Source organism: Dreissena polymorpha, chromosome 6 (assembly GCF_020536995.1).
Source record: "Dreissena polymorpha isolate Duluth1 chromosome 6, UMN_Dpol_1.0, whole genome shotgun sequence".
NCBI classification, from domain to species: Eukaryota; Metazoa; Mollusca; class Bivalvia; order Myida; family Dreissenidae; genus Dreissena; species Dreissena polymorpha.
In genome coordinates, this window is record NC_068360.1 from 21,276,855 (window position 1) to 21,348,943 (window position 72,089).

Below are 72,089 nucleotides of genomic sequence, written 5' to 3' on the forward strand. Positions count from 1 at the left end.
ATTTTTTTTACACCAAAATGAACAATCCTCGAATTTCATGTCCACAAAAAGTAATTTCATGAAAAATCATCGCAAACAACCCCTGAAGTTGATGCTTATGCGAATCCACTGTGTTGTAAGTCATTTGTTGTGAAGTTTTATTAAGTCTGCTAATTTCCACACTCTTATAGGGCCGCTAGCAGAAGAAGGTGCCCAAGAGGAGGAAGTGCTGGTCCCACAGAGGGCGCAGTTCTTTCCTTTATTGTCGTTTCTTGGCTCTCAGGTTTGTGTGCTGCTTAATGACTGTGCACAGTTGACTTTAGGTCATAAATAAACATTTCTTTATAAAATATTATCATATGTGTAAATAAGACCTATGCTCATTTAAATCCATGTTGATTGTCCTCAATTGACTCCAGGGCAACAAAAAGTAAACTCCGCTTGTGAAGATAATTGACTATTTCACAAATAAACATTGCTATATTAAAATATTATTGTGTTAAAAAGTATGAGGCTAATTAAAATCCACAATCCTATAATTTTTTAAATATATGCATGCTTTCAATTGATATCTCACATCTGATTCTAAATGTTCACGGAGGTATGTTTTCTAGAATGACATAATAGTGAGCCTTGACAACGGAGACCTGCTGAAGTGTAACATCCAGGACGCCATCAAGAACATCAACCCTGAACAGACGGACAAGGTCAATGAAGCCCCTAGAATCTACCGGCCACTTCTGACTAGAGTGGTATAAATTATGAACTTCTCTCTTTAGTCGTAAAACTCATTGAACAAAGTTAATATGATTTTGAAATGGTTCCAGCCTTTCTCATGAACGGGCCTTAACAGATTTAAATGATAATTTCCATGTTCTTTAGTCAATGAAACTCTTTTACACCTGACAGTAAAACTCTTTAACATCGGAAGCCTTATCTGTATTTTATTCTATTGAATTGCTGAGCCCTGCTTATAGAATGTACCCATTTTTTAACTAGAATGGTATGCTTTATGTTTTATTCAATAAACCCATAGAATATTAAAATACTTATTTGACTTATGAATTTATTCATGAATGGGTAATTTCTTATTTGTTGCAAAATAGATAAGTGATAAAACACTTTACCAGACAGGAGATATAAATCTCTTGTTTAGAAAGGTATGGAAGAAACATTTCCAGTTGTTGTTTACGTGTTAGTTAACCCGCAGATCTTTGTGGCCATTAATTTTCCTTTGTAACATTTTTATGTTTTAAATTAACTAGGTAAAACAATAATTTGATTTGTAAGAAAAAAATAAACGTTCAGAATGTCAAAATTGAAATTTAAAATCTTTGATGTAACTTAATAAAAACCAAAACAAAAAAACAAAAACGAAGTATCAGAAAATCATAATGTTTGTATTTGTTTTCAGGATGAGGCAACAGATATTAATACTATAGGCAACAATGTGGAAGGCGAATTGCTACGGCAACACAAGAAGGGAATCATCTACATGTGCTTTGTGGAGAACCTCAACGCCTTGGTAACAGTCGACCAGAAAGGCTTCCTGTATAAGTGGAAATACAACAGGTGAGAAGTCTAACTTGTAGAATATGCTGTAATATTACGAATTGTTGCCCTTCTCTTTCTAAACCAATAGGTTAAGCAAATATAACAAGAACACCACTAGGTGATGATATTTCAAACAGCATGGTTATGTTTTTCATTTGCAGTTTCCTTAAAAAATATTGGAGTTGACTTTTTTTTTATTTTGCCACTCAGCTAGCAGGCTTTACAATTGTATGCTATATTTTAAGTATGATTCAAAACTAGACTGACATCTTTATGTGGTCACATTACACTATACAGTGAAATAGGCAACCGTATGAATTATGTCCAACACTGACATTTAAAGCTATTCTTATGTCATATTTTGCAACCTCTTGTTTCAAAGTGTATCTGTGGCTCTTTTGTTCAAGTGTATATGTGGCTCTTGTGCTCAAGTGTATACTAGTATGTGATTATTGTGTTCAAGTGTATATGTAGCTCTTGTGTTCAAGTGTATATGTGGCTCTTGTGTTAAAGCGTATCTGTGACTCTTGTGTTTAAGTGTATACGTTTCTCTTGTGTTCAAGTGTATATGTGGCTCTTGGGTTCAAGTGTATCAGTGGCTCTTTTGTTCAAGTGTATGTGTGGCTCTTGTGTGCACGTGTATCTTTGGCTCTTGTGTTTAAGTATATCTGTGGCTCTTGTGTTTAAGGGGATCTGTTGCTCTTGTGTTCAAGTGTTTATGTGGCTCTTGTGTTCAAGTGAATATGTGGCTCTTTTGTTTAAGTGAATCTGTGGCTATTGTGTTCAAGTGTATATGTTGTTGTTGTTGTGGTCAAGTTTATCTGTTGCTCTTGTGTTCAAGTGATTTTGTGGCTCTTGTTGTCAAGTGTGTCTGTGGCTCTTGTGTTCTAGTGCATCTGTGGCTCTTGTGTTCAAGTGACTTTGTGGCTATTGTTTTCAAGTATTTCTGTGACTCTTGTGTTCAAAGTGTATCTGTGGCTCTTGTGTTCGAGTGAACATGTGACTCTTGTGCTCAAGTGTATACTAGTATGTGACTATTGTGTTCAAGTGTATCTATAGCTCTTGTGTTCAAGTGTATCTGTGGCTCTTGTGTAAAAGTATATGTGGCTATTGTGTTTAATTGTATACGTTTCTCTTGTGTTCAAGTGTATATGTGGCTCTGTGGTTCAAGTGTATCAGTGGCTGTTTTGTTCAAGTGTATGTGAGGCTCTTGTGTGCAGGTGTATCTGTGGCTCTTGTGTTCAAGTATATCTGTTGCTCTTGTGTTCAAGTATATCTGTTGCTCTTGTGTTCAAGTGTTTATGTCGCTCTTGTTTTCAAGTGAATATGTGGCTCTTTTGTTTAAGTAAATCTGTTGCTCTTGTGTTTAAGTGAATTTGTGGCTCTTGTTGTCAAGTGTATATGTGGCTCTTGTATTCAAGTGTATCTGTGGTTCTCGTGTTCAAGTGCATCTGTGGCTCTTGTGTTCAAGTGAATTTGTGGCTATTGTTTTCAAGTGTTTCTGTGACTCTTGTGTTCAAGTGTATCTGTGGCTATTGCGTTTGAGTGTACATGTGGCTCTTGTGTTTGAGTGTACATGTGCATATTGTGTTCAAATGAATCTTTGGCTATTGTGTTCAAGTGTATCTGTAGCTCTTGTGTTCAAGTCTGCTGCATAATGGCCATGTAATGACCCAGTTAAGCCTTGAGAATTACCTGTACCTGTATTTTTATATAGCCAAAGTCATACAGATTCTGAACAAAATAATACAGCATTAAATTTCATTTTTTGTAATACTATTATAATTGTACACTTTCTTCCTTGGGTTATTTAAGAAAGAATAATTTGTGGGGTGATTCCTTACCACTTGCCAGTAATCAAACATTTACTATTTCAGTAAATACAAGTCCTCGTTTGGTTCATTCATCCCACCAAAGAAATACAAACTGGAGACGTCAAAGGTTATGTACAAGGAATCAGATTCAGATAAACCAAAGGTAGGTTACTCAAAGAAGCATCCACTGGAGTAAAACTTACACCATTTATATTGTATTCACAATTACGTTATCGGTACTTTGAATCAAAGTTATCACTTAGTATGGGTATTATGATTACTACAACATGTAAGCAATGTCGTTGCTTTTTTTGAACCAATACTTTAAAACAATATCAACTCAGGTTGCTTTATTAACAAACCTATTCTGTTCGACTTAAAAACAAATGTACACCAGCTACTGTATTTACGAATCCATTCTTAGACTTAAGAATTAAGAACGGACTTAATTCAAGAAAAAGCTCTTCTGACTTTGAATATGTGCAGGTTACCACTGGTACTTATGTCAGTAAGAAAATGTCTGAAAAAAAGAAGAAACTTGTCAACTAAAATTGATTAATGTGAAAGTGTGATTAATGCCAAGTAAAACCTACAATTAAAGGGATTATTTAATATTTCAATTTAAAGAAAATTCTGTACTATAAGCCTAAAGTTTAAGAATTGTTTGGTGAATAAGGGCACAGGACAAATAAAAAATACATCTTAGATTGTGTTAATACAGTAAATCTTCATTGTTTTAATATTGAATGTGTATATTTAAGTTGTATTCCCATGAACAATTGTATCTTTAGAAAAGATAAATAACAAGTACTAGTTTTGACATTTTGACCTTAAAGCAATTTAAGAAAAATGCACTTGTAAATATTCTTTTTATGCCACCGGTAGGAGGGCATCGAGTGATCGGACTGTCCGTTTGTCCGTCTTTCCGCCACACTTTGCGTTTAGGTTTAGAAAAATGCTCATAACTTCTATGTCCCTTGAAATGTAACCTTCATATTTGGTATGCATGTGTATATGGACAAGGCCTTTCCATACGCAAAAAAAAAATTGACCCCTGTGACCTTGACGTTGAACTTAGGTTTCGAAACCTGTGTTTAGGTTTCAAAAAATGCTCATAACTTCTATGTCCATTGTGATATAATCTTCATATTTGGTATGCATGTGTATATGGACAAGGCCTTTCCATTCGCACTCAAATTTTGACCCCTGTGACCTTGACATTGAACTTAGGGTCCGCGTTTAGGTTTCGAAATCTGCGTTTAGGTTTCGAAAAATGCTCATTACTTCTATGTCCCTTGAGATAACCTTCATATTTGGTATACATGTGTATATCGACAAGGCCTTTCCATACGCAATTTTTTTTTGACCCCTGTGACCTTGACCATGAACTTAGGGTCCGTGTTTAGGATTCGAAATCTGCATTTAGGTTTCGAAAAAAGCTCATAACTTCTATCAAGCATTTATAGGGGGCATAAGTCATCCTATGGTGACAGCTCTTGTATTACACTAGGTAAAGTCTAAGATTTGTTTTCATACCCCCGGATCGAATGATCGGGGGTATATTGTTTTTGGCCTGTCTGCCTGTAATTCTGTCTCTAAACTTTATCCTTGGTTTAACTTTTGCAATAATTTTTGCAATATTAAAGATAGCAACTTGATATTTGGCATGCATGTGTATCTCATGGGGCTGCACATTTTAAGTGGTGAAAGGTCAAGGTCAGCCTTCAAGTTCACAGGTAAAATATATGGTTTCAAAGAAGCGCAATAGGGGGCATTGTGTTTCTGACAAACACATCTCTTGTTTCATACTTGGCCCAGGTATGTGTGTTTGTGCATACCGAGACCATGTATCAGTGTTTGTTTTTGTCTCAGGTGATTTTCACTGATCAGCCCCAGCCTGGGAAGAAACCAAGAACCAGACGGGAGCTGGCAGCAGAGAGACAGAAGTGTGAGAACTATATTAGCCTTACATCAAATAAATTTAGTTTCCATTTTTCAGTCAAGACTAAAATAATGCCATGCTTCCAAATCACTTAATTGAATTTGTGATGCATTTTTTTTAAGTATTTGGTATGATAAGTCTTAAATGTGTTTTGATGGCATATATTGTTTCTATGATAAAATGTTCACTCACTATTTGCTTTGTGCAGATTGTGAACAAAATTAATAGTCTTTTAGAACCTATTGACAGTTTACTTCAGAAAGAAAAAGGAGAAGACGTATATACAAATATCTGCCAATGAACTATAATTATTGGTCATGACACCGTAACAGTTATAACAAGACTATTGCCAAGCAATATTTGTTCCCTACCTTTGTCAGAAACTCCACCATTGTCAGAATTTTTTCTAATTATATTAGTTGCCATAGGTACCAAAACTTGTGGCATAGGAACAAAATGAAATGACATGCACTATGTCCATATTGCCATCTATCCATGTTTCAAGTTTCATGAAAAATATGAAGAACTTTTAAAGTTATCGCAGGATCCAGAAAACCACCACTTTTAGCAGTATTTCTAGTCTATTTGTTGCCATAGTAACCAGAATTCTTGATGTAGGAACCAAATTAAATGACCTGCATAATCTCCATATTGCCATCTATCCATGTTTGAAGTTTCATGAAAAAAAGAACTTTTTAAGTTATCGTAGGATCCAGAAAAGTGTGACTGACTGACAGACAGAGCGCAAACCATAAGTCCCCTCAGGTGAAACCGGTAGGGGACAATAAATATCCACATAAACAACATTGAAGTAGTAGACTTTTTTTCCAATTCTAACTTGAGATGGTACATAGTATATGTATTTGCATGCATTTAGATAAACAAGTTGTTTTCACAGATACGAAAAGAACATTTTGTGTTTGGACTTCGGAAAATCCTTCCTTATTCAGTTTACATTTTCTTTATCTATGTACATGTATATCAGAACACCATTGTCTTAGTCTCCATCTCAATCAGTTTAAATGTTTTCAACTATTTACAGATCAGAACACTTTGGGCAACATGCAGCTTGGAGACCCCTGGTATGAGGAAATAAATGATCAAGAGGAAATGATTGTGAGTGTTTAACTCTTACGGAGTTTTATGACTCTAGTATTATTATGTGGTCTATGAATGCTTTCTGCTGACTATATTTTAAGTGATTGACTGGAGTTAAACTGTTGAATATACTCTGACATGTGGTCGTGATAGTTGAGTTGTTGAATATACTATTACTTTGGATCCTGATATTTATGTTTCCATAATCTGTTTATATGTTATGTCAAGGTTTCATATATTTTTGTCAGCTTCTCTTCTGAAATTCACAATGACAAACCATGATCGTTTAACAATTCTAAACATAGTGAATGAATCAGTTTTTATGCCCCCAGATCGAAAGATCGGGGGTATATTGTTTTTGGCCTGTCTGTCTGTCTGTCATTGTGTCAGTTATTGTATGTATGTGTCTCAAAACTTTAACCTTGGTTAAAAGTTTGCAATACCGGTAACTTTTGCAATATTGAAGATAGCAACTTAATATGTGGCATGCATGTGTATCTCATGGAGCTGCACATTTTGAGTGTTGAAAGGTCAAGGTCATCCTTTAAGGTCAAAGGTCAATTTTTTTACTTCAAACCAGCGCAATAGGGGGCATTGTGTTTCTGACAAATACAATTCTTGTTCTATGTTCTACAATTTACCCATCACTTTCCAGATCCAGATATTCACACCACATGGAGTGATAGCTGAGACAGGTGCCATGTTCCATATCGTGTACCGCCATTCAGAGACACAACAGCTTTCTGCCTACTATACCAAACTGTACAAACCTGTCAAGGTAAATTAACAATCTGTTCACTTCTCCATGAATTATACTCTGTTTTTAAAACATTATCCCTTCATCAATTGTAAAAATAACATCACTTCTTCAAGCATAACATATTAAGGTCTGAACATAAAATCACTTTTGCATGGAGCAAAAATAGAGCTTTGAACATTACATTTCTTCTAATAGGAATCAAAAATGAAATTTTGAACATGATAAACTTCTGAAGAATCAAAAATGAAATTATTTACATAACTTATGCAAGCATCGAAGCAGAATTTAACTTTAAATATTTCTGGAGTTTCATTATTTCTGTTAATCTTTTTTATAAATTTAAATGTGACCTAATAAAAGATATCCTATCTCCAGTCAACAGCAAATTACAAGGTTTATCCAGCTTTTAGTGTATTCCTACATGCCGGATAACATAATGACATAATAAAATAATCAAAACACCTGCTCACTCTGGTATTTCTATAATAAAAACTTTGGTACTGAGATGTTTTGTAGTGATCCCTTCTTCCATACACAGTGTCCTATCAGGCTATTACATTTATAAAATGATTGTTAAGAAAGTTCTTCATTAGTTAACATTAAAGTGATTTATGGGCATTTTTCACTGTTGAAATGAGCAGAAAGAATTAACAGGTCAAAAGAGTTAGTTAAAATGTGGTTACTGACTTATTATCTTGCAACTCATTTTGCTACCAGTTGTTTATACACATATATTTTATATTCGATATTTTATATGACTCGCCCAGTTCTCTAAGCCAAACTGATCCGTAAAAAATTGTGTCTTTGTGTCGTTTGAACGAATCTGCACTAAAACTAAATTTAGGTTCACATCGTACATGCATGATCAGTTGTCAAACGAAAGTACGGTTGATATTCAAATGCAGTATTTTTCTCTTTCCGGGATATTGTTTCGTATGTGGATGCTGCATTAAGAAATATAAGTGTATATGAAGTGAAAACAACACAAAAAAAGGTTGCGATAGACACCTTTAAAATGTTAGATGCCCATAATATCACTTTAATAGATAATCAATGTAAACGGATTATCATTTTTTTGGGATAGTTATTTTCTTTGAGTTAACCAACAACAAAACAGTATATTTTTAAATAAAATAGCTCTGGAGCCTTAGTATCAAAGTACGTTTAATTGAATTCGTCAACAATTTCCCCACCCATTAATGAATGGTTCTGAAAAATCAGAGTACATTTTATTTAATGCAAATAAAATCTAGAAAAATGAATTCTTACTGGTTTGATTTGAGGCACATTAATAATTACAATTTTTTACTTTAAATATCTGTATTAAAGAAGCTCTAGCAGTTTCGTTTTTATTTGCATTGAAATTCCAAAACGTTCCATGTCCTAGTTTGATAACTGACTGAATTGCTAACTCAACCATATGTAAATCATAATATAAATTAATCTATACACTGGCATTTTCTAAAAATCTATATTGCAGTAAAACACGGACAAATATATCAAACTAAACTAGGTTCAGCATTCTTATGTTCTTTTTAAAGCTTAAGTTCACATGATTGTGAAAGTCATATAAGATCATTATTTTGTTTGGGTATTATGCGAACATGCTAAAACGAAAGTTCATCTTATTTGTCATGTTCTTAACTTCAACGGATAATCTTTCTCAAATTACGTATTCTTTATGTATCAAAAGGATGAAGCATTGAAGATGTTGCAATAAACCTTTCTAACGTTATTGTGATTCTTAAAGCGGTAACATTAATGTTTGAAAATGAAACATGTGAATTTATGAGAATTCTTTGTGGGTTATTATTTCTGACAAGAGCTTATTGAATCAGTCCCTTACTTAACAAAAAGTTAATGATCTGATATTCAATATCCCCATATTAACCACAATTAAATTAAAATGCCAATCCAAGAACATCTCATTAAGAAATTACCAGCACAGGGTCTATAATTTTGTTCTAATTTCAACAATTTAATAGAAAATTTAAACAACTAATTTTATTGATTTTAAACGTTTTACACTTGCCATCGTACTTCAGAAATGTGTGTTTCATCTAAGCAACAAATAGCTTGAAATACTGAATTTATGATCATGCCATCTCTTTCAATATATTATGCCCATTTGATTTTGTTTTGCATTATTCCGACCACTTTTTGGCTTAATCCAAATGATACTTATTCATAACAGTTCAGTTCCATTGTGCATTAGATGAGCACCCCAGGACATTAGGGTAGTTTTCGTTGAAGTTACTATTCTTTCATGTTGTTGAAATCATCACGTGATAGAAAATGCTGATTATATAAGAATTATGAGATGCTAATATGTTCAAACAGTTGTAGAAATTACAATGCTCATAATTTGTACAGTTCCTCGAAGGTTTTTTATTACCCATTCACATTTTAAATCCAAATATTTTATCTGTTCACCTAATTAAATTAGTGTAATTCTTTCATCAACAGGTGCGCTGTTCACGTATTGTTCGAGTGGTAGGTGTTCTCCCACCAGTACAGAGCTGATTGTCATCTTGTTGTTCAATGCATACCCACCTCAAGGTCAGAGACGTGATTGGAATAGGTTGAGCAGCAGAAAATATATCGTTTCGAATAAACATCTGAAATTCTTAGCTGTTCTTTTCTGTAACTAAAACTTCAAAAAAAGGTTTTGATTTAAAAAAGCTAAATTATATTGCCATTAATGGTAAATTGATGGTTTTGTATTTTCAGGTGAATACTAATCATCTTAATTTTGAGCCAGTTCAGTTTAAACCTATTTTATTTTATCTCAATTGCATCGAAAGCTTATTTGAAACGCTCTCCAGTCCGTTTCCTGGAACTATTGGGGCTCGAACCCACGACCTCCTGATTGATAGGCAGACACCATAACCACAACATACAGCCTATTTGAGTCGGTTTGCAAATATTCATTTTAGCTAGATGCAAATAACAGAAAATGTGTGTGTATCAAGTAATTAGTTTAGGTCCAAATAACGTATACTCTAATAAATGGAAGAGCAAAGTCCGTTCTTTTTAATTTGATGACAACATTTCAGGCCCAAATTTCACAGTGTTCATTGTGGATCTGAGAGAGATGACACTGCGTGACTTCAGGAAAGAGCTGCCAGTGTCCGTGCAGGAGTACAACACCATGATGACAAAGACCATCATATCATGTGACGTGAGTGTTCATCACACCTTGCCTTGCAGCAACTTCGGCAGTCATAATAGCCCTTGTTTGAAATGGGAAATTCCTGTGGATAATTTTGTTCAATATGAGTTGTTAAACTCTTGATGAAAATGGAATATTCATGTAGTAAAATTTTCGGTCAGTTCAATGAGTACAGTCCACTCTCGTTATCTCGACATCGGATATCTCGATATTCTCGATATGTCGAAGTAAGCGCAATGTCCCAACTTTTTTCCTTCTTTATCTCAATTAATAAACATCGCATATCTCGATTTTCGTTATGTCGAATAATTCGATATGTCGATATAAAATTTTGTCCCGAGTCCCGATTTTACATGTATTTACTGTGGTTTATCTCGAAGTGCGAATAACTGTCCCAATGTCGGCAAAAGGTGAGAAAATTTGTCTTTCATACTTCACCGTCCCGCTTCGCCTGGCTGCTTACGATACTGTGCGGGTGGTAGGAAATTGATCCGTTGATTGCATCAATGATCACACGTGTGTAATGTCGTAAGCCATTAACACTTTAGTAAGGCCTGTCACTTTAACTGTCACTTTAACATCAATTAACTGCTATTAATACACAGCCTGCCGAAAGGCCAACATACAATTGTTTTTACAAACTAGATTCCAAAATGCATTGAGTTATATTTGTTTCGTATATAAAGCCCTCGTCTTGATTGGACGTCAATTTCATCATAACATTAAATAGCAACATTACCGGATGTTTACTCGACAGTTTAGAAAAATTATAACCGCATGTGTTCATGCAATTCTGTAATACTTAAAACGTCATTTTAAGAATTTAAATAGAAAAAATAATCGTGGCTTGTAAAAATGCGTTTATATCAGGTAGAGAGTATTATGCCACACGGTGACGGCTTTAGTTAGACCACTTAGAAGGTATTTAGATGTTGAAACAAGGTAAATTTTCGTCTCATTTTTCTTTAAACGTCTAATCGGATATCTCGAACTCTCGTTATCTCGATATTTTTTCTTGTTCCCGCCGACTTCGAGATAACGAGAGTGGACTGTAGTTAAAAAAACGTTGAGGAAAATAAGATATTCTTGTAGTTCAATTATTAAAATTCAGATCTGTTTAACATGCAGTTTAAAACTTTAAAAGTTTGGGTTAATTTAAATGGCAGTCGCAATATATGGGGCGTATGCACCCCCAGGCCACATGCCCTCACAATATTTTAGAAAAAATCGAATTTATGCCCTCTGGTACCTATGCCAACCTGTATTTATGCTACTCCACTTACTTAATTGCTACTTGAAATCTGACCTTTTTGGAAGTTTTCAATTCCGCAAATTATGTTTTCACAGTTTTACAAGTGGCACATTAAATATATTATAAAAATGCTTTCCCAACTATTTGAAATGTTAAGGTATTTTTTAATACAAACGCCTAATATATTCCCTTATTTTCAAGAAATGTACCAAATGGTTTGTTCTTTGACACTAAATAAGTTTGCTGTTCCAATATTTGTATTCTTTCATAATTTTTAGATGCGGGATACACGTAGTGATTATCCTGTGTTTTTGAACCTCAGTAACAGGTTAAGAGGATTTTAACAAATTTGCCAACTCTCCTTTCAACATCACTTCAGTACTTACACATTTGTTTCTTATTACCATTCCAAATAAATCCATATTAACTTATCGAACCTTGATTTAATTTTGACTTATTATGAAAAATGATCTGTTGATAACATAGTACATTACTAAGTACATTACTATATTTTTATGCCCCCGGATCGAAAGATCAGGGGTATATTGATAACATAGTACATTACTAAGTACATTACTACATTTTTATGCCCCCGGATCGAAAGATCGGGGGTATATTGTTTTTGGCCTGTCTGTCTGTCAGTCATTCATTCGCTCATTGTGTGTTTTCAAAAACTTTAACCAAGTTTTGCAATAACCTTTGCATTATTGAAGATAGCAACTTGATATTTTGCACTAATGTGTATCTCATGGAGCTGCTCATTTTGAGTGGTGAAAGGTCAAGATCATGCTTCAAGGTCAAAGGTCAAATAAGGTCGCCGTGGTGTAATGGATATGGTGTCCGCCTTGCGACCGGGAGGTCACGGGTTCGATCCCCACCGTGGGAGCGTTCTTAAGATCTCCCCCAAAGACACCAAGTACTGATTCTAGGCCCAGGAAACGGACTCGAGAGCGTTTATATAAGCCTAAGGCTTTCGACGCAATCGAGCTAAAATAAATAGGTTTAAACTAAAGGTCAAATATATGGCCTCAAAGCCGCGCAAAAGGGGGGCATCGTGTTTCTGTCAAGCACATTTCTTGTTTCCTGATGATATTTGGTTATAAAACTAACATGGCAATATGTATACTTTTCTGTTCAGGTGACTCGAGTGTTGGGAACTTCAGGCTCTGACTATATATTCATCGTGTTCAACAATCGCATTCGCTGTATATCACTATTCTCGGGGCAGACTGTTGTCAGGAAAGGTCCATTACCAACTGATGATGAGCAGGAGGAGGAAGAGGAAGACACTGGTGGGTGGGGCTTGGCTGAATGTAGTGAAATGTGGTTTAGTTTATTCATTTTTAGGTGCAGACACTGTCTTAGGAAAGGTTTGAAACTTACAAATTATGATGATAATGATGCAATGGAGAGTAGGAAACAAAAGGGCGTATGGGGTAGGTTGTAATATAGTTCATTGTGGGTTTGTAAATTTAACTGTTTTACTGAAATGATTGTAACAGGTGTTTTACTTGTTCAGCTTTAATTATAAACTAAACAAACCCATATCACCTTTAAACCAACATAAAAATACTCAAAGAGAAAAAATATTTAAATTTCCTAGGATATCAATAGTCAGGACATGATTTGAGAGTCTCCGATGTTGCTATTTCCTTTTGGTTGGATACAATAATCAAAATATAAATAACGTTCATGTAGGGTTTTAATTGTTTTCTAATAAAATGCAAAACAATTTGATGTAGTTAAGTTTTATTTTTTATGCCCCCTTTCGAAGAAGAGGGGGTATATTGCTTTGCTCATGTCGGTCTGTCTGTCGGTCTATCGGTCGGTCTGTGGGTCCGTCCACCAGGCGGTTGTCAGACGATAACTCAAGAACGCTTGGGCCTAGGATCATGAAACTTCATAGGTACATTGATCATGACTTGCAGATGACCCCTATTGATTTTGAGAAAGATCAATTTACAAAATAAGGAGTAAACATGTTAATGTTATGTTAACATAATTTCAAACGTAGTTTAATAATTGCAGCATTAATTGTATTATTCTGCAACAAGTTGCACTAGTGAATAGAATTATTGTTTCAATCTTCAAATGGAAGATATTACTCGTTTTTTTGTATGCATTTAAACCTTTGAGTCTTTTTAACAAGGAAAAATACATGAATATGAATTTGTATGATGGGAATATAAAACCGCATAATCCAACTTCATATTTGAATGTTATTTTTTATTCGTAGTTAAATGAAATTTATACTTATCGGATAGAAATGCTGATAACTTTGAAGCTGTTTGTAATAAAAATCATATGTCGAAGTGTGTTACGCTTACTTGTAGTTAAGTAATGTATTAGTGTTTATAATAGTTCTTTCCCCTTTGTTGACCACCTATACGAAAAACGAAACTATAGTTGGTGTATAGGGATATTGCTCCTTAGTAAATATTAAAACAGTATCAGTTAGAGGGAAATCTTAGTTTTAAAAGTAAAATCTCCATCTATATACACTAGTCAATTTAATTTAATTTGTATCATACCCCAGCGTCGACCATCTATGCGAAAAAAGAAATATAGATGATCTAGGAGTATGTATGCGACAAAATTACTTTCGTAGCAGTTACACGAAACTTTAAATATTTGATAAACAAATAAAAATACAAACAGCACACAAACATACACAAAAATGATACAGGGGTATGTATGCTGCAAGATTACTTTCGTAACAATTATACAATACATTAAGTATTTGAAAAATAAATAAAAGGAGAAGCAGCACAAAAAATACACAAACATGATCCAAGGGTTTGTATGCGTCAAACTAACTTTCATACCAATTATACAATACATTAAATATTTAAAAAGCAAATAAATACACATACAGCAAAAAGCATACTTAAACCTGAATTTCATGTAAGCCCGAGGATTGAAGTATCAGACGCACTTTTGATGCCCAGTTTGAACGAAAATTGTTAGCATTTATGTTATTTAATTGTTCGTGTCAAACGGTGTTTAAAATACAATTTTCTTGTTTGACTGTGTGTATCTTAAAAAAGTATTTAACAATTATAATGTACAGTGGAAATCTAACCAGTTTGCTATACAATGCAAGAGTATTTGTAGAGGGTTTTACATTAAGGACCCGTTTACCAAATTTTTTGTGTACTCTTTCTAAAGTTTCACCTTGATCGTAACCCCAAACTTCCGAGCAGTAATTTAAAACTGATAGGACATACGCGTCAAATATGTTAAACATTATATTTATTGGTACTTTGTTATTGTTAATTAAAGACATAAGCGCATGTAAAGATCGCAATCCTTTCCCGCAAGTTTTTTCATTGCTAGAGCGAATCACCCGCCGCTGGTAAACACAACCCCTAAGTAGTTGAAGGAGTTAACAATAACTCTTGATTATTATAAAACCATTTATCGGTAGCACCTACCCTCCCCCATTTCTAAAGATCATTACTTTAGTTTTTTCGATGTTTACTGTTAAATTCCATTTTTGACAATATGAATAAAGACTATTGAGAGAATTTTGCAGTTCATCTTTGGATTCAGATACGAGCACTGCGTCGTCATCGAATAGTAATAAATAAATAGCGATTTGGTCAATATTTATACCTGCATCTATATTTTCCTGCATCTCAATATCATTTAGAAAGAAAGAAAAGCAGATTGGAGAGGTGATCTCCCCCTGGAATAGTCCAATGTTGCTATTGAACAAATTTGACAATGTTCCTAAATGTTTAACGCAAAGTTTAACTTCACTGTACATAGAACGGAGCACGGATAATAATTTTCCGTCGATTCCTAAATGTATTAGTTTGTACCGCAGTCTATTCCTATCTATGCAGTCATATGCTTTACGATAATCCACAAAAAAGCAATACAATTTTTTCTTATTACATTTTTGTCTCTGTATCAGCGAGTTTAAAATAAACACTGGATCTATACAGCCATAACTGTTTTTAAATCCAAATTGAGCGTCCGTTAAAACCGAGTTTTCGTCAGCCCATAATTTATATAAGTCGCTCGTTCAATACTATAGTGAACAATTTAGAAAAACAGCTTGTTAGTGTAATCCCCCTATAATTATTTGGGTCGGATTAGTCACCTTTTTTATGAATGGGGATAATCATGTCCGAGGCCCAAGCACGGGAAAATGACTTTGAGTTCAGTATGTGATTAAAAAATTTGTAAAGCGGGCGGACTATTTGTGGTGCGCATACCTTAAAATATTCATACAGAACATTGTCAATCGATGATGATTTATTAACACCAAGTTTCTTAATTGCTTTTTAAAATTTCAGTGTCCGAAATTAGGCTGTCTAGGCATTCAAATGTCGATCAAATATCTTGGTCATTATCAAACTTGTTAATAAAGTTTGAATTATCATCATTCGTTTGCGTGTCGCCACCAGACATGAGTGTATTAAACTAGTTTTTAAACTCTTCATTTGAAATATCATCTCCGGTTGCCGATTGTTTTCGCGATTTAAATATTTTCCAAAATTCTTTCGGTGACTTTCGCCTAAGATCATTCATCTTACGACAGCGGGCATTATTATATGAATTTTTTGACTTTCGACATTGATATTAATAATACTTAATAAGTTATTTTATACAGTCATGTTATTTGAGTTTTGCTGAACTTGTAAAAGCATGTATTGCAAATGAAAATACAGCATAACAACATATATTGGTTAAAACAATTTCACAAATTAATTCATCATAAAAGTTACAAAATTAAAGATAATTTACTTTTTATGGAATTAACACATTAAATGTGATAGGAGCTGTTTCCCTGGAAAGTCCAAATTTTCACGTTTTGTTTTAATAGTTATGTATTATCATTCTTTTTGTGTAAAAAAATCATCAATATATCCATCAATACTTTAAGTACAGGTAATCATTATACAAAGAACATATAACTGAATTAAATGCTACAAACTACATCACCAAAACCATAAATTTTGAGTAGTATAAGCCATTCCACTTGTTTTTATAAAAAACCAAGGCTGATAATACAATCATCAGTCATCAAAAATCAATTTAAAATAATATGTCAGGATAATGCAATAACAAATTCTAAAAATGCAATTTATATGAACATCACAGCAAATCTTTTAAAGCTATTACAATCACCTATCACTAAAGTTATACAAGACAAAACACACACCATATTACCATCATAATACATGCACGGAATATTACATTTTTCAATAATCAAAATGAAATTTATGATAGTTATCTTAATAAATGAGCATAATTATATATACATTTTTTTGTATAATTACCAGTTATTAAAATGCAATTGAAAGAACCAGCATCATAATAAATGACACCGAATTATGATGAAAGCAAGTATCTCTATATTTATGTTTTTGCTAACCTTGTGTTTGTATTTAATTACACATATCAACAAAAATACAAAATGTACAATTTTATAATAGATCAGAATATATTTGCAACAATATGCACACATACAACGAAAGCCATATAATAATGGACTCTGTTAAAATAAATTCATGGTGTAGAAGCAGACATGACTGGCTTCAGTCTAAAAGGTCATATAATGACAAAGAGAAAACACAAAACAGGGGTTGGACATTTGTAATTTCCATTATTTGAATTAAGAATAAATATTACTATTAAGATACCATAAACAGTTATTTACTTTGGATGGCATTCATAATGGGTTAAGTTGGGTCGCAAGTGTCACGGAAAATAATACAAAATGTGTGCTCAAAAACAGTACAATAAATTGAAATACATGCAAACATATATTTTTATTTACCATATAGCATAACTCTGATTTAGCTTGGAAAGATTTGAGTGAAGGTCAATGATGTGAAAATAAGAAAATAAAATAGACCACTCTAAAACTTGATAACAATAGGAATCGTACTGTCCATCAGTCAGTCCAGTTGTCCTTCTGTCCATTCTGAAGCTAATCTGCATTTTATGCAAAACACCAAAAAATAACTATAATCGCCTAGTATGTTGCGACAGTTTGACGCATAAAAGATCAACAAAAATGAACGAACCTTTATAGATCAAGGTAATTCCTTGGGGTCAAATGTAGCAATACAACTCTTTATTATCCGAAAAGGGCCAGTCTATTCTCTTGCTTTAACATGCATTCAACAAATTTGAAACAGTTTTGCTCAAACGTAATTCTTAATTACAATATGTGTCAGGCATAAAAAGACATTGCTGCCATAAACGTCGATACCATACTTACTTGAATGTCAAATTCATTGTCAGAATGATATTTTCTGCTCTCACATTTCCTAACAATTTAAAGATTTCAAAATAAGTAACACAATTAACCACTATAAAATGTGGCGTCGAGCACAATCACAAATGTGCAACCTTAAAGCCAAGGTCATAGTAAGAAGTGGAAGGTCAAAGTACAGCAATTAGTTTCATAACTGTCTCACAATTTTCACAAAGCAGTATGTTGGGTATTAATAACCTACTGAACATCCAGAAATGTTTCCAGACCAAATCATCAGATTGTCCCACGTGAACTAAGAGTGAACACGAGTGATTGGCTGACGGACGACGTACAACACGTGAGTGTGGCGGCAAGCAAGATACTCCTACGTAAGGTGGATATGGAAATGAGGAAGGCGGGGCTTATCAGGGACCATCCACGCACCATTAAACGAATCATGCTGTCAGACAAAGTGGAAAATTACAAGATACTGGATAAAACAGTAAGTTTAATTTGTGTTTTTTCCCCGGAAAAATGTATGTATAGTTTCTATCTGTGCATGCCATTTACAAAAGGCTTGATAACTGTTCCTTACAACATGTTTATCTTTTTTCCCAGGTCACAGAGAACGCCTTGCTGGACAAGGAAGCGGTGATGCGGAGACGGGCTGCAAGTCGAGCTGAGGCTGCCAGCCCAAAAATAGACGAGGACGATAAATTCTAGGGATTTTGTTGCCTTAGTGATATCATATGAAATGCAATTCCTGTTCTATGGAGCCTGATACCATAGTGTTGTCATTTTAAATGTGCTTCTTCTAGTGATATTCTCGCATATTGATTTCATTAGGACCTTACTTCGTCTTTAGTGACCTTGTTGTCATCGTGATGTCATTTAGACTAAGGTCTGGCTTTAATCACGCCGTTACCATAGTGATATTTTAAGGACATTGTTTCCACGTCAATGTCATCGAGATGGTGATTAGGTATTGGAAATGGACTATGATTCCGGATTTAGGGACCATGTTTCCACAGAAACGATATTTAGGTCGTGGTTTAGTTTTAAGGGACCTTGTTTCCATAGTGATAACATCGAGTCTGTGATTCAGTTTTTATGACATTGTCATAAACACAAACAATGGATGATTGCTGATTTTATGAATTGTGCTGTGTTTAAGGACAAAATAACTCAAAAAAGACAATATTTTGTAAAATCTGGTGCGTCTATGTCGTATTAAGCAAAACAGCTTAATCTGTTTATGATCTTTTAATGTCCCCCAGTCTATACTGGTGGACATAATGTTTTTGCCCTGTCTGTTTGTTGGTTTGTTTGTTTGCGTCAAACGTTAACATTTGCCATAACTTTTGCAATATTGAAGATAGCAACTTGATATTTGGCATGCATGCGTATCTCATGCAGCTGCACATTTTGAGTGGTGATAGGTCATGGTCATCCTTCAAGCTCAAAGGTCAAATATATGGGGGGACATAGTGTTTCACAAACACATCTTGTTTCGTATTGTTTTTATATTGTTATGGGTACTTACGAAACAAAAGTATACTATTTTGTTTTATTTTAATTGATTTAGTTGCTATAAATGATGTGGAAATGCTAAACAATAAATGAACAATGTTTATTAATGTGATATCAACGTGTGTTGTATTATGTTAAATATTATTCTTTTGTCATAAAAAAAACTAAATGTAAAACCAATGGTTGCACATGGATCCATTACAATTTATTATTGCATAACTCGCCAACCATAATATTGTGTACATATTACATAATTAACTATTTGAGCCGTGTTCTGTGAAAAGGGGTTTTAATGCATGTGCGTAAAGTGTTGTCCCAGATGAGCCTGTGAAGTCCACACAGGCTAATAAAGGACGACACTTTCCGCCTAAACTTGATTTTTGCTAAGAAGAGACTTTCTTTAAACGACAAATATCATTGAAGCCGAAAGTGTCCTCCCTTATTAGCCTGTGCAGACTGCAAAGGATAATTTGGGACAACACTTTACACACATGCAATATACCCCCTTGTCACAGAGCACGGCCCATTTGCTTAAAAGCATGGTGGAATATAATTTCGTGAAACGTCATTCAAACAATGGAACAATGTTCATGGAAATAATTTAAACTATGTAGTACTTAATTATAGCATTGATTTAGACGAATCTCAAAATTAATATTTCAGAATTTTCTAATTAGATCACTCACATGCATTTGTTGTGCTTGGAAATTGAACTTTTTTAACAAGGAAGACAAAAATGTAATATAAAACGCCCTAACAATGTTATGTAGTTTCGATTTTGATATATAAGAGTAATCCCATAAGCTAAAACATTACGCAAATGCCATGTAAAGACGATACTGTAAAAAAGTAAGGCAATAATGTACAACATTTATCAGACATTTCAAATGAATTCCCTATTTTTTGAAGTAGTGCATGGAATATAAATAAGTTTTCATATTTGACACCCAAACAATAGCACATAAAATGCAAAGTGAGTTGAGTAATACTTTAAAAAGTAAGGGATTCATTTAATTTAACAATATAAATACAATGAATAGTTGATATCTAATAAAAATGTTTTTCACTATGATCGTGAGTAATGATGCGTTGATCCAAACAAGCTCTGTTTTCAAAGGTTAAAACCGTTTAAATGAATTATTGAAGCTTGGTCAATACGTATATTAGTTATTGAAATTTTGTTTTACAAAACACATACCTAGTATCCCGTTTAGTGTCAAAACCGTTCGTGTCCACTATGTATAAAGCAAAGAAGCACAAAAGGTATGACGTATTTGAAAGAATCAAAAGTAGACATGCACATAAATATGTGTTTTAATAGAACATATATGCGTACATACAGTAACATATTGTGAACTATGTTAAGGGGCAAAAAGAAACGATTCAATCAAACATTTGAGTAATATCCATGACTTAAAAGTATGTATTTCATTTAAATAAATAAATAAAGTGGATACATTTTTGGGTGATTCACATTTTTGTACTTAAGTAAGTAAAATATCGAAATTCAGTTGTAGTTACGATAAAGATATACCTTTGGTAACTAAAAATAAAAGTTAAGCATTATCTATACAATCATTTATTATAATACCGTAATTTTGCCTGACGTCTAGCCGATGATGGTCAAATTGTTGTATGTTAAAACAATGCGCGAGCAAACAGCTAAATTCAAATCAGCAATTCAGCACAATGTGTGCATTTCTACATGGCATTTAAAAATTATATTGTGTAAATGGCACGTAATTCTTCAAAATAATTATATGTGTACACTCCTTTTGTTAACGACATTTTTATGAATAATACTGTCACTATTACATTTATTAGTATAAACTTATTAAAATCATTTAAATCAATGTATTTGTAACCGTCCTTTGATCAAACACATACTTCAACAAACCGTCAACTGCTGATCAATGATAAAGTTCAATGACCACATAAATAGCAGCTGATCTGTGATCACATGCTAGTTATTGAGTGTGTGTTGTATTTTATATAGCTGAAGTTTAGAGGCACCTTTAGCGCTGTTGGACACCGCCAGCCTAGTCCTATCCCTAGACACACATATGCTGCACGGGAGCTTCATATCCACGGGGTATGTACACAGGAAGTCACCGTCTACAGTCAGGTGCACAACAGAGTTCATATTTTTACTGCACACCATGACCGTATCACCTGGTCCGACACAGGCACCACGTGGTCCCTGTATGTTCCCATTAGTGACTGCTCTAGACGTTCCCTTCACGGTGTCGTACATATACACTGTGTGAGCAAGCCTGTCAGTCAGTACTAACGTGTTCTTAGACTGGACATACGTACTAAAACTATAACCTAATTTATATGTCTTCTTTGGAAACTCCAATTGCTGAAAGTCAGTCTCAACTCCGTCCACAGATATCATTCTTGCATGACGGATATCATCGATCGAACACACGACCATTTGTGTTGGCGTCTTGCAGCATACAGAGTATATATTCGTCGATGTTTTAATTTGCCTAGTCAGACTGATGACATTGTCTGAACTCACTGATAAAAAATGTAAATATTGAAAACATGTCACTACTATTTCACTATTAGACAAAACTGCTACACCATTGGGGGATGACTTTAACGTGTATGGTGTTCCGAGTCTCCTCAGCCCTTCGTTCAGTATCATACATTTCTTGTTATAATTATCCACAGCTACCAGTCTTCCGTCCGACAGGAAGTCTATTCCAGTGAGATAAGAGTCGCGTATAGTGTCTTCAAACTTTGATAGATTCAATGACACGATCAGCTCCAGGGTGAATGGCCTCGACTGGGATAGTGAACTGATGGAACTGGGATTTCCTGAATAAAAAGTACAATATGGACTCACTATTTTCCTTTCAATTATATTAGTAACACGTGGGGTAAGTCACCGTACGACGCGCTTTAATTTCATGAGCTAAACACACTATTTTTATGAATAGTGAATGTGGTTTTGCAAGGATGTAGCTGACATTTCGATTGAATAGTGTTCGCATGTAAATCAACTGGTGTCGTGATGATGTATGGTAAAAGCATTTAATCATGCCATTCAATGATAATATGCAAGATGTAGTTATTTTTCATACTTAGAAGACTAATCGGCTTAAATGCGACAGGTTCGAAAATCCAATAATTTAGCGTTTGCATCAAGACTATCAGCTAAGTGTTGAATGTATAGAAGTTTATGTTGCGAGCTATCGACCAACGGAAACGGGATTCTTGACATACATATATATTTATATATATATATATATATATATATATATATATATATATATATATATATATATATATATATATATACATTAAGATAACTATCGATGCTTTATGAACTGGATCAATTCGTAAAAAAAAACACTTTACGCTTGATGAAATGTATACTTGAGTCTATTGAATTTATACTTTATAAGTAATTTGCATGTGATCACAAAGTCGTTTTACTATTCACTTATGTATATTACTTCGTTAATGTATTTCACGAATATCCATGGACAGTGTTGCTTACAATGTTGCATAATGTATTTCACAAATATCCATGAACAGTGTTGCTTACAATGAAAGAATGCGAGTTAAGCTCGAAACGTGCATGTGTGAGGTAGTATTAAACGTTTAGGTTGCTTTATCGAAACAATAAAACCATTTTTATAGAATCGATAACTTGTTTAAGATTATTTACATCATGGTCAACAGGAAGTTCTTATATCAGTCATGTGTGGAAGATGGTCATATTACTCGGAATCAACTATAAAGTAATATTTTTTAGTAAAATCAAATCAGATTCAACAAAACTAACAATTTGATACCAAGTTAATATTAATTAATAATGATTATCTCGGCAAGCCTCGCCGTTATATTATTCCTAGCCTTGCCTGATATATAACAACAAGATCAGGCAGTAACCTGTTATTCTCTACATATTATGTTATGAACACGCATTTTTATCATGGTAGTTATCTGCGTACGCAAATCTGAAGTTCACATTCGTTATATCATTGAAATTGTGCGCGGTGTAATTTAAATGCAAAATGAATCACTTGTTTGATTTACCTTGTACTAATGTGTGACTGGGACTGACGTCTGTGCTCTTCAATCTGTTCACAACAGAACCTGCACAATAACAGAATTACCGATTACGACATCTGTAATAGCGTAAGTAGGTATAGACATTCACTTTATACATCATACAAACAAACATCATTTATAACATATCTATCTTCACTTTTTGGATTAAAAAACACCAACACATTTTAAAAAAGTGTTAATGTTTTCAAGAACGAAACTTTGATTTAGCAACACATTAATTAAATAACATTTATAAAGTATTGAAATAACATAGGACAAAAAAAAATCTGCCGTGCTAAGTAAGGTTTCATTACGGGATACATTTTAGACAATACTTATAACATATCAATTATAGGAAATGAAATAATACGAGAAACCAGATAATTACTCCTTAGTATTTATTGATATAAGATTAAACATGTGATTTCTTACCCAAGTATTGCCATTATAATTATATAACACTGTTAATCTAAATTATTGAGAATGCATTCAACCAATTATGTCATTAAATACGTTTTTGAGTTATTCCGCGTTGTCGTAATATTATTTACGATAAAATACAATAGTTGTACAAAACTTAACTAAAATATTCTATTCTAGGTAATATTCCTGACTCTTCATTAATGTCATGTGCCGAAAATCTATTCGCAATTCATGTTGCCAGTTGTCAAACAAAAACATTATCATGATTATACATTGTTTTTTTGGCGCGAAAGATATTTGTCCCGTTCATGTTTCTGAAGATAACAGTTTTAATAGCACATGTATAAGTTTTCTATGTACAGTCTGTTTTTCCATCCCATTGATATAACCTGAGCACGTTTATATAGTGAAAATAACTCTTGTTAACTGTAGAAAGAACAAGTATTTATATGTAAGCACTTTATTGAATTAAATAAATATATTTGTTTACCGATTTCAATTTGGAAATGCTTAATGACATATTCTTTACATAAACGACAATTGTACATAATGAACCAAAATAACACTTAGTACGTGATGCAATTTCCAATAATTAGGTCGTACAAATTTGATTCTAATATTAGCGTCCCCAAAAATAAAACAATACATGACCTAATATAACAGAAAGGGTGGCCGATCTTATGGTGATTGCCATAAAATCTAAATGAACCCAGCGTAGCGTAACTCCACCCACTTGCTCCTCCCACACACTCCACCCACATACCCCACACTAATGCCCCAACCACATAATCCACCATAATGCCCCACCAACATGACTAACCCTCAAACTCCCTCCTCATACACAATGCTCCTGCTCAACCCACACGCCCAATCCTCATATTTAGCATTGAAAACAATAATTGGATATATTATTTAGTCTGCGCACTGGAAACTGGACCTTAAAAAAGTCTTTGGGTAACATAAATTTAAGTTAATAATTGTAAATTGTCCTCAACCCTGCTTTAGTGTTTCAGGTAAAACTATCTTTAAACAGCTCTTAATAATGAAATTCAATGCCTATTCTTTATCAATTATCTTTATGGTAGATGTATGTTGATGCTCAAACAATTGTTCAACATGTTTAAATGCAACGTATCCTACAAAAATATAATAATGAGTATCTTTATACTCGAATTTCCCGTTGCTTCACCTCAGCTTGAAACTAAAATTTCCGACAAAATTGTAATGTAATGAGTGCATCAAAAATCAAAGCTGCAACGGCATATATGAATAAAGTATCCCGAGAACAACGAGTAGGACAATATATGACATTATCAGTACAATGTTGCTTAAAATAGTTTCAGTTGAGCAGGTCTATACCGGAATCTTAAACATGAATAAACATGAATGTGTTAACACTTTAAACAATTTTCCTGGACGCCTATATTATTTGAGGCATAAGTATTATAGCAAGATAACGTTTCAACATATAGCTACATATATGTATAAAATATACGGTAAATGGCATTTCAATACAATAAAAATTAAAGCCCAAAGCTTTTGACATAGTGAAAATAATGTGAACATTTAGCAGCACCGGCAGCGAAAAAACCTTTTATCCAATTTCGGTTCTTTATTTATGGCAAGGAACCTATCGCCAAACAGATAGACACAAATGTGCTAGAAACACACGTACGTAACAACAAACATAAACAATTAATAAAACATGAAGTGTCATAGTTCAGTTTATTTACATGTGCACCCATTGCACAATATATGGATTTAGAATAATATATTTGCATGTAATATTTGTACCAAACCTTTTAAGAATAACACATGTTGCTTTTACATAAACACTAGAAACACAAAATGTATTTTTATTAACAACAACCACTAAAAATAGAAGCGTCACCAAGGAAAGTGCGCATTTTATTTGTTTTCAAAACGGAATAAACTCATGAAAAATAAGACTGTTAGAAACAAACTAAATTTTAGCATGTACGATTTCATGAAAAGATTCATAATTCGAGTAAAATAAATATATATAAAACTTAATAAATGCGCTGATATATTTGTCTGCAAACCAGTCATTTGTAAATGTCCTCATGAAGGATTGAAAACCGAAATAATGTCCGACATATGGATTCAGTGTTTCATCCATATCCACATATATAACGCTATATTTAATTATTTTGAGTCCGATGGATGGGAATGGGGTAACATGTAATAGCGATGACCTTCTAAGGTTAAGGTACGCTACATGAATTCGTGAAATCAATTTAATGGAAATTTAGCATAGTTATTACAATTTCCTTTGCTTGTAAGCTTTTCTGTTTTATTTTTAATTCGACTCTTTATCTTTATTCTTTTACTTGTAAATTATTTACTTTTAACAGAAATGGTATATTTCTAGGCGCTAAACCAACGATTTTAAATATAACTATTATGTTTTATTACTTGCTTTAGCAATTCGTCATTTGCCTTGAATAAAGGAAAACAAAAGTGTATGTTATAAAAATGCAATACTGCTCCAGCAACTGGAGTTTCACTTCTTTACATTGAAAAGAACGTAGTGCATAATGACCGTTAAGCCCAGTACATTCACTTCTTAATTATGATATCAACATTCTATATTTAAGTGTCGGCAGTTTAACACACACACATATAAAAATCTTAATCTGATGTAGCTTAACAAACTGATTGTTATGCGACGCTGAAGTCGAAACATTGATATTAGTCACGTGAAATGAAATCCTGTTGATCGCGTCACAAAACACTCGTTTTCTACCTATTTTTGAAAATCATTACTTGTACATGAATATATTATGTCAATCAAACACGTTATCTTATTCCCAAAGAATCATCTTATAATATGACAAGTAGTTACAAATATATATATATATTAAATACTTTCGGAAACAACTATTTTAAAGTATTAACGAACTTCAAGCAATATATACCAATTTAAACCAATTAAGATATAATTCTAATAAGACAAATTAACGTTCGGTCCATAACTATGTTTGCTTTGGAATTATTGCAGGCTACCGAAATATTGTTGGCAAAGAAAATCCTTTGAAAATGCAACCCAATACTGTGAGTATTTCTTATTGAAAAACTCAATTAACTCCTGAAAGATAAAGAGTTAAATGTAAGCAATTGATATTTAATCGCAACAGTTGTAAACCGAGGACTGCTTCGAAATATTAATATAAAATATATTCTTAAGTAATGTTCACATAATGTACGCAAACAAGGATGGTCGGGCTTCAGCTAAGATTAAGAAACACTATTCGTTCAAAATTTGGGTTGCAATATTTTTACCAAACCATAAACTGCAACGGTATATGTTAATAATGCACTCCGAGAACGAAGGAGGAAAATATTTCATTTTAAGTGTTCATTACTGAAGTCATACATATTTTGGCATTCTTTCGTTGTTTTAAAACTTCGCAATTTATTGCAATCTAAGAATACAACATTAATGCGTTACTTTTAAGAGTTTTAGTTAAACAGATCCATAAAAAGCTTATCATCGGTATCTATTTACTTGTTTATCAATCTGTGTAATAGTTTGAGGTGCTAAATGTGATCATGCGTTGAAAAACTTAACAAAAAACATAATTTTAATATAACGTTTTTAAAACACAATACAAACAAATAGAGAATACAAATGTAAGGGGAAATATTCAGACTGTTTGATTTCACATGGGTCAAACAATTATCTTCAAATTTTTAACAATGCTGTTTAATTGAAGATAGTGCCACTGCATTGATATTACAGTCAATTTAATAAATATAAATGTTTTATAGCACCAAATGCTGTTTATAATAGTTTCATTAGATCAAGTCCTTAAAGAAATCTTATCATACATTTATTGACACATTCGAAAGACAGAGCAATATTTTAGTACATGCTATTTTAATGTGCATTAGTTTGAATTAAATATTACTTGAAAAGGTTACAGTATACTAAATACTTTTGATGCTCAACGCTATACCCTCTAAAATGGAACCGCATTTAATTGAAGACACAATTTTCTGTATGGGCACTTGTCATGACTTTATTTTTGAATATGTTTGTGTCCATGTGGTAGTGTCAACATTGTTGTATACTACAAATGCAGTGTTTTGCTTTTAGGTTGGAGACTACAAGAGACTTTGAAGGATGGTGGGAACGCTCATCAACTGGAGAGAATCCGGTAAACAGATTGCGTTAAAACAGTGACCGTTGATTCGCGTCGAGTTCTTTCTTACATACTGAATGACCTATCTTTTTTATTATTTAAATAAATTTGGCTTGGAATGCATAAAGGTATGGTTATCAGGGTGTCTACGCGCAAAACTTTGACTTTATTTTGTGTTAAAGTTATTGCTTTCACATGGAATGTGTTATGGATATCTTTTAGTATATTATGACCACAACGGGAGCTGCACAAAGAACATCGCTGTCGAAGGAACGCTTGTATTTGGGTAAAAACAAAACAGGAATCAGCGTTTTATAAATGAGTATTAATGGAATCAATATATTATTTAAATAAAGCAATACGCAAGGAGCAGCATTATAAAACCAAGTATTAAGTTAACACATACTATAAGCAATTATCGACATTTTAAATAAAGCTTATAGACTGATAAATAATGCCACCGAATTTAAATTATAAAAACTCAAAGAATTAAGAAATATGCATTGCACCAAACGCTTTTTTATAATTTCAGTTAAACAGGTAAACACCAAAGTTACATTAATTACTTTATGAACACTGTTGAACGACATTGAAATATTATACTAAACGCTGTTACTGTTACCTTAATTAAACAATTTATCGACAGCGAGATCAGCATTAAGAATATTTGCGCAAAAACAAACACTCACATTTGAAATCAAAGGTCTCAATTTGTAACAATGTCCATTAATTATCTTTGGCAAAGCGTTCATTTCCATGATGCGACTGTTTATATTTAGCTTTTACAAGAGACTTCCCTTGTAAATATGATGAAAATAACTCGCTTGTCTTGTGTAAGAAACGAAAACGCGCAGATAACACGTAAACATTTCTCCAAAGAATATCGTCTACACAGAAATGTTACATGGACTGGCTTTATTCGAATTTTCACCATAAAATGCAGAACAATATAATGAAAACTAGCGCATTAAACTCAAATTAATATTCATACTTTCTACCATGCGATATCAACATTTCTATAAGACATGTATGAATTGTAGCATATTACATCAATATCTATTTTAAATCTAGTTGAAATATTTTTCGCACTTTTTAGCACCCTCTACCGTTGCCTTACACGTTCTCAAAACAAATATATTTAATAATTCGAACTCGTTTTTTATTCTTGAATTAGGATAAAGGTGAGCAAATGCAACACCTGGAGATTTCTTAAACATCTTGATAACGTAGATTTGTTGCATATTTTTCTATAGAATTAAAACCTAGAGAGCGTTAAATATAAACAGTCATAAATACTCGTTTAAAATCCAACAAAATGATATTCATCAATTGCAATCAATAAAGGATGGCTTAAAAGTATAATAATAATAATACAAATAATATCAAATTTAACAACTTTTATGAACAGCCATTTTCACAATAGACTAAGACGTTCAGGTATATTATGAGATACATTGTGTAGGCCGCTTGCGCAACATTGGATTGCTAAAGGATACTTAACATAAGGGTAGTGGTATTAAAACAATTTTTTAGATTTACGTTTATTTATGGAGCTCTTTATAACTTGAACTGTATTTGAAATGAAAATATTGAAAATAAATTTGGCTGAATTTTGGGATTGAAGGGGGGGGGGGGGGGGTAGGGGGGAGTGAGAGGAGGGTATAATGTGGGGTGTGGTAATTTATCAGATGTTTACAAAAAAAATATTTTGGTGGGTGGGGGGTAGGAGGGGTGGGGGGTGAGAGGGGGGTATAATGTGGGGTGTGGTAATTTATTAGATGTTAAAAAAAAAAAATTTTGGGGGGGGGGGTGGAGGGGTAGGGGTGGGGGTGAGAGGGGGGTATAATGTGGGGTGGGGTAATTTATTAGATGTTTGAAAAAAAAATTGGGGGGGTAGGGGGGAGTGAGAGGGGTTATAATGTGGGGTGTGGTAATTTATTAGATGTTTAAAAAAACAAAACAAAATTCTTTTGGGGGGTGGGGGTGGGGGTAGGGTAGGGGGGATGAGAGGGGGGGTATAATGTGGGGTGGGGTAATTAATTAGATGTTTATTTTTTTTTATTTTTTTTTAGGGGGGGGGTGACCGGTAGGGGGTGGGGGTGAGAGGGGGGTATAATGTGGGGTGGGGTAATTTATTAGATGTTTATTTTTTATCTTTTTTTGGGGGGGGGAGTGGGGGTAGGGGAAAGTGAGAGGGGTTATAATGTGGGGTGTGGTAATTGATTAGATGTAAAAAAAATTGGGGGGTGGGGGTAGGGGGGAGTGAGGGGGGTATACTGTGCGGTGTGGTAATTTATGAGATGTTTAAAAAAAAAATTGGGGGGGGGGATGGGTTGGGGTTGGGGGATGAGAGGGGGGTATAATGTGAGGTGTGGTCATTTATTAGATGATGTTTAAAAAAAAATTGGGGGGGGGGTGAGGTTGGGGGGGGATTCTGGTAGGGGCGTGGGGTATTGTTTGGGTGGAATCCATTGTGGTATTCAGGTAAGTGTTGTTTTGTCAACGTAATAATAAAATGTGATCATAAAAAATAATAAATAATCTCACACTGATATGAACAAATATCCTCTATTTATTAAACATGAAATTTAAATTTATTGCATTTGTTTCCCCTGTATATGAGAAAGATATAATAGTATATTACCTCCCCTGTCTTGCTTATATTTATATTAATCAACAAAATTAAACATTAACACAATATTTAAAATACAAAATATACAAAAAATCTCATACTCTGATAATACTTTTACTGATCCACTTTATTTTACTCAAATGATGATGTTTCATTGGACTGATAATTATAGATTTAGGATTACAGACCAGTTGCTTCTGTTTTATTGTTCAGAGTTCGCCCTGTTGGCCGCGTATGTGTTCTTGAGTTATCATCCAAAAACCATTTTACTATTTAGGGTCACCGTGACCTTGACCTTTGACCTAGTTACCACAAAATAGGGGTCATCTGCGAGTCATGATCAATGTACCTATGAAGTTTCATGATCATAGGCCCACGCGTTCTTGAGTTATCATCCGGAAACCACCTGGTGGACGGACCGACAGACCGACCGACAGACCGACCGACATGTGCAATGCAATATACCCCCTCTTCTTCGAAGGCGGGCATAATAATAATACAAATAATATCAAATTCAACGACTTTTATGAACAGCCATTTTCATAATAGACTAAGACGTTTAGGTATATTATGATATACATTTGGTAGGTCGCTTGTGCCACATTGGATTGCTTAAGGATACTAAACATAAGGGTAGTGGTATTTAAACAATTTTGTTGATTTGCGTTAATTTATGGAGCTCTTTATAATTTGAAATGTATTTGAAATAAAAATATTGAAAATAAATTTGGCTTAATTTTGGAATTGAACAGACTTTGTTGCGTGGGAGTCAAATGCTTTATCCGAAACGCTAGTTAAAACACTTGTAATTATGAACGTATCGCATGTAAGCTTGGTGACTCCTAAAGTGTAATTGATTGGTAAATAACGACCGCGAGGTATTTTAGAAACAATCAAAGAGTTCCAAACCTCTGTAAAATAATGCGTTGAAACAAATCCTTGAAGTGTTTAGACAATGCATGACAATGTTATTTTAAGCAATTCTTTTAAATACAAACTCGATTTAATTGGTATTTTCGCTATGTGTAGTGTTCGTAACATGTGGCGTCAGCTTTAAAGCAATGCAAAACTCATGTAAAATTTACCTGGATTGACAAGCAAAAGTTGAACCACGCAGCTTGTACATTCATCAAAGAGATCAATGAAGCGAATTTGTATTCTTTGATGCTTCAGCTAAAAGAAACACAATAGTATTATACAAATGCAATATCTCACTCTGCAAATCACTACCGTTCTAGTGTCACTTATGCGGTACAATTGCCGTACCATAACATATATATTAATATACTTTCGGCTGTATATTGACTTTCACTCAGTTATGGTTTCTGACAATACAGAATTGTAAGGAACTGAAAGTTAATTACGTGAAAATGTTTAACATGTGCAGTAGTAATACTAAGAAAAATGGCTTCTACATGTACCTTAAACGGCCAAAATAAAATTGGTGGCGGTGAAAAGAAATCGAAGTATTTCACCTCCACCTTATTCACATGTACTTAAGACATATTAAATTATTAATCAATAATATCCAAGAAATGGTTTTTGCAAAGAAGATTTTCAACATGTTCAAAGTTCTTTGATTCCTCACTAATCACTATTCCTAAGAACTATTCTATTACGATGTTTTAAAGGCGACTTGACATTTTTAATTTTGTCATTGCTCTTTTCAATGTTCTCAACTGGTTGAAATTGTTTCTCAATGGATGAGAATGATGTCAGCTTAAGAACATTAGTAAACTAAGTCTGGAAAATATGGTTTTAATATGACCACATTAACTGACTAATGTTTGGGCATATACGTTTAAATGCGACCTCAATTATTTTTATTGATTAGAACACCGAAATCATTTCATTGAAATTATTTATAAAATTTACACAGCTTTTGACATATTTGTTTCTTCATACATCTCTGAATGTCACGTTTTTAAGCAAGCCGGTTCATAAAAATGGACATGGTTCATGGAAGAAATAAGTGCATACAGCAACTTGGTAACACTTATTGATATACCTTGTTCCGTTTGCAGCCATGAATAAATGAAGACATGTTTGAAATGAAAACGGTTAAAGCTTGTTCTGTGTCAGTGTCGCACTTATTCCCTTTATCTTGTAAATCCTTTATGAAACTCTCCATTTCTGTCAACTCAAATTCTTTCTGGAAAACACGCAAACATTTTGTTTGTAATTGACAATAATAATCAAGCATTCATGGTCATTACCTTAATTTAATATATCATATTATCACATGCTATACCCTGTTTCCCATGTAATACAACCATTACATATATTTTTTGTATTACACATGTGTAATACAACATTTTTAAGCGTTTCCATTGGCTTAGTTTTCGTTTATTGACCAATCGCATTTTTTTATTTTGCTGAAATGACGTTGCAACGTCAAATGATGTCACGAAATGTAAACTACATTTGGGATTTATCATTATGTTTGCGTATATATTTATTTAATTTGCTCGTTTAAAAGCATGTGATAAAAAATATCTGACACTCGTTGTCATATCATACCATATTCTATTAAACTCGTCATGGAAATTCGTTGGTAAGCTCGCCAAAGGCTCGCTTACTAACAAAATTCCTGAAATCGTTTAATAAAATATGGTATGATATGACAACTCGTGCCAGACCCTATATATATATATATATATTACCTTTTCATGCATGCAATCCTTGACAGATTTACCGTTTTTCAAGAAAAAACCGGACGGTTTATGATAATTGCCTGTCAGTGAGAATCGTAGCTTGCAGCACAACAAACGCTTCGAGTTCCAAGCAAGCACAAGTTTTTCTATGTTGTCTACTTCTTCACAACATTTGGCACCCGTATCATAAACAATGCACAAGCAATCGGCATTCTTGTCTGCATGTGACATTGACTTTTGATGCACATTAAGTTGTTCTCCCAATAAGTCTGCAATGTTTGAAATTAAACTTGTATGACAACATAACTATAAGCGTGAACATTTTAATGCAAATTGTAAAGTTTTGTACACGCTTGATTACACAGATATTAGAAGTGGTATTTATTAATTCACAATGTATATACGTTTGTTCCTTAAACAAAGGCAGTGTTTAAAAAAATTAACGTCGAATCTAAAGAGAAACTCAAATAACTTTAAGTATGGAAATATGAGACAGTACAGGCAACTTCAATTGAATTTCTAGGGTACAATAACACTGGCTGAAAAGATAACTATTTGATATATCTGTAATGAATATAAATACAAGTGTATTTGATAATTATATTGAAACTTCATAATTGTTATTGTACATAATTCAACTTTTATTATTAAAAAAAATCAATGGTTTCACAGGAATAGATCATACACGGTTCTTGAGCGCAAATGTGAGGTAATGTAACGAAACTTATATGAACATTAATTTTAAAACGGACAAAAATTATTTCATTTCGCCCAGATTATACACGCTTGCATAAATCAAAATCACATTCACATAACAATATCGTCAATTACTCTATATGTTCAGCGGTTATCAATTCAAGCCAGCACAATTGCATTACTTACTATATAATCATTAAAAGAAAAATCAAACACTTGTTGATAAAGAAAAGAAGCAACATTTATTGTCTGTTCGTTTCGTTTTTAAATTACAAATTTTGAATTTCTGGCCCGGACTTCTCAAATGTTCTTTAACAGGATTTACTTAAGCACCGTATTGTAAAATTGCAATGCAGTTAACAAACATTTAACTGAGCTTTTCATTAACATTTGATTTTAAATAAATAGTATAAATACTATTTTATGCAACACCTTCAGATTTTACAAATAAAACAACTACATTAACAAATGGCTTAAGCTATTTTAACTGAAAACAGACTTGTATAAACAATCGGACTGGTAATTACATTTTGATTCAGCAAGAAATCATACAACAGAAACACATACGTGTTTTGTTTTTTCTTTATTATTAAACTTTAAATTTAGTAAACAGTAAATCTTCTCCTACCAGCAAATCTCGGAAATAGAATCGTTTGCATCAGGACATCATAGTCGTTCACAGTTGTTGCCAAAACCTCGTATGTGTATTTTGACGTAAACGGTGTAGGAAGTACAATTTCGAAACGAAATGCCACTTTGTATGAGTAATTGTAGGCAAGGCATTCATTTTGCCAATTAATTTTGATCAAGCTCTTTTCAGGTTCCATGCCACGCAGAAGTCCGTTTTGTCTGTGTATCTCAATGTAATGCGATAATGAATCGATTGTTATAAAGGGTCCATCTATGCGACATTCACAATGCGGCAAAGCACATGTGCCACCTGAAGCTTTCATCGTGAAAGCCTGTACCAACAACTTCGTAAACGGACTTCCTTCGTTTCGTAAAGATATAGCCGTATCCGTACTCGCAGTTGCGTTGAATTGAATGAGACATTGTTCTTCTTTTACTCTGATAATTTCTGGCTGGCAACAATCCACGAAAGCTATGACTTTTTCAACGTGTGTACATTTTTGTATTTTTCTGTTAATGTGTTGCATGCTGACATATTCATTCATGCCAACTTTAAATCCGTCTTTGTTGTGGTGTCCTGAGTAGAGAAACACCAACGTGTGAACATTGTGTCTCATAATCGTCTTAAATGCATCATCAATCCGGACTGACACAGGTTCTGATGTTTGCGTTGCCGAATCAATTGTGATCACAGTGCTAGAATATAACATGACATACGAGCATTTAACTGATATATTTAACTCTAACAATTGTGTATGCTCCAATAAAAGTTGGATGGGAAAGGTAGTAAAGTGAAGATATAACGGTTTAATATTTTTATGAATTGGCTCTTATGTACTGACCCGTAGTGACCTTGACAGATGAGGCAAAACGACGGGTGTTAAACGTGATACATTGTCTTGTGGTGGTTTACATTTACTGCAAATAATCTTAAAATATTGCAAAATTATTGCTGAGACAATACTTTCCTGAAGGACATGGAGATCAGGACGGTCACAGTGACGCGAAGATACACAGATGCACAGACAGTGCAACTGTTATATGCCGCTTTTTTCAAATGGAGGCATATTAAATATTGAGCTTCTATTATACCTAAAAATGCTTTGATGCCCTACACCATTTATATTTCTTCAAATATTTGCAATACATGAATTAGTTGAAATTGCTTTTACTGCTTACTTTAAAGTCTTAAGTATTTAGATTGTCTTCAATACAGGAAAATAGAAAAGACAAACATTCGTCAAATATCATGCTTGTCTAGTTTGCAAAAATGATTATATATATATATATATATATTTATATATTTATAAATTAAATAATTGTATGGATTGAAAATCATTTTATCAAATTAGTTACGCCAATCTTTTCAGACAGCATTTATACTTGTTATCATTACTTTTTATTTGAAACACGTTAAGGTAGGGTATTTGTGGCTTCACATTAATTTAAAATAACACGGAGTCCCATTGCTTTTAGAATATGTTAATAATGACATATGTTTCATTTTGATCAAATTATGAAAAAAGAATGATTATTTTTAATGAACATAATGCTTAATATTGATTAGAAAAGGGACATTACCTTACACACATCGATGGTAGAACTTTCGATGATATAGCATGAGCAAACATCTTCACATCATTTCGAAACGAATTGTTGTCTTCGTCGAATCCAGCTATTAAGATGGCGCCCCATCCATCTCCTGAATTAGTGTTGTTTAGACTAAGTGATGAATTTCAAATAAAGAGAAACGTTAATTCAAGTATAATGCATTTATTGATATAAAGTGAATGTGTGCAGAATAATAACAAAAACGTTAATCATATCAAATACATAGTATACTGAAGCCAAGAAGTGTGTTGAATTTTGGATTTACCTATGATAGATTTGATCACGTTATCGCACTCTTGACACTTGACTGGATTAACGTACGAATTCTTCATGCAGGCACAACATATTTTGATTTTTGTTGCGCAGTCAGAATGATTTATTTCCGATACTCGGCGAAAGGAAATATTTTCTGAAATTCAATATCAGAACGTCTACTGACAATATGATTACATTCATGTGTATGTTATGTGACTTCCTACTTCCTTCCTTTCTTTCTTACCTGTTTTTAATCACACTAAATTTAAATTCAAATTCGAAGCATTATTTAAATACAAAGTAATTGGCAAGCAAACAAGCGTCTATACGCTGTAAAATAACGGACTCTTGTATCTTTGGGAAACATTCAATTTGGCTTATCTCGAACGCAATAACTATATACTGTAAAAACATTAAATTTCGTGTGGTACGAATTTTCGTGGATTTCGTTTGTCTGCTGAACCACGAATTCAAGTACCAACGATTATTTATACATTTTTAATCCGAACTCGGTCATTTCCGAATGTCATTTTCGACATTTTCTTTTGTTGTCGGTTATCCGAGATACTTGTTTTTTGTAACAGTTACTTCACTTCAGTAGGTCACATTACACTATATCTTGACTAATTAATATATTTCCGAATTGAAAATGTTAATGTTATTTTTATAAATCAAGCACAGTATTTAAACTGTTCATCAACTATTGTTCTCATTTACGCGAGGTCGTCAAATTAACAGTTTACAGATTTATCACATTTGTCAATTAGTGCCAATTAAAGTTAAAGAGACATAACGGTTTTCAAACGTGTATTTTGGGGACTTAATTACTCAATTGTTACTACTAGGGGACCAATTGCGCTGAGAAATGCAAATATTGTCAAAACAACATTGATGGCAATTAGCGAGCGGGGACCCACAAATGCGCCGCTTTATCGCTCTTATCGACAATAATCGGCAACACTTTCATGCTTCAGTGCACATTAACCTCAAGTCTTGCTGTCAACGCAGATAATGCTTTGTTATTACTCTGATTGTTTAAATATATTAAATTATTATGACGGTCAGTCTTCCCCGAAAATTTGAAATCCACGAAATTACGTGTCAACGAATTAGTTGATTTTAATTAAACAACGAAATTTCATACCGACGATTTTCTATACGTATGTGTTATGCCGTTTCAGTTTAAAAACTGAAAATTGTTTTGAATATTAACGGCTATCATTATATATTGGAACATTTTAAAGTTGTCGACGCAATATATTATAAAAGCTTGTTTCAAAAATGATAACTGTTTAACATGAAAACAGAAGCATACCAAAAAATAAAAATTCAAATGATTTTATACGAATTACATAGTTCTTTATGTACAAATTTAACACTACTGTTCAAAACCGGTTCAAATTAGAACTAGTTGATTCTTGTTATTATTTACCTAAGATGGATGTGTATGTTTAAACATGTTAATAATTGCCGGATTTATTTTTATTTAAAAGGTCTCCATCTAGAAAAAAAAAACCTAAATATTCAGACGATGTTTATGTTGCTACCCCAGGAGTGCAATGTACAATTGGTGTGGAACAAATTGACTAAGGAGGGGGGCATACTACCACACTATGATTCTCAATCGTGTCTTTGAACAAGAAGACAGACTGGAACATGTTAGCAATACAACTATCCGTGAAAATTGAAACGGGGATCTATCCCGGGTTAATGCTCTCAAAAATTGAGAAAACTTTTTTTTTTTACAATAACAAGACGGTCATTATAGCCACAATGAGCTCTCATTCGTTTTGGGACACCACATATTGAAGACTGGACCAGGTGATCTAGTTTTTGATCAGACTTAACCCAGATCAAACAGGGCCTATAAATTGTTAAGATAAATATTCTGACTAAGGTTCATCAATACTGAGTCATAACTGTGGCCCTTATTAGGTGATATGTTGTGTTTGTTTTTTACCGGTGACTAGTTTAAAACGCATCTGACTCAGATACATACTGGGCCTAGATATTGTCAAGATAAACGTTCTGACCAAGTTTTATCAAGCTTGAGTCATAACTGTTGCCCGCAAAGTGATAATATAGTTTCTTAACGCTCGCGACCCAGATTTCAACTTTGGTTAAACATTGTTACAATATAAATTATGGTAAAGTTTTATGAATATGAAGTCATAAATATTGCCTCTAGAGCATTGACATGGTGAACTAGTCTTAGCAAAATCTGTCCCCGATAAGAAACCGGCATTGACATTGTCAAGATAAATACGCAGAAATATATATGAACTCTTACGTCGTAACAAGAAGGTTCTAAGATTTGACCTGTTAGCCTAGTTTTGTTTTTACGAACATGATACAGATTCCAACTGGTCCGTGATTTTATGAAAATAAACATTTTGATCAAGTTTCATCAAGATTGACTTTTTGCTCTTGAGCCTAAAAAGAAATATACCATTTTACCAGGTGAACTAGTCAGACGGTTTTGAAACGTACGGAGTCCATATTTGAGCTCGGCCTAGCTTTCGTCAACAAAATCGTTTTAACATCGTTTCTACGTAATTTGACCAGGTAACAAGATTTTTTCGAACATCTGACCTAGGTTTTGGACACACGTGTCCCAGTTTCGAAGTAGTCCTTGATATTGTCCAGATAAACATTTTGACAACGTAACATCAAGATTGAGTCAAGCGTTATAAATGTTGCTTCTAGAGCTATAATACAGATTTCCTTAGATACGACCTGATGACCATGTTTTGGACGCAGGTGGCTTAGACTCGTACTCGTCCCATATATTGTCGAGATTTGCAATCTGGTAAAGTTTTATATCGATTTATTTATGAATCTAACCTCTTTAGTGGTAACAAGGGTTTTATACAATTTGACATGATGACCTTTTAATGCACGTGACCTAGATTCAAATAGAACCTAGGTAGTGCAAAGATAAATACACTGATCAAGTTAAATCAACATTGAATATACATATTGCCTTTTTAGATAGGCTACACACTTTTTCTAAGATTTGATCTGTTAACATAGTTTTGGACGCACGTGGTCTAGATTCAAACAGTAAATGTCAAAATAAAGATTTTGACTTTTTTGACATAGCTTTGAACTTAACGTAGATATTGTCAAGAACAAACATTATGACCAAGTTAAATCAAGCTTGAGACACGAATGTAACTTATAGAGTGGAAACAAGAGAGATGTAACTCGTAATTTTTTAATCGTGTTTGCATAAATGTTAATTGAACTTTTTTTGACATAAAAATATGGTAAACTCTTAATACCGATCGAATCGTGACAGGAACGTCAGGTTTCTTGTCCCTTCTTAAAATAAATGCAAACATATACCGTTTCAGGTTTTCTAACATACTATTCACCACATATCACGGATATGTCTCATAGGAAGGAAATCAGGTTCGATAACAAGCCAAACGATATGGCTTCCCATGATGTCCATCTTAATCACATGATTTATTTATATTATATATGCCAAGTTCTTGAAATTACGCAAAATAAAAGCAGATACATTTTTATCCCATTTTCACCGCGACATTGACGGTATAACACGTTGTGGAATATACTTGCTTGTATTCAACACTGTGGAATATACCTGTCTTGTGGACGGACTACTTTTTAAATGACGTCATGCGACATGCGCTAAAATTAGGTCGATATTGTTTGGTTCATTGATCGAATTTTAAGGTCACCCATTAGAAGAAAATGTGCATATTTTGCAGAAATATATATATATGACATATTCACCAAAAGAAATGTTAAAATAAAATATAAAATTACATGATTTTTGTTTTGTTATTTTTTTATTTATATTTACCACTGAATGATTTTTCATAAGAAACAAAGTCGACAAAACTTAAGCTTCAAAATTATACGACCTTCAACCAGGGACCTATACAAACAAATTGTATAGGTCCCTGCTTCAACCTTTAAATCTAGTCATATGACATAATTTTTCGCCATCCGTATAATGAATCAGTTGATTGATTGCGTCATAAAATGACATAGGCCTACTTATTGCGTCATTTTCCCCATTTTTTGACGATTTATTATAAACGCGACGTATTTCACATGTTTTCTACATGTACTGTATGTCGACATATCTGAATTGTCAATTGATCACATTTACCTTATTTCGTGTAATGTGCATTGTTTATAACCAAACCATATACTTTTGACATTTAACTTAAATATTAAGAATGTACAACAAGCCATACACATATCGCACAGTTCATGAATAATCTGATATGTTTGCTTTCCTATTTAATTCACGTTAGGCATAGAGCTGTGTAAAGTATAAGATGGTAAAAATAGCACCACACTGGAATTGGGAACGGCCCATTTTGTACACGGGTATTTTCTACTCATTTATCTGTTGTGTACTGGAATGTTTTCCATTCTTTGTGTATTTATATATTAAATTATTTTCTCGTACAATAAGGGCATTTACCATAGATAAATAAAACATTGTGCAAGTTTAAACATAATTATGTTTGTATGCAGAAATCTGCAAATGCAACCGAGTTTACCAACGGCTATTATTAGATAAACTGCTCCGGTTCATTTGAACAGCAGTAATGTAGAGTACTAGTCAATATACATTGCCGCCTTAGAGTCTTTTGATGATTTTTGCTTTGGCAGACTCTTGGCGTCAATAGTCCACTCTATCTTTTTAATAGCGAGAGTTCCGACACGAATTTCGGTCGCATCACTCCTGAATTTAAATACACACATATGTGTGACTATTATGAAAGAACGTTGCCTAAATAGTATATATTGAGCAAAATATATCGAAATTTACCTGTTAATAAACTATATTTCGAGTTTGTTTTATCCCATATAAATCCTTGTAAAGTAAAGGTTCATGTTATCTCCCTTGATGGAGGTTAAATTCAACTATGTATGTAACTGAGTTCCAACAAAAAAGTATGCAATATGCACAAAACAGTAGGAAATGAAATTGGAAATAATAATCATAAAAAGAAGAAGAAGCAAAAAAATTATTGTAACTATTATAACTCAAAATATTAGGATCGACGGTAACGAAATACCCCAAAAGTAAAAGGTACGAAATAGCTATGGTACGAAATAGGAAAACAACAACAATGCCAAAATGGTTGCCTTTGAGAAAATGATCGTTCAATGTCTATGATTTCGAATGAAATTTAGGTAATTTTTGTGATCTTAGTTCATATTTGTCAAACAACTGGTAGATTTAAGATATATACACTTGTAAATACTGTAATTCCCACAATAGTATTGTATTTATTTTTCGTTATGGTTTTTACAGACTGGAGTCTCAGCGTTCAGATTTATTCTGAACGCGAATTATTTCAGCTATGTAGAGTACATGACGTAGCGTGTGACGAAGAAGAAAGTGTATCGCGTTCATAAACTCATTTGAATAAAGTGATAGAATGGCATAAGGGTCTTTATTTAAATATGCTGAAATAATTATTAAAGACCCTAGATGCAAAATCGTCAATTATTGAGTTAAATGGATTATTAGATGGATTTTAAAGGTAAGATACTAGTTCTTACGTGTTTTGATTTTTGTTTGTACGTTTGTCGTTCCCTGTTCTCGGGGAAATGATTTTAACATGGGTGCCATCGATGCATCGGATCACACACGGCATATCCTGGTACAACCTGTTTTCGACCGCTTAAGACTTATTTAGAAAACCGCTTACATCCACGAAGAGATACATGTTTAACTTGAATAACAATGAACTTGATACGCAAAGCAAAGTATGAACACATATTTTTTTTATAGACTTACCTGTTTGTTATATCTTTTAATTTCACACTTCTTTTATCATGCCAAAATCGGCCATTTTTATTTTCATCCAACCTGTTTTCGACCACTTTCAGATAATTCAAGTTTTTCCAACTATACTGCACAACAAAAGTTAGTACACAAATAAAATCATTTAAAAGTGCTTTAAACAACAGTAAATATAATCTCAAGTAATTTAAACTGCAAAAAACTGTTTTATTTTGGAACATATTTTGAACATATTTACAGAACTTGTTAAATTTTATATTCATGTTAATTGGTTGAGCACTGGGGGCACAAAAAGTTGTCTCCCCTTCTGATAACTAGTTAGTTGTGCAGAAAGACAGGTGGACCCAGCCAGAACACTTGTCACACTGTCCCCATTTCACAATAACAATGTATGGCCTCTTACTTAGGTCAGGGCTAAACTTTTTGCACACAATGCATTTTTCAGAGTCTGTTATATCTTCCTCAGAACTACATGTATCACTTTCAGTCACTGTTCTCATAACCTTAGGTTTTTTGGCACAACCAGATACACTTGGTTTTGGATTGATATTTTCTTTATTTGCATCGTTTGAACGTTTGTTACTTTGATTATGTTTAAATGTCTGAATTTTGTTAAGGACTTCAGTTTCAGTAACAGCTTGTCCACCTACAACTTTGCTAAGTGTTTTTCTTTGTTTTTTTGCTGTGTCCACATTTTGCAAAATCTTGCCCCCACGCTCCTGTAAAAACTGATCTGCCTTTTCATTATTCTACAACGGCTCAGACCCTTTACTACAAGCATCACCTGCAGCTGTAACGAGGAAACAGGTTGATGGGGCCACTTGGTGATCAGATATCACATTTTTGTTGAATGGGTAAACACCACTCTTGCGGAAGGCAGCTTGAATGTTGGTAGCTGTGAGTGTTGAGCTGTACACTTTACAAGCTAAACGGGCAACATCATATCGTAATAGTGTACGACCCCCAAATGCTCTTAAGTTGCTGTGTAGAGCTGCGTTCCAAGCAACCTCGAAGGGTCCAAAACAGCTGACATCTAGGGGCTGCAATAGGTGGCTGCAATGAGGGGGTAATACAAAGAGGATAATATCTTCCTGTTTAGCTCATTGTATTAGGTCCAGTGACCTGTGACTACTGTGGCCATCATAAAGTATCAGGACTGGTTTATTTTGTGATCGTGGGGGTAAGTATTGTAAGACGTGCTCTTTCAAATAACCAGAGAACATCTCTGTATTAGACGATCCTGTTGGGGAAACAGTTCCAGTTGTACCAGGTGTCACACCATCTAACAGACTTGGCTGCATTCTCTGACCTGGAAAAACAAAGTAAGGAGGCACTTGCTGACCTACCCCATTTACACAACCAATGACAGTTACATTTTTTCCTCTGCTACCTGTCACAGCAGGAGTTGTGCCATGCTTTGATGAGACAATGTTTGGTTGTTTGTGTTCTAGACTGAGCCCCTTCTCATCAATAGTGTACAACCGATGGGGTTTTGATAATAGATCATACTTGACAAGAATTTCATGCAATTTGTTGAAATATCGATCCACAGCATCTCTTGTCGCACATCTTGCACGGGCTATATCAAGGCTCCTTGGTTTTTTCACCATGAGTGCTGGCCACCGGTCCAAAAACTTGTACAACCAACGACCAGTAAGAGGCTTTTCTCTTGGTCTCAGGCCTAAGGTGAAGGCATAATCACTTGCAAGGTTTAAAGTCTCTTGCCTGGTGTACCCAAAGCCTACTTCACCCATAGTTTGGATGTGACTTGCCAGTAGAGACTCCTGATCAAGGGTAAACAGTGGGTCAGGGCCTGGTGTCACAGTTTCAATACTAATTCTCCCATGCAACCTGTCAATAAGTGTTGTTTTGGGGACATTAAAGTACAATGCTGATTTTCTTATTGACATTTGATTGTCTTTTACAGCCATAAAGGCCCTTTGTAAGTCATCAATGTCATAGGATGACCTATAGGGGCCACGGACAGGATTAGTTGTCTGAAAATAAACCAATTATGTTCTATTTTAATATGTGCAATCGAATGAATATATAGCAATTACAATCCAATTAGTTGTTATAAAATGGTTTTCTGATAAGGTTCAGTGGTATACTACTACTACCAAACGACAATTTAGGTGGCCCTGGAGAAATATGTAAAACACCTTCGTTACGAGAGAGAAATTATCGGTCAAGTTTAAAGTGAGTGAAACCGTTCTAGAAGCTAAAGATAATTTGGGATTAGTAAAAACTACGTAAAATGCAGCATTTCATATTAAAGTGAAACAATTTTACCTGTCGGATCGCCATTTTATGTCATTTAAACCTGGATGACATTTCACCGACACTTTTAAACAAAACTTGCGCACGACGTCCGGAAATTCGCTTATTTTACTTATGCATGAATAATTTACCGGGGCCGGTCGAAAACATGAAGTGGTCGAATTCGGGTTGTGACAGGATACCCATAACATTATATAAAAAACACGTTCTGCGCGTCCTTAAATTCGTTGTCCGAAGTCGAAACACGTATTTCCCTGTATATTTTGTCAAATAAAGTGTCAGTCGCTGCAATTGTCTGTTTACTCGTCATATTGTCAAGGTCGTCGATAGCTAAAGAAACTTCAGCGTACAGTTTATTTAGTATTGACAAACCTGTACAAAGTCGCGCCAGTCAAAAATCATAAAAAGCGACATTTAAAGTTATGGTAGCCAGAACTAGGTCGTCGATGGTGTACATGTATGTTGACATCGACAGCATTTTGTCAGGAGCAATCGCCGCCATATTGGATTTTGATCATTTTCTTTCGAAAATAAAATGAATTATAGTAAAGTGAAATCTTCTTTTCGCGGTCGTAATGTGTTAAAATTCGCATACTGCGTAAAATTGAATGTACGCATATGGTGATAAATTTTTACTTGTTTTACAGTTTGTGTGTGAATTTTTTAAAGACAATTTTGCGTACCAGAACAAATACACGTATATCACTACACATGGTTACATTTGTTAGATTTTAAGCGCTTTTATGACTACATTAAAATTATTGTTAAGGTTATTAGATCTATTTATGTTAAATGTCACGTTGAAAAAAAATCAAATGGGATAAATATAATACTAGGATTAGCGTTGAATACAGAGAAGTTTATGTTGCTCGGCTTGAACACCGAAAGCGCTCGCCAAGGCTCGCGCTTCCAGCGTTCTAAGCCTCGCAACATAAACTTCTCTGTATTCAACGCTAACCTAGTATTCTCTATAACATTAATTCACAGATTAGCACCAAACACGCTTAATACTTGTATCAAATACATTGAATGATTACTCAATAGTTAATGCAATCAATTACTAACCTTTTTCCAATTGTCCATTAACCATACATATTTCGCAGTTATTGTCATCCAGGACCGTCCACTTTTGTATTGATTCTTTGATTAAAATCGACTGTAATTAAAGTAAGATAACAATTAATCTACGTGTTTTTTTAACAACAGCGGCAATGAAAATCTTATTTTTCTGAATATATATAATGGAAAAAATAAAACACGTTTAAAAAATACACAAGAATTTATGAACGCAGACTATAGAATTATAGAATTTTTTTTCTGAAAAGCATAATTAATGTACGTACGGAACACGTACATTTTATCAAGAGGTTTATACTGGCCCTAAAGTGCTCGAATAACTTCAAGGCATCCCAATTGTTCAATACTTGACCTATTGATTTATTTTTTGGCCCAAGTTAACTCAGCAAGTAGACTCACATTCAAAAACGGACTAGATATTATCAATATAAAATTCTAACTAAGTTTCGATAATACTGAATCGAAAAAGCTGCCTGTATAATTTTAACACGTTTTTGTTAATATTTAACCAGGTGACTCAGGTATTGGACGTAGATTTAAACTAGACTTAGATATTATCAAGATAACTATTCTAACCAATTGTAATCAAGATTGTGTCATGAATGTGGCTTCAATGTTTTATAGGTTTTGACTTGGTGACCTAGTTTTCGGAAGCTCGTTATTAAGATTCAAATACGTTATAGATATTGATTACATGAACATTTTTTCCAAAATGCATCAAGGTTGAATCACAACTATGAGCTCTAGAGAATTAACAACCATTTTCTAGAATTAACCTTGTTACATTTTTTTTTTGACGAACCAGAGTTGAACGCGGCCTAGGTAGTGTCATCATAAATATTCTGACTAAATATGATCAAGATTACTTCATACACGTGGCCTCCTGAATGGCAACCTGTTTTTCATTTTAAATTTTACATTGAGAAGTGCTTTTGGATGCACGTTACCCAGACTCGAACTCGGCCTTAATTTGGTCAAGATAATGCAGCAATATGTTTCATAAAGATGGAGTCATAATTGAGGTTACTATAGTTGTACCAATGTTTTTATAAGATTAAACTAACAGACCTTGTTTTTGACGCACGTTATCATGAATCAAATTAATCCAAGAAATTGTTGAGATAACGTTTTTGATCAACATGTATAAAACTTGGATGACTTTTGTGACCTCATGAGCAATACAAAGCTATTAGTTCAGGGCATATGACATTTATACGACACACGTCGCACAATGCCGGACATGGACTTACCACAATAACTTACCATTCTTCGTGCTCATGTGAGTTTAAAATACTACCAATACGTTAGATGCGTTAACTACACCCAACCGAGTAATTGTATATGTTTCCAACTATTATTTCAAGCTTCCTTATTCCGCACAAAAATAGTTTTAACATGGGCTGTTTGTAAAACATACATGCCCCCCATACGGGCTGTCAGTTGTAGTGGCAGCCATTGTGTGAATACGTTTTTTGTCACTGTGACCTTGACCTTTGACCTAGTGACCTGAAAATCAATAGGGGTCATCTGCCAGTCATGATCAATATACCTATAAAATTTCATGATCCTAGGCGTAAGCATTCTTGAGTTATCATCCGGAAACCATTTTACTATTTCAAGTCACTGTGACCTCAATCTTTGACCTAGTGACCTGAAAATCAATAGGGGTAATCTGCCAGTCGTTATCAATGTACCTATGAAGTTTCATGATCCTAGGCGTAAGCATTCTTGAGTTATCATTCTGAAACCATTGTACTGTTTCGAGTTACCGTGACCTTGACCTTTGATCTAGTGACCTGAAAATCAATAGGGGTCATCTGCCAGTCATGATCAACGTACCTATGAAGTTTCATGATCCTAGACCTAAGCGTTATTGAGTTATCATCCGGGAACCATCTGGTGGACGGACCGACAGACATAAAAAGTTATCAAACTTTAACCAAGGTTATAGTTATGGGACCAGAAACCACTGTGACCTTTACCTTTGTCCTTGTGACCTGAAAATCAATAGGGATCATCTGCCAGCCACGATCAATGTACCGATGAAGTTTCATGATCATAGGCGTAAGCATTCTTGAGTTATCATCCGGAAACCATTTTACTGTTTCGAGTCACTGTGACCTTGACCTTTGACCCAGTGACCTGAAAATCAATAGGGGTTATTTGCCGGTCATTATCAATGTACCTATGAAGCTTCATGATCCTAGGTGTAACAATTCTTGAGTTATCATCCGGAAACCATTTTCCTATTTCGAGTAACCGTGACCTTGACCTTTGACCTAGTGACGTGAAAATTAATAGAAGTCATCTGCAAGTCATGATCAATGTACCTATGAAGTTTCATGATCCTAGGCCTAAGCATTTTTGAGTTATCATCCGGAAACCGTTTTACTATTTTGAGTCACCGTGACCTTGACCTTTGACCTAGTGACCTGAAAATCAATAGTGGTCATCTGCCAGTCATGATGAATGTACATATGAAGTTTCATGATCATAGGCGTAATCGTTCTTAAGTTATCATCCGGAAACCATCTGGTGGACGGACGGACGGAAGGACATACATGTGAAAAACAATATACCCCCTCATCTTCGAAGGGGGGCATAAATATTAAATATTGCGCGTTGTGGAAACGTTTTGTATAACTATGTGTTTATTACAAGATTCTTACCTTCAATGATGTGCGTATAAAAGCTGATGATATTTGGCCACTTGTTTCGTCATCGTATACGCTAGATATGCATCGACTAGCTATACTGGACACACTCTTCCAGACATAATCAATCGTCCATATGCGTGTCTATAAACATGACAACGAAATGTAATTATAACAACTATTGTGTTCATGATCGTTTGTGTTAAGCTACTTAATATTATACCTTAGTTTGAGCATTCCACACAGAATCATATTCGAAGGTGGTCTCGTGTAAGGGTTTAATATCACTTAATGTGATTAAGACAAAACATTACCATTCAAGCACAATAACGGAAATCTGCTCTGCTTGTTTCGCGATTGAACGTGGATGAAGTCCATATTTTTCCCGCTATTGACAATCAGGAATTTGCATGTTTGTCAATCGATGTTGCATTCCATGTCTTTTTAAATTGTTTAATGGGCTAATTAATATTATACAATGTCATTTTCATAATCAATTTGTAATATAACCTTAAACAGATGGATCTAGAGAGCGAAAACACAAATATGCACTTAATCCACAAAATTCCAATGCTTCAGATAAAACTTCACCGAAATAATATACATACTGATATTTTCCGGGAACAAAGAACTAAATGGAACAGAAGGACATAAGGAACCTTTTTGTAGTATTTTTTTCGGACAATGTACAAAGCAGCGAATACATACTACCTATTTTGGTGCATCATACATACCATTAAATACATTTTCAATTTCTGATAGTTGTTATTCTACGCCGTTTTGCGCACCTTTAGGAAACTGTAGTTCCTTTTTATATCGTCAAAAACTGAGAGAAATTAGCCCAAACGAGTAGACAGTCTGTGGACGCCATTTAAATATCACGGATGGTACGTATTGTTCGACTTACTAGTTTACCCGCAACTGTTAACTTAAATACCTGATGGGATTTATACATTGGCAATACACAAATAATTGAAGATTAAATCTAGTAAAATCCAGACCGAAATGACTTCCAAAAAGCATTGAATTGAGTCTACGCTCAAACAATGTAATGGCCTATGCTTAACCTTTCGTGGATAAGTTTTCGTTAAACACGGTAGAAAATTAGTTTTTGTATATCATAATAATTATTTGAATGCTATTGAAACAGAAATGTCCTGCATAATATTATAAAGCAAGTTAATTTAATCTTCGTTAAGAATTCAATTGTATTGATAATGATGTTGTCGCGGTTTTGGCGCGTTAACGTAGCGCCGCCGTAACGTCGCGCCACTTTATGTAACGTTGTTTTAACGTCATATCCTATTAGTTTGTTATTATCAGTTTAAATAAAGGAACGAACCTGAACACAACGCCTTATTTCTTACAAAGTCTTTACAGATGTATTATGTTTGGGCTACAGTGTTCTGTTATAGGCACCGGCCTCAAGCTAATATGGCAGCCATCAACACAATAACGAGGTTAATAAGAAATAAACTAAGTATAATTTATTGTAGTGATATTATATTTTCAATATTTAGTAGCATTCCCATTTACAACAGGCATTCATGTTTCCTCTCAAGGTTTATGTAACCTATAGTGTGTTATTGTTGGGCCTAAAGGCACATGCATTTATGGAAGTATTTGCCTTTAATCAATAATTTGGTGTAGGCGTCTTCAAAATACAGGATATAGATAAATAAATGGTTCATATAGTGAACAATGAAACTCTAGATAGTAAATCAGGAAAGATATTTAAAATTACTTGACACATATATGTACTGGCAAGTCAAATGTCGCAAATAGGCTTTACTTTTTCTAAGCTGGTTAGATATGATGTTATATATAATTAATATAGTGTGCGCAACCAGATGAAACTTAAATATTTTACGAAAAAAAATGAGTTAATTTATACATACCTACAAGCTTTTTCAAACCATACGATTTAAATTACAAATACAAATTCACCTGTATCAAAACTTCAAAATTCACCATGTCCAACAGTCCCAGTGGTGTCTGAGAACGACATGTTCCCTCAGGACCTAGGCCGGTTAAAATTTCACGAATAACTGGAAAAAAGAATTATAACACATATATAACTAACAAAATAAAGAAGCATAATGGTCAACGTTAATATGTGTTATATTGCCTGTGAACTCGTCATGTAACTAAATAATTAAATGCGAAAGAAAATTTTCAAAATTAACACATTTGACAAAAATGCAACGGCCCAATAACAAAATACGTAAAGAAGGTGCATATTTCAAATATATGAACAATTAAACACCTTACACATAATCAGATGGAAAGTACTTCCCTGTTATACGTAAGTGGTGCTTTTTCTATATAAATCAGGACTATAACACACACGATTTACTGAAGTCTTACCAACACCGAAAGCATAATAATCCAGTAAAGGGCTCGGTTTGTGAACACCTGGTGGACGGTATAATTCGGTTCCTGCTAAAGGCGCTGTTGTTATATTGCTTCCTGTCATTGATTCCCTTGACAAGCCAAAATCTATCAATCTAGCGTTGAATTTGTTGTCAAGCACGATGTTCTTTGACTTGATGTCCAGATGTAGAATGGTTCCCCTGTTTGAAAGATAAAGAAAATGAAAACAAATACTTAAACTTTGGACGCAGGGTCAGTAATATCGGAGACATATACTGGCCATGATATCATCTGATAAAACTAGCTAGCATCCCCGTGAGCAGGATAAAGGAAAACAATGTTAGTGCGTGTCAACGCATTCATACACTATTAAAAAATCGGAATAGTCGGTATACTTAATTAATCCTGTCAGAACACTTTTTGAATGCATTTGGGAGAGTCAGTACACTGTAGTGACTTTTGCAAACACTTTTTTTATACAATTCGGACAAAAACAGTTATCGGAAACAAAAAGTGTGAACCAGAGGCGCTGTCGGCTTAAGAGACCGAATTTGGTTCAGAGATTATTGTGCTTTAAATGTTTTTTTAATTCACGTTTTTAATTTGAGGTCAATATAAATATTTATTTTATGCTTTTCGGTGGTTTATAGAGAAACATCAGTGAATAAAAACTCATAATTTCACTGTTTCAAACAGTGAAAATTATCAGTGAAAATTATCGATAATTTTCACTGTTTACTGTAAAATGACGTCATATTTTTTTACCAAATTACGTCATTATCCCAGCGAAATTCTTTAGTTAAACTCGTTAACAATGTATATAAACTGTGAAAAAAAGCTTAAAAGAAAAAGAAAATTTGTTGGATTTGGTGGAATATCGATTTAAATTCACGAGTGATCAAAGAAAATAATATTTTCACTCATGGCTGCGCCACTCGTGAAAATATTTATTTTCTATGAATACTCGTGAATTAAAATCGATAATCCACCGAATCCAACAAATATCCTCTATGAAAATGGAAGACATACCGAAACGAATTACTTGTATGCATGTAGTCTATTCCACATGCAATCTGGTAGCTCACTTTCAGCCTTGTTTTCCAGTCAAGTAGAACGTTGTCCCCGTTGTCGGATCGAAGTGCATCGAACAGATCACCATTTTCAAAATACGGTGAAATTAAGTAACTAATACTGTAATGAAAATGTTATATTTATAGAAAATAATACTAAATAACGACAGCCACTGTTAAAATAAGTGGTTGTTATGATGTTTTAAAGGGGAGGTGTGAATTAATATAAATTTAACATTAACGCACTTACACACAAACACGAACGCTTGCACCCACACCCGGTCACAGATGCACGCGCGCACACACTTACTTACCCATAGACGTTTGCGTGTACTTAAGTGTGAGCATGCGTACCTGAATGCGTTTGTGCGTGTTCATTAGTGCGTGTGTGTGTGTGGGGGGGGTTGCAGTCATGCACGATTAAGGACGCACAAGAGGTGAAGTAATTAAATGTAACATTGAAACATTATATCAATAATTACATGTTTTTAAATATTGTACCTCATATTTATTTGTCCGCCTTTATTTATATGACCGGGTTCTGAATGTTAGGTATGTTTTAAATCAATAAACAATATATAAAGTTGTCACCATTGGTTATAATATGTGCGTGCTTAATATAATTTCGGATGACAAACTGATCGGATTACACAAAGCTAATTTGGGAGAGAACAACTTTTAACAGTAGCTGACACTGACGATTTTTTTCTACATGGATATAGTGAAAGTGCATGAACGTGTGCGGTTCGAAATATATTGATACAACCACTAATAATATCAAGTCAATATGTCGCATGCAATATCAGTGCGCTCGCTGAAAGGTCTAGGTGATAATTATCAATTGCAGTATATGTGTAATAAACAAATAAAAGTTGTAATAAAATGATATTTCGTTCAAGGTCTTTCTTAAAGGGATCTTTTCACGCTTTGGTAAATTGACTAAATTGAAAAAAGTTGTTTCAGATTCGCAAATTTTCGTTTTAGTTATGATATTTGTGAGGAAACAGTAATACTGAAGATTTACCATGGTCTAATATAGCCATTATATGCATCTTTTGACGATTTTAAAACCTAAAAATTATAAAGCGTTGCAACGCGAAACGATTGAATAATTTGGAGAGTTCTGTTTTTGTCGTTAAATTTTGCGAAACTACGAAGATTGCTTATATAAAGTATAAAATACGTCGAATATGTGTACTCGGCGGAATAGCTCAGTAGGCTTAAGCGTTTTTACTTCAGGACTCTGGCAGGACTCCAGGGGTCACTGGTTCGAAACCTGGTCCGGGCAATGTTCTTTTCCTTTTTTAATTTTATTCTTGAATTTTTACTGGAGCTTTTACGATCCAATGTTTACTTTTATCGATATAAAGCATTTAATGAATAAGTTAAAAAATGCCAAAATCTGTGAAAAGGCCCCTTTAATAAATAATGAAGAGATTACGTAATATATGAAACAACTGATCATAAAATCAAGATGCAGCGCTGTGTAAATCAAGTATGGCGTTCGTTTACAAGACAATTTTAGAATTTGGTATGAGGAAAAATATTCGCAACAGTTAGTTACCTTTTATAAACCTTTTTACGAAATGTTCACTGATATTTATTGTTTACATCAATAATTGTCACTCAACAACTATTTCTGTTAGAAGTATGTTTTGCGGAGACATTCGTTTTCTATGGACATTTTATTAGTATTCAAAATAATGTTATCTTTAGAACGGAATAACCAATAATATCATTCGAGTTTAAATATGTGTGTTCTTCCGGAGCCCGGCAAACATGTGAAAAAAGGTGAAGTACCATAAAAAACAGATTACCTGTAAGTTGTTATGTTCATTGCATCTCATGTAACTTTTGAAGCTGTTCCAACTTTTCACATAAACAATACAAATACTTATTACTAAGCATTTTGTTATATGAAGTGTCCTATTGCGGATATCGATGTTAAACTACAAGTCAGGAACATATTTATCATTTTGTTTCGCTCAAGTAATATTACTCCGAAAAACGCTTAAATTCATCTATATCCGTATTAAATTTGATGTACATAACACTATTAAAAGTCATCAACGGTCTGTTATACATTAGATATTTTGTTTTTTTCTATGTTTATTTGTAAATATGTTGCAGGAGCGGTCAATTGTGTTCTCAGTAGTACGTACGAAATCGTTGTGTTTGCCATCATTCTTAACGATTTTTGGACACACGAATGTGTCGATGATTTTAATTTATCAATAACATGGTCGCCTAAATGAAGGGCACAAAGCATGTTCGTTTACAAAGTTGTGTCAATACTATCGTTTATTTTATAACATACGTTTTTTAATGCAATCTATTATTACTGATAAAAATTTAAATAGGGTTAAACTAGAGAAATGTTGCAAAACATTGAGAAAGTTTTATACCGATTTAGTGTGGCCATAAACACAGTCTACTAATGCTATAGATGAGTTTCATACCAAGAGGACCATGATAGCACAGAATTGCTTACACGAATTCTTATTCTGATACAAGAGTGATCTTTGCTATGAGACGATTTTTATGTTGTACAATAAAAAAAACAACTTACGAACAAGCCGAGGCAAATTTTGAAAACAAAGTCAGGTTTTTAATAATTTAAATCGAAGATCACTCTATGATTTTACATACCGTATTCAAAACCACTTGGCTGTATGATTATTTATGAGAACATTTGTAATTTTTTTATTATATACAATTAAAGGGGCCTTTTCACAGTTTTTGGCTTGTTTTGAAGTTTGTCATTAAATGCTTTATATCGATAAATGTAAACATTGGATCTAAAAAGCTCCAGTAAAAAATCATATATAAAATAAAAAAGGAAAAAAAAGTAGCCCGCAGCAGGGCTCGAACCAGTGACCCCAGGAGTCCTGGAGTAAAAACCAATTAGACCGCTCGGCCATCCTTCCAAGTATGGAAGAAAGGCATATTTTATACTTTATATAAGCAATCTTGGTAGTTTCACAAAAATTAAACGACAGCAACAGAACTCTCCAAATTATTCAATCGTTTCGCGTTACAGCGCTTTATAATTTTCAGTTTTTTACATCGTCAAAAGATGCATTTAATGGTTATATGAGACCATGGTAAATTTTCAGTATTACTGTTTCCTCACAAATATCATAACTAAAAAGAAAATTTGCGAATCTGAAACAACTTTTTTCAATTTTGTCAATTTACCAAAACGTGAAAAGATACATTTAAGGGAAATATGTTACTATCAGAGCAGAGCCAGTATTACCCACGGACAATATTTGAACAAACAGGATAGAGGACCGCTATACCGCTATACAATAGAACATGTCATATACCAGACCATTATCATTATTATCATCATCATCATCATTATTGTTATCACAAGTAGGTGTTGATTTATTAGAAGTAGTTACAGTAAGCGTCATGGTAGAAGTATTTGAAGTAGTAGTAGTAGTAGTAGTAGAAGTAGTAGTAGAAATAGCAATATAAGTAGAAGTAGAACTTGTAGTAGTATAAGTAGAAGTAGTGTACTCATTTTCAACCGTAACGCAGATAAAACGGTTCAATAAAAATACTACAAAATTCATATGATGCTGTTTCATAAAATCATCTACTTAATTGAAATGAAATAATTCATCTGTGATGCTTTAACACGTATGAACGCGTGCACGTCATTTCTAAGTGTAAATGAAAATAATTACATATTTCTTATGTTCATTGGAAAATTATTTTACAAAAAAATATTTAAGATCAATCTCTTTTCAGAAAACCAAAATATGTTTTGAATACATTTCACAAAAGAGTGAGTCTGCGAATAGACGAGAAAAAGCCTGCATTTACACATGTATTACATCTCACAATCTATGCTTACTCTGAATCAAAATAACCCGACTTAAAAATGATTGAACATATTCATGACAATTGTATCATTTCTGTAAATAAATATATTGTACGAGAACCTGAACGGACGAGTATTTGGGAATGGAAGAACATTCCATGACATTCATCAGTTATTACGGTTCTCGACGAGATTAATAAATAAAAATAAAAATGTCATCAAAGCAACGAGTTGACATTGCACCTAGGAGTTAATAATTGTTAAGTTGAAGTTCAAATAATAAACTACTTAAAGAATATAAAAAAATAAAACTTTTACGTCGTGTATTTATGTTACTTTTTGTTTGAGCGTAGTAATTCTCGTTCGAATTGTTGATGAAATCGCATACAGATCAAAATATTCAAAGATGTATATTTGTGAAGATTCTAAATTTAACAAAATCAGTTAATAAATAAGAAAGGCATCATTAAAAATCGTAAAAGTTTCGTTAGAAGTTCGATGGAGTGTCGTTCTCATCTATCAACAAAGCTTTTCCGTTTCGTTCGTTTCCGTTTGCATAATCTTACCCTATCGACAGATCGTGGTATGCCAACAGTGGAACTATAGCAAAGTGTCTCACGCGTGATGCCAGCTTCTCCTAAAACAGCGCTGATGTAAGTACATTTGTTTAAATCGAACGAACGAGTACTAAGTAGCTAAAGTATATTTAGAGATGCGTATATGCATGGTGTTCACGTTTCTGATTGGAAAATTACCACATATAACACATAATACACATAATACACATACTCACATTTTTAACGGACCCAAAAAGTTGCGTTTGAGATTTTGAATTCTCATTATCTCCTCCAATTTCCTTTAGGACAAGTCTGTGTTTAAATCCAGGAATAGGAATGCGAGCTTAAACAAAAAAGTAAGGACTTGCAAAATGTACGAATGGAACATTAAACTAGATTATAAAGTAACAGTTTACAAATACTAAACAAGATATTACACATTATAAAGATGTAATAGTTATCATAGTATTGTGATTATTGTTTTATTTAATACATATATAATAATATATATTTAATAATGTATATACTTACAAATATATATTTTACCGAAACCACCACCCTTGTTCGTTAGGTCGGAATAATTTTTTATCTTCATGAGAAAAGATTTGCTAAGTTCAACTAATCTGCCATCTTGTAAATGTGATGCAATCTCTTCGACTTCGCTCTCATTAAAACCACCATTCATTTCAAGTGTTCCTTCCATTTCACTAATTTCTGCAATAATATATAATATCGATAATAATTATTACTACAAATATTTTGGATATGTCTACTTTTCGTAAATGGACTTCTTTACATTAAGCATACAATCGATTCAGTTTTCGAACATGTTAAATTAGAACTAATGACATTATAAAATGACTTCAAGTCAACTTTAACCTGATATGTTATGCGAATTAAGATAAGCACACTCAGACTATAACGTTACTTATAAAATTTATTTTTGTATAATGATATTACTAGAATCGATATATACTGGATTGAAACAACACCTTCTAGACAATTTATGGTATTCACCTTTGCAAAATACGTCTTGGAAAAGTCAAAAGCCATGATAAACAACAGGTACGGAATATTACCATTTGTTTCTAACAAAAAAAGTTGCTAGTTCATAAGTATTTACTATGGCATTCATTAAAACTGTTTAATTACTTAAAATTTAAAACTAGAAAAGACCAAGGGCCATAACAGAGCCAAAATTTGTCGTAGCTAAAATAACTTCCTAAATAATCATCTACACCTGAAAGTCGGTCAGCTACGAAAGTTTGAGCACTCTCCGCTAGGCAGTCAGGGGAATGAACACACTGTTGGGACTCTATTTTCCATGTTGGAAAAACAAAGAAGAGTTTTTCTGCGTCTATATACGTTTAAGGTTTAATTTTGAAATGTTTTTCTTTTAGACATATCTAAATATAAATGCATACTTTCAGTTTCGGTGTGCCTTGTAAATCGACAGCTTACTTGCAAATAAAAGAATGATGTTAGCTAAATATTCAGGTTTAACAATACACAATAAGGAACACAAGTTACTGATTTCAGCCACATAAGCAAGATTTGAAAAAATAAATAAAATAAAAGGCAATCAGAAAATGCTACCATATGTAAACAAATAACACATGTCTGGGCCTTGTGGCATCGGGTTAGGTTGTTGAAGTAGTTTTTTCTAATATTCTTCGTACACATGCGACCTCACTACCGGTGTCGCCAGTTTTGTTCCCAGTGGCATAATTGGAACACAACTTTGTAAAGGACCACTACATATGCTAAATACCAAATATCATGCAGCTTTATAGTTTTGGAAAATAAAATGTATCATGTTTTCCTTATATACATATGACGAAAGCAAATTACACCCAGGATGGGAAAATCCTTGAGAAAAGAGCATGGTTTGAACAAACTGCTAAAAAAACACGATGTTCCCTAATAAAACACTTAACTCTGGACATTGCAATTTGAGATTTTATCTTTAAAGATCTCGAAATATACATTCAACCAAAACTTATAAAGCATTTATATATTTATATTTTATAGACCAGTACTTTTACATATGAAATTATTATTTAAAACTTCGCATTATGGCAGGGGAACCACGCACCTTCACGAGCATGACGTTTTCATAACGTATTGCAGTAAACAACATTGATATGTGCGATTTTTATTTAAATCACCCTAAAATCCAAAATAAACAATAACAAACATAGACTTTTGTTACAGCTCCTTACAATTATAGACAAACATCCACACTAGCGGATGGTGACTTAGTTTCATGAAGTTTGAGAAACAAATGTGGTCTTGGGAAGTAAATGTTGTCTTTAGAGCTTTTACAAGTGTCACCATGCTTAAGGTTCGAGACAATTGGACAATAAAAGTGCGTGTTTATTTCTTAATCTGACCTACGGACCTAATGGTTGACCCAACGGTCCCAGTTGTGAACTCGTCTGTGATATCAATTGGTTCGACCAAATAACCTTGATTTAATAAATTTTGCAATACATCTGATCTCATAAGTGTCAACAACCTTTCAATTCAAATCAATCTAGTGATCGACTTTTTGAGTCTACATTGCCCATATCATAAAATGGTCGACATATCATCATAACTAATGTGCTGACCAAGTTACGTGTAGATTGAGCAATCAGTGTGGCCTCAACAGTGTTCCAAATCCTCTCCTTTAATTTTTATCTAGTGACCTTGTTTTTTATCCAAAGCGACCCAGTTTTGATAACGATCGTGATGATATCATGATAGCAAATTTTCTGACCAAGTTTCATTAAGATTAAGCAATAAATGTTGCCACAAGGGTGTTCCCAAGCTTTGACTTTAATATGAACTAGTGATCTAGCTTTTACCAGTTTTTAATTCGCCCGAAATTTCATGGGGGAAAAATGTTCGTACCACGTTTCCGGATGAGACTGGAATACAAGTTGCCTAAGGAGTGGATCCAAGTTTTTATTATCTGACCAACATTAAGCATTTTCCAACTCGTCTGAGATATCATTAAGAAATATGTTCTGACCAAGTGAAACGAAGATTGGGCCATACAAGTTACAATTAGAGTGTTTACAAGCTTTTTTAAAATCCTGACCTAGTTACCTATGTGTTATCACGTCGTAATACACTTTCGGAATCTTCAGAAATAGTATTGGGAAAATTTGTATGACCAATTGCATGAATGTGTGGCTATAAAAATTGTCTTTAGAGTGTGAACAACTTTTTTTCTTATCTTTCATTTTGAAACATTATGTGCTCGACCCCACGTATACCAGTAACACAATCGGCCGATATAGCATTGAAACCAATGTTTTGATCAACATTCGTTTATATTTGGAACATGTTGCCTCTATGATGTTAATAGGCGATTTCTTTATATTATAAAAGTGGTGTGGTATTTGAACACACGTATACCAGTTTTGATCTCGACCGATATATGGTTTGGACAAATAATCAATGTTTCATGGAGATCAAGCAATACTTGTGGACTTTAGAGACTGAACAAGCTCGTTCTGTAATTTGATTTGACATCATGGCCCACATTCTTAACCTACGAACTCCAGTTTGAAACGCGCCCAGTATATCATGAGGCTGAATATTCTAGGTTTCATAACAATTTTGCTATAAATACAGCTACTAATGTGTTCACATGTCGAAGATTCTTAACTGTCGACTTACGAAGAAAAAGAGGCCATAACAACGTCTTACTCAGGTGGGATAAAATCAATCAAGGCGGAGTCCTCAACGATATTTTCCCAGATGTTACGAGTTTCATGGCTTACAGAAAAAAATACATTATATTTTCAAAATTATTTCTTCTGTAAACTGATTGATTCAGTAGGTATTATTGTGATCATACCTTCTTTGCTACTGTGCATTTTTGGACACCCTGCGACAGGTGTTGTTTTGTTTCTTTCCGGCGTCGGAGTTTGTGTCCACTGGTAAAAAAAATAAAAAATGATGATACATTGCAATTAACAGAGCTTATTCCAACTCTACAAATACCGAGTTAAATTAAATATAATTAGTTTTTTCTATAAGACGATCAAGCTGGTTAAAGTTTAATATTCAGAAAAAGAACACTTCATAACTGATATAATAACATAGTTTCACACGAAAGTCAATATACGAAGGATAATCCAGAAATACGTAGGCTTTTGTAAAAAAACGCAGAGCATGTACATAACATTAACCCATTTAACAGGAAGAGAAAGCAAATAATTGTCCTTTACACTATTTATATCATTCGTAATAAAAGCCCTCATAAACAACGAACAGTAATATTATCATTACTTCATCAACGCTGACATGCCACACGACAACTTGAATGAAGGACGTCAAATGAAAATGTCAAACATTATTTCAGCGAACATAATATATAACATATTTTTATCTCGCGAAGGATATCAATTGTACTAAATTGACCTTGAAATTACGGTAATAATATAAACGTATTTCTGGATTATCCCACGTATTAAAAAAAAAGATAAAAGTATGTCCTTCGAATGTGCATACCAAACACTGGTCATACTTCATACTTCATAATGTACTGTATAGTTGAAATGTCCATCATAAACAAGAAATATGCAACAGACACTCATGTCCCGAAAACACGTCTGGACACAGAACAATCCACTATATAATATAACATGGACACACAGACTTATCGCTATAGTTCTGCCAAACTTCAAAGATCTATGCCTACTCAACTAGATGCATCTTCCCAATCTATTAGCAGCGATTTCAATTGAAGCAGAATCGTGCATGTTGATGCAAGCAAGTTGCAATATTTTCATTTTCGACTCCTGCAAACAATTAATCTTGCATCATTTTGACACATTTGTTGTCCAAAATCCAACTTAGAAAAGGACCAGAAATGGTAAATTAAGAAAACATAAATGCTTTTGTGAAAATGTTTTATTTATTATTATGATAAATAAGCTTTAACAAAACCTTCAACCTGCATTAAAAAACATTTCAAGTAACTTCAGTTTTGTTACCATTATCATTTTTATGTTGACCACTCATTATTTTGAGACCTAGGGTCATTTTGACTCCTGGTTTTCAAAATCTTCTGAAATCCCTGTATTAGTCCAACAAATACTAACGCTCCAGAGCTCTCTATACCCAGTACTCAGATAAGGGCAATTCAGCTAGGGCTTATACAGGCATCTGTTTCAACACGAGGTATACCAAGGCTGTTGAAAAAAACAGTAATCCAGACGTCAGTTGACTTATGACTCTCAACATCAGCAGGGCACACGTATATGGGTTTGTATGTTTAATATATTATGTTGTTATACACTTTTCCATATAGTGTATTTTGTTTCATATCTCTTTCATTTGTTCGGTCTGCGATAGTAATAATAATAATCACTACTAAAAGTCTTTGAGAGATAAAGCTATTAGCATACTATTTAAGTGTAATCTTCATTATTTTCAGATAGTGATCATTGCTTGCAGATACCAATAACGTATTCAACATATTGACAGAATTCGTATTTACAAGCATGTGCCATAGCATTTTAAGCAATCGCCGATACACGTTTTTCGGTATAGTTTACGACAAACCAATATTTAACGAAATCATGCGAGTAAATGGATTGTTTACAGTGAGTACCTTAGATTGGATACGCGATTATTTTCTGTTCATATAATACATGTGCAAATGAAAAAAATATGATACATTTTTCTAGTTGAGTAGACAGTCTGAGTAAGCATGTACATCTTATAAACTATTTAGATTGCACTTGAATTCGGTCGTTGTTAGAGTGTTTTTGCCTTGAAACATATTTAAGTCTTCTTGAAAATATGCTAATATCCGGCGGCTTTTCTTAAAGTCCTATAAGCGACACCTACATGTCCTGTTCCTGTATACAATCCAAACTCAGAGTAAGAGGTACATAAACCGTAATAAACGTTTTCAGAAGTAAAACCTGTATGACCTGTGTTCATAAAATCAAATCAATCATATACAACACTGATAAACACTTACCGTCTGCACATGTGCAGACGAAAAGTCAGCTTGAGTTACCCGACTTGAAATTTCGAATACAAAATTGAAAATGGCACTGACTTGCTCTGTGAAAGATTGCTCAAACGGCGGTTATTGGCTTAAGAAGTGGAAACATCAGTTTTGTGACAAATGCGGATATTTGCGCAAAGAGAAGTTGTGTGCATGTATATTATATAAATATCGAAATAATGATGGTTTTATGCGTTCATTTAGCCGGTAGTAAATGCGATGAAATTTGCTAAAGTTTAAACGAGTATTTACACCCGTATTTACGAGAGCCTCTTTATTCTCAAATCTTACAGTTTGAATAGGTTTACTGATAAAGAAATGGGCTCAATCTTCATGACTTATGAAGTTGTAGGTTTCAGTAAGGAATATTAATTCATAAACATTTTATGACAAATTAACATTCTTAGAACCTTTCACAATTGAACTGTCTAATAAGTATACCCTATTATCGTTCACCTGAAAGGATATTCAACTACATTGCTTTAAGAAAGTATTGTTTCGAGAGATTTACGATTTACTGAAAAGGACGATTTGAGATGATAACTTGAGAATCAAGGTGTATTTAAAATACATTTCGTTCATTAGGAATAATAAAGTAAGTAGCTATTCCATTGATAATAAAGAGTACATGCATGGTGGCCACAAGACACAAGAAAGATAGACAGAGCTCTAAATAGAGGGGTATTTCCACAGCTAACTTTGTAATTCCTGACCCTAACCATAGTTTATTGGTACTCATTATCATATTGTCTCTGAGCTTTTTTTATATAAATAATGGGTAAAAAAGGGGGGATTAAGCAAATATTATATAGACCTGATTTTTATATTTTAAGTGTCGCATGAATGTATTATTTGTATTTTTCAAGGCTGTACCCTTTCCCTACCCGCAAGACCAATCATGAGGCGCGTGACAAATGGCTGCATATTGTTGGGCGGCTTGTCAGAAACAAGTCTTGGTCTCCTTCAAAGGACAGTAAAGTGTGCTCGAGACATTTTCTTGATGGAAAACCAACAGCAGTTAATCCCCTACCGTGTCTTGATATGGGGTAATGCATATACTACAATTTACCATTTCAAGTTAACGGTGCTTTCAGCTATATTCACATATCAGGGTTTTTATCTAATTTTGTGGAAAGGGCCTGGCCTTTTCAGGGGTAAAAATCGCGCGAAACGCCGGATATTGGGGGAAATAAGGAAAGTCTTAAATAATAAATTTGACATATTTTACTGTTTTTTAAACAAATTCAAGGCAATATATAATTCAATTATATCCTATTTTTCTATTTTCTAAACTGGATCAGGTTAACTTATATATCTAAAGGTTTAAAAAAAGTGTTGTTTTATCGAGGGGTTAGAGCCAGAACATGGTAAGTGCACTTGTTATCAAAAGTCACTTTTTTGCACGTTTATAAAGCTATTCCGATACTCTTCAATTTGCACTATTCCCTGGAATCATATCTTGTATACAACATAGTATATCCGACAGAACCAAGGTGCAGTAAGTGCTTATCGACAAAGCCCTTGTATGCCAGAATGCTTTATATCCTTTTCATGACTGCAAGAAAGCTTTAATAGCAATTAAGTCTTTTTGGCACAACATGTTTTCATACATATTGAGAGGTAATACATGTACCAAAAGGATTTAAGTGCACTTAAATCATTTTAACATAAGCCAGTTGTGCCCCTTATTCAAGGTAAAAAATAAAATATGAAGCCCTTACCTTGTAAAGGAATTACTGTATCTGGTTTATATCAACAGGAAACACAAACTATTGTGCTAATGGGTAACAAAAAAAAGGGAGAAATATGACTTTATCGGTGTTAATCTTGATAAAAGACAATGTTCTCCCACTAAGATGGTAAAATAATATAATTGTTTAAACACCTTTCTCATTGAAAGTTCTTTCTTATAGAAAGAAGATGTTTTCTATGAAAACTACTTTTACAGTAAAAGGTTAGATTTTTAGGTATTATATTTGTGTGTAAAAAGCTGTCTTTTATAATTAAAATACTAAAATGTTTCAAATTTGGACTTGAAAGGCAGGAAGAAATTAATGCTTATCTTTTTTAGATTTTGCAGTAATTAATTTTATACTTGTATTACAGGTATATGTCTCTCTGACTTCAGTGCCATTTGATATGTTCACTATAGACAGGCTTTATTGCAGATGTATACTTTTTATGGATATAGCATTCAAGCAGTTCATTACACATTGAAAGTTTGAAAAAGAATGTTGAAAGCTGTGCATCTATTAACTTATTTTAAAATAAAAGTTTAACATGCCAAAGTTGTTTTTATATTTTTAAAAAGAGTTCATATCAACGTCAGAAGAACGTCTTATGTACAAACATAACGGCATAGGGTGTTACGACTGATCTGATTCGACGTTTCACTTTTAACGTGAAGAATGCGGAAAACCTAATTGGTAAATATTCCAGTGATCATAAATTGGAGAAATGATAGGTGTGCGGAAATGAGACCTCCTTAAAATAAGTGAATCCACAGTATGACGTCATTGGAATATGCGTTTAAAAACGTCAATCTTTATGTTTAAAAGTATAAACTGGTGGACAAAACGTGTCATAGTGTTCGCATCGTTATAAAAAAAAATTCTAATGATTTATGATAAACACATGTTTTGTTGATATTCTGAAGACATAGAATATTTTAATCATTGTTCTTATATGTTTACTGTAGTGAATAACATAATATCTTTAAATTTTTCATTGAAAATAAAGAAGTGAAACTCCAGGTACTGGAGCAGTATTGCATGTTGGTGACATGCAATTAGTTGGTCATTAATTTAAGGCAAGTGACCATTTGCCAAATAGTACAACACAGCACAATACAAAACAACATAAACATATATAAGAATAAAGCTTGGGTCACCGCCTTGGAACGGTCAACCTCACACTTGGCCCAGCAATATTCATGATACATATAAGTGTGAATAAAATTTCAACCTCATAGCATTGCAACTCAAATTAAACAATAATAAAAGGAAACCAAAACGCATTCATTTTAATTACCATTTAATTACTCAATGGTAGGGAAGAAACCAGAGCAACAGTGTTACAACCTTTTGAGGAACGATGAATGAAATTACGAACAAGTGTCAACTACATCCTTAATTTTTAGAAAAATGATTTGAGAATATAGCAAACCAAATTTTATTTGAATAACATAAATCTTTCCTCAAATTTAATTATATAAGGCGTAGGTTAAAACTAAACCCATGCATTCCAGAGTAGGTAAGCAGCTAGAAATTATCGCATGATTTCTTGGCTTCCTCAACTGACTTTTTTTCTCCTGGCAGTATTTGATGTTACATTATGCAGTCAATTTGTTTACTGAAAATGACGAACACATATTTTATATTAAATGTTTAAAGATATATTCATGTTCTGTAATCAAACCCCTTATTATTTAAACAAGGCAACAAATTTTCCCCATACATGTTGCAAACTGACACAGATTGAGCAATATTTAAATGACACGTTCTTGATTGTTCTTGTTGATGTCCTGTGTTAGTGTCATTTTCTTTACAGATTAAGATGGAACAATATTACATAAATTGGTTAAAAAGTTCGCAATTTATTTTAACAATTATTATTAAAGCGAGACTTTACGTTTTTGTATGTGTTAAATTGTAATATATTTATTAAAATATCTTACAATAACGCAAAATAGGCAAGAAAAAATATACATTGAAGACGAAATTCATAAAATGCAGAAAAAGACAAATTAGCGCACCGAGCCGATTGTGACGAATATATTTCGTACACATTTTCCTGCAATAACCGAAGCATTCATATTTTTATTAGGTTCAAAGTTAGTGTTCGTGTGTCGTATGAATATATATCGTTGCATGAAATTAAAATGATCCGTAAAACACAATTTAGATTCACATCGTACATGCATGATATACATGCTGGCGAATTCGACTGTACAGACATTGTTGATTTCAGAATTAAATATCAGGCTTATTTCGCATTTTTCGACAAATGTCCTTCTTAACTTTTATTTTAATTATATTGAATTATATGTATAATAAGTTTTTACACGTTTTATATAAATTCATAAATATTTGACAAAATTGTACAGTCTCTGTTAAAAACGGAAATAATACAGTTTATGAAATGACATAAAATAAATATTAAACAAAGATACGCATGTCTATTAAAACATGCCTACTTAAAATAATATACAGAATAAAAAAAACAGTAAAAGCATATTACGACACCATACAATATGTACTGCTATATATTTGTATAATTTGTAGTTACCAGTATATGTCTGTTTTTGTTTAATTGAAAACTGTTGCTGTATTAATTTCTTTTAGTTATATCACTGACTTATGTCAGTCAACCTTCTCACAAAGTATGTGAACAATTCCCTTCAAAATCTTACACTTTCTTCCTTCCATGACCATCCCAGCCCATATGACAAGAAAAATGACCCACAGGTCAGTACAGGGGCAAGGTGGGGGCCATCCTTAACATGGTTAGAAGAGGCAGAATGAAAAAAACAATGAACACTTATTCAAAGCAAAGTTAAATATATCAATATGCTTAAATGTATTTTGAAACAAATACAACAAGTTAATATTAAATGATTGAGAATAAACTTAATTTATACAGACATGTTTGCATTCATATTTACATGTATGGTGGCATAGAGATGACATTTACTCCTCTTTTTTATAAAATGCACACCTCTTTTTTCTATCTCGTTCCCACGACATACTAACTAGAGGGAACGAGTTAACTATGTCGTGGGAATGATTTATTAAGTCGAGAGAATGAGATACAAAAAAGTAGTGCAAAACTTAATAAATGAAGAGTGCAATGAAAAAAGAGCAGTGCATTAAATACAGGAGAAGTGCATTAAACACTTTACTGCACCGCTCTTTGTTTCGTTGCACTCCTCTCTTATTTAGTTTTGCACTCTTTTTTTTCTATCTTGATCGTTCCTTTAACTTCTATATCGTTCTCTCGACTTAGCTGACTGTTCCCTCGAGTTCGAGTTAGTAGGTCGTTTTCTCAAGTAAGTATGTCGCTGGAACGAGATAAAAAAAAGAGGAGTGCAATGTAAAACAAGAGGAGTGATTAACAAAAAGGAGTGAATGTCACCTATATGCCACCGTACTACTGATTATCAACACATGCATCTTACTGGAACGTTTTGAAGAACTTTGATAGAGGATCATCCATTGATCATTTATGTGAAGGTTTGTTCGAATCTTCCCAGTGGTTGAAATGGAGATTTGAAGCTGATTGTAGACAACACAAAGAGAAGCCAATAACCACGTGAGCTTACTCTCAGTAGAGGACCAAAATACAATATGCAAGGCAAATACTAAAGCACAGAAGATTTAACAGTATGCAGTCGATAAAATTGTTATCAACCTTCAACTTAGGTAAGTATCGGTTAATCTCTTAATTTTGTAATACAATTTATGTGAACCTCGTTTTGTGACCAGCTTTTACCACTGCATTCACATTTAAACAACTACTGTAGAGAATCACTATGCATTTACAACATAGGCATCAATCTACATAACCTAAGTGACACGGCGGTTCAGAATATAATAAGTTATAAGTAGTTTTGGTCTATCGATGTGTTTAAAAGGATGTTGTCCCTGGAGTGCGGAATGTAAAGACTCCAGGATCATAATTAACAAGGATGCTAGTCAATATATATAATATGAAACCTATTGGCATTGCATTTTGAATGCGCTGATGTTGAATATTATGTTGATATTTATAAAATCTATATAACCCATGCGACCCTAAACCATTCAGGCTTTATCTCATTTGACTTAGTTAAAACAATTAAAGCATTTATAGTGTTCATAATCTTTTTCATATATTTGACATGGTAACATAAGTTTTGAATACACTTTACTTTGATTTCATCTTTGTTGTGATAGTGTGATGATACAAATTCTTACCAAATGTGATCAACATTTAGTCATAAGGGTAGCTTCTACAGTTGTTACAACTTAAGCGTAACCTTTAACCTGTTGACCAGGTTTTTGATATCAATAGGCCCAAATTTTACTTTGATTTAAATTGTCGAGATAAACATTTTTACTTTTATAATTTATTTGGCCTTAACCGAAAATCGGAGTTTGCTTTATTAGATCTGTACTGTAACTTTGCTCTACTGTGTTGTCGGTGTCATGAACTGTAATGAAATCCTTGTAGGTCCCGACTTTGATGGCATGAAAGTATTAAACTTTGCATGTTTTGATGATTAACCCAGACAAACTTGACATGAGTTAATTAGAAGCGAATTAATAATTGTCTTCGTGAGGTAATCAACAACGGTTTGGAGTTCCGATGAATAGGAATTAATTACAAGCATCAGAATAACAAACCGTTGGTTATTACCTCCTGTGCCTCCGTAGCTCAATGGATAAGGCGCTTGCGTTGCAATCCAGAGGTCCCGGGTTCGATCCCGGGTCGGGGCACATACATGCCAGTCATGTTTCAGCGGAATGCTGACTGACAAATAAAGGCTTAGCCAGGCATTAAGACGTGTTTTATTACCTTAACAAACAACGTAAGCTATATATAATTTTATATCTAACATGATTGTTTATACATAATATGCCCTTTTTCCACAAAAATACATACATTTGTTTTCATGACGACAACTATCTTGAATTATAATAACTTTTGTCAGGCTCATTCAGATTATTTGAGGAAATTACATTCAATAACACTATTAAGCTAATCATACCAAATGTATACCAAGTCAACAGGTTTGGTAACTTGTATGAACATTTTACTACTTATATGTGGTTTCACTGGGCCGAATGCAGAAATGATATGTTTGTCATACCTCTCCTATATCACATATTTAAGGAGGCACATTTTACTGAACTGAACATCTCGGAATTTCTTGAATTACCATGTCAACAGAGGGCTCCCTTTCCTTTTTTGTGAAGTAAAAGTAAGACGCTCAATTTATTTGAAAAAAAATGCCACAAATTTCAAAATTGTGAGAAATGTAGTCACAAACTCCTCAAAATTATACAAACAATATTCACATACTTGTAGAAATTGTAAAATGATGATTTTTATGCATAGGTATAGTAAAATATTTTCATTGGCTGGACACTTTTGCTTTCGAAAAATAAAATCATACATCATATGAGCAACTAAATTCTGACAGGTTTAACTGTATCTTCAATGATCCATAGTCAATACTTTTGACAAACATTAAAATGTTTGTCTATGTGATTTATGTTGTGTGGCTAGACACATTAGTTATACATTGAATTTTAGTTCTCATGTGAGAAATGTAAGCCATATAATTTTTCCAAGTTTAAAACCTTTGTCAATAACAATTGTGTCATGTCACATGCGCAAAGGATTCCCTATAAATCATACATATTAACAATATTTGACATTAAAATGCATTTCATGAAAATGCAATTTAATCTATTTGAAAAGAAATTATTCAAGCTTTAAAGAATATTTACACATATAAACGGACAAGAATGCGAAAATCTACTCCAAAATGCTGCCCTTTCCTCGCTCTCTGCCAGTACAACATTACTCAAGTGTTTTCACTTTCGTCACATGATCTTTCTGATTCAAGGTATTTCCGTTGTAAAAGTGCATGCTTAAATCTTACTGTGATATCTTTAAAGTGACTCCTCATTCAAACAAATCTGGATCCCCATGCTGACTTTTTTAACAAAGGATCTCAAGTTTTACTATACAATTTACTGACGGTCCAATGCATTGGTGTTTTTTTTTAGCCGAACTAACGTTACAACACTGGTTTCACCAGTTTCATACTTGTAATTCCTTAACAACAAGCAAATTCGTTTAATTGATATCCCCCTTCTCCTCATTTATATATATACACCTATGAAGTTTCATGTTAAAAAACGTAAATAGTTTCTGAGATATAGCTCTTAAAAGTTTGTGACAGACAGACAGATGAATTGTACTTTTGAATATAAAATGTCTGTTAAATGTCAAACAACTTACAAAGGCTGGTTTTGTAAAATAGTGTGGATATATTAGATTTGTGAAATGCTTGCATCAAAACTGTGAGATGGCTGACCCAGGCCACGTGTAAAGAAGGAAAAAAGCCCTACAACATTTACAGGTTTTGATATCAGAATAACTCCATAATGTATTGCAGTATAATCACCTGATTTGTCGCAAAATAACCTTTAATTTGAAACTCTGTCTACACAAATAGGTAAGGGTGGTGGAAGAATGATAATTAATTAAAGCAAAGTTAAAAATTATTATGTAAATTGCAGTGGAATTGTAAACTTGTTAAAATCCACTTTATACTCCAATTTGAAAAAAAATGTTTGCTCATGCCATTTTAATAAGGCAAAAGGAAATTATTACATATATTGAGGTATAAAAACCATTGAAAACAAATGATAAAAAGTTATATTCAGAAGTATGCTAGTACTATACTGCCATAGATGATCTAGGAGATAACATAGCACATGTATGCACATATGTGTATGTGTATGCATTCTGTATGATTTAACTATACATGTCAGTCAAATACAAATACTTTGCAAAGTATCTTGTGGAGCTTGCTTAAAATTGTATAATAAGTGTACGAACTGAATGTTCTAAAAACAAACCTCTTTAACCATTGGTGGGTTTTCATACTCAAAATACTTATTCCAAGTATATAATCCCAATGATGGTATTGTTAAGTTGAGTGTGTCTTTCAAAAATCACTTTAAGTTTCAATTAAACATTTCTCATTATAACAGTATCCAGATTAAGTTTGCAAATCCAGATTATTTGCAAACTTATTTTTTTTATTTATTCAACAAATGTTATGAAATTTATCATATTTGTAGGGGGCATTGAGTACATACATATAATTGAAAAAAAAGAGTAAAAATGTTTTTGGAAAGTAGAGTTATTTGATGATAAAGTTGCCATCCCCCGTTGGATCCCAACGGGGTTTTGGCTCCCCCGTTAAGAATTGCAATTTTCCAACGGGAGATTTTTCCAGACGGGAGAATTTTACCTATATTTTACAATAAATGTAATTTAAATAGTATGCTTTGTTTTCTGTTTCAATGTTTACAAATACACATGTTTAAGTTATAATTGTAAGAAATATGTACTTTAATAAGAAAATAAAGTGTTTGTAGATTTTCTTCCCCCGTGGGGTTTTGACGGGGGATCCCGTGAAACTCCCATATCCATTAAACTCCAACGGGGTTTTCACGGGGGAACCCGGCAAACTCCCATTTAAATTAAACCCCAATGGGAGTTTGACGGGGGATCCCCGTCTAACTCCAATTTATAAAGAACTCCAATTTATAAAGAACTCCAATGGGAGTTTGACCAGAGAAGGGAGGGGGGATCAGACTTCAATAAACAGTTTATACCCATTGCAATATATTCTATTGTATAAAGAGTAAAAGACACCAAACTTTATTAAATAATTGATGTTTTCTTTTTAAGGTGTCAAAATCAATTTATAATTTTTGAATTTTCTTAACTCGGTACGTTACGTTGAATAAAATGTCTTTTTGAAAGAGATTAGACCCACATATTGCTATTTCTGGAAAGATGAATTTAAAACGTTCCATAATTTTGAAAGACTGTATAAATAATAAAGTGACTTATCTCGAAAATATATTACATTTACCTTTTGATAATCCAAACGTTGCTTTTATCCATTTTTGTGATGATAAATACAATCCAGAAAGACAATAACATTGGAAACATACTTATTGTCATTCGGAATTGTATTATTGTGTTGTTTATTCCCGTTTAACAGTTTTTGAAGTTTTTTGCTCGAAATTTTGGGTCCGTCTATAATGCGTATATGACTCATTTTCGCGAATATAAACGAAACGAGCGAATATGATCGAATATTTGCAATATTGATGCTTTTTCTGCAATGTTTTTATCAACAAATTACAGTTTAATGTAAAATATAATTAAGACTGTTAACATAAATAGAT

General features: G+C 33.5%; 1 protein-coding gene across 1 annotated transcript; it reads right to left on the reverse strand.

Annotated features, from left to right (window-relative positions):
• Positions 1-21,278: 21,278 nt before the first annotated feature.
• On the reverse strand, positions 21,279-48,404 carry LOC127835490 (uncharacterized). The gene is made up of 11 exons (XM_052361933.1): positions 48,277-48,404; positions 45,596-45,686; positions 36,461-36,604; positions 36,166-36,286; positions 34,583-35,280; positions 33,268-33,527; positions 32,613-32,756; positions 31,690-31,777; positions 23,369-23,428; positions 21,999-22,141; positions 21,279-21,617 (listed from the first exon to the last, which is right to left on the reverse strand). Exons 2-11 carry the CDS (start codon positions 45,618-45,620, stop codon positions 21,279-21,281), a joined length of 2,022 nt encoding a protein of 673 aa, XP_052217893.1. The 5' UTR covers positions 45,621-45,686; positions 48,277-48,404.
• Between the last annotated feature and the right edge of the window lie 23,685 nt (positions 48,405-72,089).

Coding starts and splice junctions, on each gene's coding strand:
- LOC127835490 (XM_052361933.1), bottom strand. CDS start 45,620: ATGGTTAATGGACAATTGGAAAAAG. Junction 36,605..45,595: donor TAATGGACAATTGGAAAAAG/GTTAGTAATTGA, acceptor ATTGAATTTCAG/AAAATATTTCCTTTCGCCGA. Junction 36,287..36,460: donor CGTGATCAAATCTATCATAG/GTAAATCCAAAA, acceptor ACACTAATTCAG/GAGATGGATGGGGCGCCATC.